The following is a 68887-nucleotide window of genomic DNA, read 5'->3' as shown; positions in this document are numbered from 1 at the left end:
GTCACACTGTGAGGCAAATGGGATATGGGATCTTAGTTCCCCAACCAGGGATGAAACCCATGCCCTCTACAGTGGCAGTGTGGAGTCTTAACCATTGGATTGCCAGGGTTTTTTCTTAATAAAATAACCCTAATATTATTTTTCTTAATAAAATAACTCTAATAGCATTTTCACATCAGACAGAAGAAGAATTTCTGACAATAACTCTTAGCATCCTATCTACCCAGTGTATAGATTTTCCCAATTGTCTCATTAACATCTCTTTTCATTAACATCTTTTTTATAGGCTCTAAACAAGGTCCACAAGTTGTATTTGCTTGAAATGTTCCCTTAAGTCTCTTTTAATCTAAATAATTCCTCCTCCTTTTGTTTTCTACCATTTCTTTGTTGCAGAAGCCAGTTTGCCCTCTAGAGCATCTAATAGTCCAGAGTGGCTAATTATATCCTTGTAGTAACATTGAACATGTTCCTCTACCTTCTATGTTTCCTTGAAAACCAGTAGTCATATCTAGAGCAGGGTCAGAAAATTTTTTTCGTTCAAGGGCCAGATGGTAAATATTTTAGGCTTTTGTGGGCCATGTGGTCTCTGTCAAAACCAGTAAGCTTTGTAGGAAAGTAGGCATAAACAGCATGTAAAAGAATAAGCATGGCTGAGAGCCAGTCAAACTTTTTTCACAGAAAGAGGTGGGTGGCCCCCTCATCTAAAGGCCTTAATATATTCAGACCCAATTGTTGGCAAGAATACTTGATACGTGGTGGTGTGCAGTTCCTATTGCATTGTATCAGGAAGCATACAATGTCTTGGTATCCATTTATTGTGATGTTAAGATTGACCAATAGTAATGGTACTGTGGTTATGTGATAAGATGTTCTTGCTCTTAGGATACACAAGCTGAAGTATTACCAATGAAGAATCATATGATCAATAATAATGGTATTATGGTTATGCGATAGGATGTCCTTGCTCTGAGGATACACAAGCTGATACACAAGCACTTATTCTCCAGTGGTTCTGCAAAAATAATAATGTATCTATGTATGTGTGTGCCTGCATACACACTAGAGACAGCAAAGGCATTTTTGACAAAATGTTAGTCATCATGAATCTAGGAGGAGGGTATTAGGTATTCGTTGTACAAGTTTGGCAAAATTTTTATAGATTTAAAATTTTTTGAGATTAAAAAGTTGGAAAAATAGCTGATCAGTTAGCTCAGGTATTGTAAGCCTGATCCATATAAAATTTTTTATCAGCCTTTCTCCTAACTATGTTGTTTAGATTCATTATTTCATAGGGAGAGATTGGAAAATGTTGATATATATATATATACAAATTCTGCCTTTCCTGTTGCATTTATGATCTGAAATTCTTCCACAGAGTTGTTTTCCCTTATCAACTATTTGGTTAGTCTTGAAATTCAGTTCACACAGGAAAGGCAAAAATAGCACTTGATCCATTCCCTTTATTTACAGTATTCAGAGTAATGAGTTGGGGTCCCAGCAACTTGTAGGGGCTATCAATGAGTTTTGTTCTGCTTAGTCTTTAAATAACTTGTGAATTTAGAAATACTTGGTGAACTCCAACTTGTTATTATCAGTTATTGCCCTTGTTGATGTTTAACTTGTACCATCTTTGCACACTGGCAGCCCCATCATCGGTTTCTCCAAATACTATGTGGCAGTCTCATCTGTTTTAATGTTTCATCTTGTTAAAACAGTAAAATGTTTTGCTGGAATTACTCACTTGAGAATAATGCTTTAAGGCTCTTTCATATGTCAGGGAGAAGGGACAGGGAAGGCTCATGTTGTCTTTTGTTGAATTAGAAAAAAAAAGGGCCTATACATTTAAGTTTTCCAGGGTCATATTGTGATAAACCAAACACATTACTTGAACTGAGAGGTACCTGGTGATGATATTGAGGCCTATTTAGGAACCTGAGATGTAAAGTGTTACCTAGAGAGTCTCAAGCTGGGTTGTCACCTTGTCAAATCTGAATTAAGAGTCATATTTGTGCTAAGTTACTAGTGTCTGAGCTCATAACTTCAGGGACTTTGCATTATTAAGAATTGGCATTCTTTATTATTGTTTTCACTCCTAAAATTTTCTTAAATGGTGGTGCATCTTAAAATCCATTTACTGATGGGGAGGAGAGATCGACAACAATCACGGTTTCAAAATAAAAACTATTCAAGCTGATTCAGTACATCTTCAGATAGTAAAGAAAATTAGGCAGTAAACTTATCAAAATTTACCCTGGGCATATAAAATAATACTTGATAACTATTGCTTATAAATAGTTGTTTTTTATTTATAAAAATAAATAGTTGTGAAATAGTTGTTTTTCTTTGTAGGTGGGGGAAAGGAAGCAGGCAGTTTGAAGCCAAGTAACCATCAACACTTACTGTCATGTACCGTGCCCTCAAATTTTGATCTCGTGTGGGCTCTCACTGGTATATATATTCCCCTGGACATGCTTAGTAGCAGTTTTGTAACATGAGCATTTCATTTTACTTTAGGATCGCCCAGCGATGCAGCTTTACCAGCCAGGAGCTCGAAGCCGAAATCGACTCTGTCCCCCTGATGACAGCACCAAGTCCGGAGATTCAGCCATAGAAAAAAAGCAGGAAAGTGGTATTAGCCATAGAAAAGAAGGAAGCGAGGAGTGATAGGTCCAAATGGCCTTAGGTGTCCTGACTGTCTAGGCAGCCAAAGAGCACGAATTAAGCAATCCAGAAGTGCCTTCAGGGCAAAGGAATAGAGAGAGAGAGAAAGGGGGTCGCTGTGCTGGTGGGGTACACTGCAGAGGAGTATGTTTTGCGTTAAAGCAGGAACCCGATTGCAGGTTCAGATTGGAAGTACAATTTTCATTTTTTATGCAGTTCCTACAAATTTAAAGTGTCAGACAAAGCTGAGGGGGAGAGGACATGCATTGCAGTTTGCAGGCAAGAAGTATCACGAGAGGACTTATTTAGGTATGACACGAGAAGAAGATAGAAGAACTGGCTTTAAAATCAAAAGGTTTTGTTAATCCTGGATTGAATTTTCTTAAATTTCAATGGAGCAGAGTCACTGTGAAGTCTCGTTCAGATCTAGTTTAGTCATTGTTGGTGATAACTGTTGACTTTGTGTAGTGTAGAAGCAAGAAGCATGTAATTGTAATACAAGTACAGTGAAGGATATAACACATTTTCACTTATGCAGAAATTTAAATAGTCATGTCATGTCGATATCTTATGTCCTAAAGTTTTAGGATTAGTTTGGGAACAGCTACCCACTCCAGTATTCTGGCCTGGAGAATTCCATGGACTATGTAGTCCATGGAGTTGCAAAGAGTCGGAAACAACTCAGCAACTTTCACTTTCAGTTTAGTTCTTTGTTTGCTTACATGAGATTAGTGTAAAAAAATTTTTTTAAACATCTTTTGCCTTTAGTAATTTTTATATTTGTAAAGTTTAACCCTTAGTTGGTTCTTGACAATCCAGTCTTTGTTTGACTTTAGGTCTCATGAGCTGAGTGCCTACCCTCTCCAGGAAGGAAACTGCACCAATATTTGTTCCTGTTAAATAGCAACTTAGCTTGTTTTGCATTGATGTCAATAAATATCAACATCACTCAAGTATGAAGCTAAGTGTGTTTATTAACTTTACAAAATAGCTATTACTTTTGAGAAATTAAACTTTTGATACTTATCTTTTGGGAATTTTGAAAGTGGATGAATGATATTTGTTTCTGCCTTCACTAGCACCATGCTTTTATTTTACCCCCAAAGAAGACCAAATCATGGTTCACCACTCTTGTTCCATGAGAACCAGAATTCGTCTGGACGACATCCTTGAGCTGCTGCTTCATTTCCATCTTGCCAGCTTCTCCTACGATGGCGTCTGTTTGCCTTTACTTAATAAGTCACTGCTTTATGTTTACTCAGCTTTTAGAAACCAGAATCCCAAAAGGCAGGTAAAGAGGAAGAGACATTGAAGGTGATTGAAAGAGAATGCTCCTCAGCTGACAAAGGAAGGGGAATTTTCAAGTAGAAAAATGTCTGGCAGTGTCCCATGCCACAGGGAGAAGAGATTAAGGAAGACAAGAAACATGCAGTGTTCACTGGATTTGGCAGTATTAAAGCATGTGTGAACTGGTGAGAAAGAAACCATGTTATAGTGAGGGGTGAGTGGCAGGTGGGAAGTGGAGATGGGGGCAGATGGACATACGGGTCTTGGAGCTCAGAGGAGAGATTTGCACTGTAGATACCAGTTTGGGATTCATCTATTTTTAGGTGATCGTTGAAGCCATGGGCCTGGATTTAATCACTTGGAAAGAGTAGGGAAAAAACAGAAATAGACCTAGAGCCCAGCCTTAAAGAACTCTTAAGGATGCTAAACAGGTAAGGGAATGTATCTATAAAGACAGAAAAGGAGTAGCCAGAAAGTAGGTGAAAAACCAGAAGACTAGTATTACCTAACCCAAGAGAAAAGAATGAAGAAGGAAAGGGGAGTGGCCATCAGAGTTAAATGCTGCTGGAAGGTCAGTGTGATGCCTGCAAAAAGGCCATGGAATTCAATGACTTAACAAATCACTGATGACCTGGAATGATAAGGAATGAAAGCCAGACTGCCCTGAGAATGGAAACAGCATAGACAGCTCTTCAGAGAAATCAAAAAAAATGGTGATAGATAAAGGGTATTAGGGAAGGATTTTTTTTTAATATGACAAATACTAAAGCATTTTTAGAAGCCCAAAGGAAAGATCTGAGAAGAGATGAATACCCAGGGGAAGAGAGAACCAATAGTGTAGGTTTCCTGAGAAGGCAGGTGAAAAGGGAGCCTCTTGACAGCCGAGGTTGTTGACAGTAGAGGAGTTGGCCTTCGGAGGAGCATCGCCCCAAAACTATCAGTCATGAGTTGGCATCACTTGCCTTTGTACCCAGCCTGGGGCCTGTTTCCAGCCCTCATGGCTGTTTTTGTGTCACTATCTCCCTCTTCTGCTGGCCTTGCCAGTCCAACTCGTTAAACCATACTTACCTATCCCCTGTTAAATTTCCATCCATTGATGTACTCCCTTTAACAAACATTTACTAGTCTCTGACTGTGTGCTAAGCCCTGGGATTCAAAGACTCAAACAAGCCCTTGTCCTTGAGGAACCATCGGCCAGTGGTGTCAAGAGACAACCAGAAATAACCAGAGCACAGTGCACCATGTGAGAAGGGCTGTGGTGACAGCCTGGAGTGGGGATCTGCCCCTAGGCTGCCAAGTGTTGCTGAAGAAAATCCCTAAACCAGGCCAACTGCTGAGACTACAGGAGGGCCCTCCCTCCTGCGAAGCAACTGATTGCATTTTTGCCGCCTTCAGATACAGATTTGATTTCTTTGGAAATAAAGACAGGATGGAGACAGTTCAGACACTGGATATCTGAATATTCATCTAGCACCTCCTGTATGTTGGCACTAAGGCCATAGTTGTGAATAAGGTCCCTGCCCTCCTGATGCTGACAGCCTTGCAGAGTTTGCTGCTCTGGTGGAGAGAAGTGATGCTAAGGGAAAATAGGCAGGAAAAGTTCAAGGAGTGAGGGTAGTGAGAATAGGTACCTACAGGGCAGTGAAAAGGGGGTGGCCTATACATTGATGAGGCTTTCATGCCTTCAAAATCAGGAACTATATCCCCTTGCCCAGCAGGCATATACAAAGTAGTCCTGAGGCAGTCATTTAACTGATTATAAATTAAGATCTAACTTGACCTTATCTTTAGTTTCATAGGAGATTAATTAGAGTTTTGTGGCCTTTTCTGGGTATATAGAAGCTCAGTGTACATGTTTTTATGGAACAGTCCAGAATTTACTATCTCTGGGACTGTCCTCTACACCATAACAAATGTATTATGACCATTTATATCCTTACGAAGGAAGCAAGGAGCAGATAAGCTGACATTTGGTAGATTCTTGGAAAGTATATACTGACAATATATGGGATCGGCCATCCTTCAAAATCTCACAGAGTTCATTTATTCATCTACCAAATACTGATTTCAGCTCCTACAATGGAGACATGGGTAAATACATAACAGTTCATTGCTACTGTGGTGCCTGATGTATTATCCACATTTCCAGACTCAGACTCTCCACATCTCCAGCCCTGACTAATCCATCCCCTGGACATCATCCAAAGACCCCCAAGTATCTCTGGCCGCAAACTGAACTCAGGTTCCTCCCATCCGGTTTTACAGAGGATGTGAACCTACTCACTCAGCACTGAGGATCAGGTCTGACTCCATCCTCACTCCCCATGGCCACTCAATCATTCTGCCCATTCATCTCCCTCCTCTCCAGCCCTTCTTAGCCCAGGTTCAAGCTGCCATCATTCATGCAGCCATTTAGTCATTCACCATTTTCTGAGCACACACCATATGCCATTCATGTTCTGGATTCTGGAATTACATCAGTGAACAAAACAGACAAACTTCCTGCCTTCATGGAGCTTACATTAAAGTAGAGAGAGAAAATAAGCAAACTACTTACGGTTAGAAAGTGACAGGCACTTAGGGGAAAAAATAAATCGGGGGAAAAGGAGTATGATGGTCGTGGATGGGGGCTGAAAGACTTCCATGAGAAGATGACTTTTGAATAAAGAGAAGGAAATGAGATAAAGAAAAACCAGAAAAAAAGATTCTGACAGAGCAGTCAGTAAGATAGGAAGAAAACCAAGCCAAATGTGCTGTCCTGGAAGTCAAGTAAATAAAGCATTCTAAGGAGAGGTCAGCTAAGACAAATGTTGACAGGTCAGATCAGATCAGAGAAATGAGTATTTCACAACACAGGGGTCACTGATAATCTTAGGACAATTTCAGCTTGAGTGCTAGGTGAAAACCTAATTGGAGTGGGTTCCTGAGAGGATGGGTACCCACTAGGATGGCTATAATTTTTTTTAATAGAAAATAACAAGCATTTGGGAGGTTGTAGAAAAATTTGAACTATTATGCAGTGTTACAGGGAATGTAAAATGGTACAGCCATTGTGGAAAATACCCAACTAGTTACTCAAAAGGTTAAACAGTTACCATATGACCCAGCAATTCAACTCCTAGATATATATCCAAAATAACTGAAAACACGTAGTCAAACATACTGGCTTCCCCGGTGGCTCAGTGGTAAAGAATCCTCTGGCCAATGCAGGAGATGCGGTTTGATCCCTGGGTTGGCAGCATGGCACCCCACTCCAGTATTCCTGCCTGGGAAATCCCATGGAAGGAAATCCCATGGAGGAACCTGGAAGACTACAGTCCATGGGGTAGTAAAAACAGTTGGACACAACTTAGCAACCAAACAACTCAAACATAATTGCACACCAGTGTTTATAGCACTATTCATAATAGCCCCAAACACAGAAGCAAGCCTACTGTCCATCAACTGATAAATGGATAAACAAAATGATATGTCCACACAGTGGAATATTATTTAGCCATAGAAGGAACGAAGTACTGACACATACCACAATATGAAAGAACCCTGAAAAATTACATTATGTAAAAGAAGCCAGACACAAATGGTCACATAATGTATGATTCCATTTATATGAAATGTCTAGAATATGCAAATCCATAAAAACACAACGTGGTTGCCCAGGCCTGGGAGGAGAAGGGGACTGGAGAGTGACTGTTAATGGGCACAGGTTTCTTCTTGGGGTAATCAAAATGTTCTGGGCTTAGATACTGGTGATGGTTGTGCACATACTAAAACCCACTGAATTATACACTTTAAAATGGTGATGTTTATGGTATATGAACTATAGCTCAAAAAAAAAGGATGAGGAGAGTAATTGAAAAGTACATATAGAGTGATAGTAAGTCAGAAAGAAAAACACCAATTCAGTATACTAACGCATATATATGGAATTTAGAAAGATGGTAACGATAACCCTGTATGCAAGACAGCAAAAGAGACACAGATGTATAGAACAGTCTTCTGGACTCTGTGGGAGAGGGAGAGGGTGGGATGATTTGGGAGAATGGCGTTGAAACGTATAATATCATATATGAAACGAATCGCCAGTCCAGGTCCGATGCATGATACTAAAGGCTTGGGGCTGGTGCACTGGGACGACCCAGAGGGATGGTACAGGGAGGGAGGAGGGAGGAGGGAGGAGGGTTCAGGATGGGGAACACATGTATACCTGTGGCGGATTCATGTTGATGTATGGCAAAACTAATACAATATTGTAAAGTAATTAACCTCCAATTAAAATAAATAAATTTATATTTAAATAAATAATACATAAATAAAATAAAGAGCAGGGTTTTGTTTTGAGTGGATTTTTAAGATGGGAGAAACGACCACGTATTTATCTGTGCATCGAAGGGAACAATCCAGGGAAAAGCAGGGACAGAAAGGGAGAAACAGCCAGAGACAGGTTTCTGAATAGGTAACAGGGGTTAGGATCCATTGTAGGAACAGGACAAAGGTAGAGAGGATTGGAGTACAGTGTTGGTAGCTGGCATATGGTAGGTGAGTTGTGGAGTTCTCCTGTAATTGCTGAAGTTTTCTCAATGATTAGGAAGCAAGGCTGTCCCTGAGAGTGAGGAGGGAGGAAGCAGGGCTGAGACAGCCATCCAGGCCAACAGTGGGCAAACTGTGGACCAAGCCTGGTCACTGCCTATTTGTATACAGCCTGCAAGCTAAGAATGGCTTTTGTATTTATGTTGTTATTTTTCAGTCACTCAGTCGTGTCCAGTTCTTTGTGACCCCGTGGACTGCAGCACGCCAGACATCCCTGTCATTCACCATCCCCCAGAGCTTGCTCAGAAGCATGTCCATTGAGTCGGTGATGCCATCCAACTACCCTTCTCCTGCCTTCAATCTTTCCAAGCATCAGGGTCTTTCCCAATGAAGTCGGCTCTTCGCATCAGGTGGCCAAAGTATTGGAACTTCAGCTTCAGCCTCAGTCCTTCCAATGAATATTCAGGACTGATTTCCTTTAGGATTGACTGGTTTGTATTTATAACTAATGGGAAAAAAATAAAGAGAATAATATTTTGTGATATAAAATAATTCTATGAAATTAAAATTTTAGTCTCTGTAACTAAAATTTTATTGGAACCTGATCGCACCCATTAGTTTATGTACAGTAGCTACAGCAGCAGAGTTGACTAGCTGTAATAAACATCATATGTCCCCTGCAAAGCCTAAAATATTTGCTGTCGGAAACAGTGTGCCAGCCCCCTGATCAAGGCCCTTTCTGGGACCAGGGGTCACCTGGGAAGCTGTCAGAAATGCAGACTCAGAACCTCTCATTTTGGACTTCCCTGGTGGTACAGCGTATAAGAATCCGCCCACCAATGCAGGGGACACCGGTTCAATTCCTGATCTGGGAAGATTCCATATGCAATGGAGCAACTAAGCCTGTGTGCCACAACTACCAAAGCCTGCATGCCTAGAGCCTGTGCTCCGCAACAAGAGAAGACACTGTGATGAAAAGCCTGCACACTGCAACTAGAGAGTAGCCCCCGCTCACTGCAACTAGACAAAGCCCAAGTGCAGAAACAGGACTCAGCTTAACCAAAAGAAAAAAAAGAGAGAACCTGTCGTCCATGTCCAACAAATTTCCCAGGTGACTCGTGTGCACGCTGAATCTTCAAGAGCACTGCTCTAAGAGGACCAGAGGGTGGCTCCACTGGGGGAGTTCAGAGCTGCAGGGCAGCACTGAGAGACCACTGGAAGCCAGTGGCTGTGAACCTCAAGGGAGGCCCGTCGGTCTTCAGCCTCATTCAGCTGCCAGAGGCACAGGCTGTCAAGGAGGTGGAGAGCTGGATTTACCAGGGTTACGGTTTCTCCGAGCAAGTACAAAAAAGGGCAGGGTGTGGACCACTGAGTGGCTGATACAATTTAAGTGAAATAAGGAGGGAAGAGGAGACATGGCGGGGCAGTGGAGGGAATAGGGAAAGGGTGTAGGTTCAATGGCTGGTCCTAGTGAGGTGGGAGCATTGTCAGTACTGGGGTCCTACAGGAAGTTAGCTGCAAGGAGAGCAGAGAGTGGGATCGTCGTAAGGTTGAAGGCAGGGCAAAGGAACAAGAGGCTACAAGTGGATGCTGAATTCACCCGAAATCATGACAGGAACAGTGCTGGAGAGAGCAGCAGTGAGCCAGGAGTTAAGTCTGCAAGGAATGGTGGAAGAGGCTGGGGGACACAGCAATGAAAGAGTGCATGGTTGTGCTGGGACTTGCAGCAGCGGCCCCTGTGGGTCTCGGTGTTTCCACTCTTTTTGAAGCTCTACTCTGAGGAACCCTCTTGGCTAGGCAGAAGTGCTTTAGGGGTTCCTCAAACAAGAAGTGTCCAGGCCAAACACTGAAGCTGTCCACTGCCCTGAGGGGCCTGTTCTGTTTTGTCTGTCTGAGGTATTTAGTCATTCATTAAGCTTCCCTTGTAGCTCAGTTGGTAAAGAATCTGCCTGCAATGCAAGAGACCTGGGTTCAATTCCAAGATCAGGAAGATCCCCTGGAGAAGGAAATGGCAACCCACTCCAGTATTCTTGCCTGGAGAATCCCATGCACAGAGGAGCCTGGTGGGCTACAGTCCATGGGGTCGCAAGAATCAGACACAACTTAGCGACTAAACCACCAAAGCAAGGTCATTCATTCATCAAATATTTACTGAGCACCTACATGTGTGAGGCACTATTCTAGGCTCGGGGAAGACAGCAGTGAACAAAATACATAATCTATGACCTCATGAAATTTACTTTCTAGGGAGGGAGTTAGGCAATAAAGAAAGAAAAAAAGGACTTCTCTGGTGGTCCAGTGGCTAAGACTCCATGCTCCCAATGCAGGGCACTCGGTTTCAATCCCTGATCCAGGAACTAGATCCCACATGCCGCAATTAAGATCTCGAATGCTGCAACAGAAAGAATCAACGTGCTTAGTCAACTAAGACCCAGTGCATCCAAATAAATAAATAAAAATAATAAATATTAAAAATATTCATTTGGCTGCATTGGGTCTTAGTTGTGGCACGTGGGCATGCGGGGCTTATCTGCTCTGCACCATATGGAATCCTAGTTCCCCAATCAGGGATTGAACCCACATCCCCTGCATGGGAAGGTGGATTCTTAACCACTTAACCACCAGGGAAGTCCCAAATAATAAATATTAAAAAAAAAAAAAAGACTCCTCGAGTCCAATGCAGGGGACCAAGTTACATTTCATCTATAGTTTTATCTTTGGATCCAAGTAAAAGTATCTTTATGTTGAAATATAACACCCATACAGAAAAGCACACAAACCCAAAGTGTTCAGCTAGATAAAATTTCACAAAGGGAACACACCCATAGAACTAGCACCCAGATCACGAAATAGAATGTGACCAGCATCTCCTCCCCCAACAAGGACAACCACTATGCTGACTTCTAAAGGCACAGATTAGTCTTGCCCAGTTTTGTTTTTTTGACATAAATGGAATCATGCAGTAAGCATGTTTCTGTGTCTGGCTTCCTTTGTTCCACATTAGTGGATGTTTGTGAGATCCACCCATGCCATTGTGGGTAGCTGTAGTTTGTTTATTCTCATTGCTGTATAGGAGCGGTTCACAAACATTTTAGTCTTTAGGACCCCTTTACAGTTAAAAATTATTAAGTGGGAAGACCTTTGTTATGGTTGTGGGCTCTCCACCTCTGCCAGATCAGGAAGCTGGGGACACGCCCTCAGATGCCGAGACTGGTCCCTAACTGTAGCCCCTCCGCTACTCATGATAGATTCCTGTGGCCTTTTAAATGATTGAATAACGATAAAAATCGATCCAAAGTGACTTCTCTACTGAAGCAGAAGATTCTTATTACCTTCCATTAACTCAATTTAGTCTTCGGGAACGGGCAGAATGAGTGAAGTACAGAAAAGTGAAGAGAAGAAAACCTCACTTTGGAACTTTCTCCATGACTATTCTTAAACCCTGCCTTTCTACTTGTTTTAATTTTGCTGTAGATTTATAAATAGTGAGGACCAAAGAAATAGAAAAAACATTTGGGAGCTTTATACCAAGAAATTTGCCTAGAAAGCTGCTATTCTTGGAGGGAAAAGCGTATCAAGTTCCTATCGTTTTTATTTTTAACAAGGTTTCTTATGTCCTTAGATTTTTAAGGATAGGACATATAAACTCATACCTGCAGACTATTTTTACAGCTGTGTAAGAATAATGAGATTTGTAAATTAAGGGCTTTGTAATGTAGATGTTTTGCTACTAGAGTTGACTACTCAGAAAATCTTTTATAGCTCTTCAATGTTTTATTTTTGGTCTATCACTTCAATGACATTATTTGACCAAACAGAAGTCATTCTGCCTTTTTAAGCTATGACCTTGTTGTGAACAGTATCTGCATTTACTGTGCAAATGTCCATGTATTATCTATTTAAGCAACATCATAGTGCCATCACTCAAGGAAGTTGAATGAGGTGAACATTGATATAGCTCTTTCCCCTTCCCCCCCTTTTTTAAATGTAACAAAAACTTTTTATGTTCCCCTTCCCTTTCCCCTTTCCCCTTCCTCTTTGGGAAACATGTCAGGAACTAGATAGTTTAAGACGAGCAATTGAGAGGACTGAGAGATTGATCCACAAAGAGCCTGGCTTCTTTGTGCTTCATCGTAAGGCATTCTGCTGGCCAGCCTAATTAAGTACCCTTTTAACAAGAGAACCTCATGAAAATCCAGCTGGCAACTCAAGAAGTTCAGGAAGCAGGACCACAGAGGTTATACTCTGGGATCCTGGTCATGAGCTTGGATGCCTCACCTTGTTGAAAAGAGACACTGGACCTAAATGGTGCAGCATGACTTTGTTCCTGCTTGGCTAAATTTCTCAACACCACAGTCAGCTAAGTCACCTACAGTGACTTTTGAAAAACACGGAGAGCACCTACCCCAAGGAAATGGCAGATTTGGAGTAAGCCATTGGAGACATAATTCCTCTGATGGCTTTTTCAACAATGGATCTCTTTGAACGACAGGAGGTTCTTGGCACCAGCCCTCCCTGTTCCGCCAGGATTCTGCGGACTCTGGTGTCTCTAAGGGAGCATATGCTGGAATCATAGGGAACCTATCTGGTTGGCATGGCTCTTCATGAGGTCGTGATGGCATGAGCCAGCATAGTAGGGGTGGCACAGGAAACCACTGCCATTGGAATGGCAGCTTCCACTCCCAGAAAGGCTGTGCCTTTCAGGAAAAGCCACCTGCAGATATTAGGGAAGAGAAGAAAGAAGGTGGAAAAGTTGCAGTTTGAAGAGGAAGACTTTCCTTCTTTGAATCCAGAAGCTGGCAAACAGAATCAGCCATGCAGACCTATTGGGACCCCTTCTGGAGTGTGGGAAAACCCACCTAGTGCCAAACAGCCCTCCAAAATGCTAGGCATCAAAAAACTTTCCAGAGAGGATCCTGCTGCTGCCTTCTCTGCTGCATTCACCTCAGCAGGATCTCACCATGCAAATGGAAACAAATCGTCAACCATGGTTCCAAGTGTCTATAAGAACCTGGTTCCTAAGCCTGTACCACCTCCATCCAAGGCCAGTGCATGGAAAGCTAACAGAATGGAACACAAATCAGGATCCCTTTCCTCTAGCTGAGAGTCTGTTTTTACCAGTCCAATCTCTGTTATCAAACCAGAAGTACTGGCTGGTGGTGTAGTTTTAGCCTCTCCCAAAGAGAGCCCCACCAGCACCACTCCTCTGATTGAGATCAGCGCCTCTCGTCTGACCAAGTTGACCCACAGAACTGCTGACAGGAAGAGAGAGTTCCTGAAGACTCTGAAGGATGACCGGAACGGGGACTTCTTAGAGAGCAGAGAGGGTGAGAAGTTGGAAGATTTGGAGAACAACAGCACACCTGAACCAAAGGAAAATGAGAGGAAGGCTGTCCTCAGAATGGTCTCGCTCTCCCTGTACAAGAGGAAGGGAAGGCCCCCTCTCACTCTTTGGAAGCAGAGCACAGGTTACTGAAAGCAATGGGATGGCAGGAGCATCCTGAAAATGATGAGAATTGCCTTCCCTTCACAGAGGATGAGCTCAGAGAGTTCCACCTGAAGACAGAGCAGCTGAGAAGAAATGGCTTTGGAAAGAATGGCTTCTTGCAGAGTCGAAGTTCCAGCCTATTCTCTCCTAAGACAAGCATTTGCAGAGCAGAGTTTGAGGACTCGGCCAAGGAGACAAGTAGCAGTGAGACATCTGATGACAATGCCTGAAAGTAGGCATATAAATGCTCACGGTTAAATCTGACCCAGTAAACTCAGCTTGTGTGTTTAGGGATTACACAGAAGAAATCGTTCTTTTCCTTTTCCTATGTTATTGTTGAGTACTTCACGCACAAGGGAAATAATCATATCCCAAAGAGAGAGTGAGCAATTGGCTTGTTCAGCTTTTCTTGTCGTTCTTCCCTGTTATCTGCTTAATAGAGAGAACTTTGTGTGGTGGGAAGAACTTTAAAAACAGACATACACATACACAAAGCATATATGGGGCAATGCACAGGTGGGAGCTGGCAGTCCTGAGTGAGGAGGAGACACTGGTTTGCAGCAACAGCTTCTACTACCAACCCTTGGGGCACTCACCCCATTGCTCAAGCAATCACTGTCAATCAAAGTGACTACTGAAGTTATAATTGTATTAAATTAATGCTAATAATTTGGATATTTTATTTCTGGCTGCTCGGGTCACATTAGCCCTTAACCAAGCATATGTGGTTTTCTTCCCTTTCTGAGTACAGCTGTAAAATATTTAGATATAGGAAATATTGTGTTATTCTTGCAGCCTTGATATCAGGGTGGATTGTAAAATATAAACTTTTGTGAGACTTCAAAGATTAAGATTATTTTGATAACATTATTTACAGATTTAAAAGATGTGGTTATCACAAGTCTGTTGAGGGGGAAAACTACTGCATAAAATAACTAACTCAGAATAAATATTTTGCATCAGTTTGGATTGTCTTGTGTAAAAAGTATTTACTTTAAAATTAGATGAGTGGATTTAGAGCTCTGAGGAAAATCTGAATTCAGACACACCCGTTTCTCCTTTTAGCAGATACATTTTTGATGCAGAAAAACATGTGCAATAAACTACCAGTAATAAAACCAGAAAAAAAATTAAGGACTCCAAAGGGCCTTTAGGGCCTCCCTGGTGACTCAGATGGTAAAGAATCCGCCTGCCAACTCAGGAGACCCAGGTTTGATCCCTGGGTTGGGAAGATCCCTTGGAGAAGGAAATGGCAACCCACTCCAGTATTCTTGCCTGGAGAATTCCATGGACAGAGGAGGCTGGTGGGCTAGAGTCCACGTGGTCGCAAAGAATCAGACATGACTGAGCGACTAACACTTTCACAAAGGGCCTTTGTGTGGATTATTTCTATCAACTGAACTGAACTGAACCGAACCGAGTCTCTGAAACCCCACGGTACACCTGTGAGAGGACAAGAGTAAAAGAAGCAGATGACTTCTTTGTTTTATTATAAAAATACTTTGATCCTGCAGGCCCTTTGAAAGGGGTCTTGAGGATCTCCCAGAGTTCCCCGGATCACACTTTGAAAACTGCTGCTGTACAATAGCCCTTGGTAAATATACCACACTTTACATGTTCAGTTGAAGATAAACAGTTTCCTGTTTGGGGTTGTTAGAAATAATTTTGCTATAAACAATTTAGTACATGCCTTTTTTCAAATTAATATATATATATATATATATATATATTTACTTTTTAAAGCCACACCTGATGACACGTGGAACCTTAGTTCCCTGACCAGGGATGGAACCTGTGCCCCCTGCATTGGGAGCACAGAGTCTTAACCACTGGACCACCAGGAAAGTCCCAGTACATACTTCTTGATGCATATCTGTTCACCTTTCTGTTGGAGAAACATCTAGGAGAGGAAATGCAGGGCCATATAGAATGTAAGAGGAACCATGGAAAATATTTACATGATTAAAAAACAAAATTAAATTTACAAAAACAAATTCTCTCTTCATCCATCTTTTTTCCCTCCTAACTTGGGAAACGACTGTTGTCCTTTTCAAGGTAAATTTCTTTCCTGATGCTCTTCAGCCTGCCCACTGTGTCCGCTGAGACCCCCACACTATTAAACTTGGGTTTCTCTGCATCTTTAATGTCTCTCATTCCTGCCTTCCTCTCCACGATCTACCAGAAACCATCAACTCCTTTTTATTTTTTGGCCGCACTGTGCAGCATGGGGAATCCCAGTTCCCCGACCCGGGATCGAACCCATGCGCCCTGCATTGGAAGCACAGAGTCTTTACCACTGGACTTCCAAGGAAGAAGTCCAAGAGAGTATTTAAAGCCATGATATTGGGTGAGGTCACCAAAGGAGAGAGTGTATATAGGAAAGAGAAGAAGTCCAAATCTGAACCTCAGGGCTCTACAATGTTTAAAAAAAGAGAGAGAGAGAGAGATAAGGAAGTGAGATAAGGAAGAATCAGCAAAAGAAACTCAGAAAGGGTGACATGCAAGGTAGAAGGAAAACCAGGCAGAACAAGTGCCCTATGAAACTGTAAGAATTAAAAGAATGATTTATATAAGCTCTTAGCAGTGTCAGTCACACTCTAAACCTGAGGAAATGGTAGCTATGGTGATGATGATGACAATGAAAATTCATCTATTAAAGGCTTATCTGTTGCTCCTTCTGGCCACCAAAAATAAAATACTGGCTCTTAAATAAATAATAAAAATCCAAGGTAAGAAGCCTGAGGTCTCACTTGAATCAAATCTAAGGTTGGATGAGGGTCTGAACCTAAACACTAAGTGGGATTAAAGTAACTAAACTTCTGCCGTTAAAAATCCTTACCTAAATCTATTACTGTAAAAATGCTTGAAGTGATTGAAAAGATAGAGAGGTCTTTTTTTTTTAATGTGGAGAAGAAAAAGAAGCGACTGCCAAGAAAGAACTGTTGTTTAGTCGCTAACACGACTCCGTGCAACCCCAGGGACTGCAGTCTGCCAGGCTCCTCTGTCCATGGGATTTTCCAGGCAAGAATACTGGAGTGGTTTGTCATTTCCTTCTCCAAGGGCTCTTCCCCACGCAGGGATCCAACCCTCATCTCCTGTACTGGCAGGCGTGTTCTTTGCCACTTAACCACCAGGGTAACCCCGCAGCGAAGCAGGTGTGGGTGCAAATCCCACTGGCCCTCCCTCGTTGGGCGTTCCCCGCCTCCGCCCCCGCCCCCGCCCCCGCCCCTTCGGGTGCTCCTTCCCTAGCCGAGGACCGAAGTCCTTTGCGCTGGAACATGACGTCTCCCCCGCCCTCTTTGGCGATAGCCCCGCCCCCTTGCCCCTCCCGCCTTCGGAAGGGTTTCTGCCTTGGCATTTATCATGGATCGTCTGCCTCACCTATGACACAAGGTGCCCCTGGCACACTAACAGGCTCCAGAGGAACCCAGTTACGGAACTGAAGCAAACCAAATTCCATTTCACACGAACAAGCGCTGTTTCCCACGGTCTAACGGGAGCGTGGGCAGAGAGGGACCGCCAGGGGGCGTTGGTTGGCGCACAGTGTGACCTCCCCAAGCCCCGCCCCCAGCGGCGCCTTCTAAACACGTCCTTCCGCTCACTTCCTTCTCTTTTCTCTTCTCCGCCATCCTATGTGCGGTTGAGTTCTCTCCCCACCATGGTAAGTCCATCCGTTACCATCGGTTCTGAGGTGGCTTTCTGAGACCTGAGATCTCTGCTAGCTCCCCGGCGCCGCGGGCTGCGTCGAGGTGCGGGATCCTTTTTAAGGCCTTTTCCAGAGGAGATGGGAGTTTGGCCTCGGCTCCAGCCCGAGGGCCTGGCGGGAAGCGAGCGAGCTAGCACCTAGGGAAGGGCGGGCTGTGCCGGCCCCGCAAGGTCCGAGAGGGCGCTCTCTGTTGCAGGCCGCCACTCAGGCGGGCGGGGATTCCCGTTTTTCCCAAAGCGAACTGTGTTTCTGGGGCAAGAAGTCGAGTGGACATCCCAGAAACTGGCCCGACTTCGGGATGATGTCAGTGACACGCGGGATGTTTCGGTCATCGAAAAGGGAATGTGGACTGCTGGTTTTCGAAGACTTATTAACTTGGGGGCCAGAATCCTTCCACTTGATGAGATTATAGGATTTTTTAGCCCTTTGTTCGGGAACTTGAACGTTACCCCGTTTAAACTTGAGGGACAAGGGGTGATGTAGTGTGAATCTTTGTGTCATTCAGGCGTTCTTCGTAAAATGCTAGCTGCGTGCGGATTTTTCCTGTGGGAAAAACTGGGTTTTTCCTGTGATAGTACCCTGAAAAATTTTAACTGTGTATATGCTTTTAGATGTGGAGAGAGGATCGGTATCTGGTGTTATACGGTTTTATTAACAGAAATTTACAGTTGCTGCTATGAGCTGGGAGAGAGGAGTGTAGTCTTTTCCTTTGTAATAATGCCTGTTATGCAAGGGTGTGTTGGGCCACATCGGTCAGACTTTAAACTAGCACTCAGGCCATTTCTCTGGACTCTACTGCACACCGGGGAGGGAGGTGTTTGGGTTTGGATTAGATGACCCATGGAGAAGGAAATGGCAACCCACTCCAGTATCCTTGCCTGGAAAATCTCATGGACAGAGGAGCCTGGTGGGCTGCAGTCCATGAGGTCGCAAAGAGTCGGACACGACTGAGCGACTAACTAGATGACCCAAGTTCTTTATGAAAGCCAAAAAACAGCGGGAACTTGGGAAAGTGACATTTTAAGTAGAGTTAGATTTAATACCAAGATGGTCGGTGAGCTGGAACAGGTCTGCCAAATGTCAAGGACTTTGTGTAAGGTGTTTTTTTCCTCTTTTTTGAATGCACCGCATGGCTTGCAGGAATCTTAGTTCCCGACTGGGGATCGAAGCTGGCCCCCTGCAGTGTAAACAGATTCCCTAACCACTGGCCTGCCAGGGGATTCCCAGTACCCTGGTGTACAAAACAGTGCACTGAAGCTGGTTGACTTGCAAGTTGTTCGTGGAAACCATGTGCTCTAGTCCCAGTCTTCAGTGATTGTGGTCCTCTCAGTCCTAGGGTGACAGCCGGGAAGACTGGATCACACCCTAGCCTTGTATCTGCCTCTGGGGGAAGTGAGGAACAAAGCAAGGGGCAGTGATGGGTTTAGCATTGAGAAGGTTTTGGGCATATGTTAAGCATTTGAGTATTTGTTGGATTTAGAGAGTTCCCAACTTTTGAATAAGTTCTGGTATTGCTGTTAAATTGATTGCATTTCCTTCCCAGTCTTCTCACAAGACTTTCAGGATCAAGCGATTCCTGGCCAAGAAACAAAAGCAGAATCGTCCCATTCCTCAATGGATTCGAATGAAAACTGGCAATAAAATCAGGTAAGGACACACTCCCCCACCCATGTGTTTTGTTAAATTTAGGATTACTTTGGGTGCACAGTTGAAAGTTATATGCAGTTTAATTAATTAATCTTGTGCCACCATTCTGAAATTCTTTTTATTTCCTGGTTGCTTTCCCTCTGAGCCAGAACATCAGGTGGCTCTCTCATTACACATCCCAGTGGGAAGACCAGAAACTTGTTTATTTTTTCTGAAGATTGAAAGACTTGCTTTCCCCCGCAGAATTGAGCTGATGGTTTTAGGAGAAAGACATTACTAGAATTTCTCCAAAGGACCTCTGAGGTCATTTAGGTTAACTCTAGACAAAGCTGGATCTAAGACTCTCCTGAATGCCTTTCAACCAAAGTATTTTCAGAGCATTTTTAAGCTGACTCTGTAGGTTGGGCCTAGCAAGTGAGTCCTTGCCAAGATAAACACTGAAGCTCAGGAGTGCAAGATTGTGAAGCTACTGTAGAAGTCTGATTTGGTTGTATGGCAAATAGAAGTGGGGTTAGTTTGCTGGTGTGAAGACCAAGATTGAGATGTGAATTGTCAGGGCTAAAATGAAGGCCCATTTCCTTAGTTCATTTAGCCAGTTAGACATGTGGAAATCGCAACCCACTGTAGCTTTATAGGCCAATTAATTGCAACCTTTGGTTTATTGTATCCCATCCGTGATGGTAGGACCTGCCTTTGTAGTTGTGAGAAATGAAAGAAATGTATGTAAAGCTCAGTGCATAGCTCATTAGAGGGTACCTGCAATTATCAGATGCTGGTCTTTTGCTTTGTGGTCTAACTTTTAAAATGCAGTGAAAGCAGGTTGCAATTACAGTGCTTTCTTTTGTGGAAGTACTGACATTATCCTGCTGAAAGAAAATCTGTGTTGATCATTTTTTGATTTTGCCATTTATGGGGGTAAAATCATGACAGATTGATACAAACAGTTGATGGCCTTTGAAGTGACTGAGGATATTAATGTATTAACATTATGCAAGAGCTTTTATGTACATGTAAGCCATTATGTAGAATGACTGGTTTGATCTAGTTTAGTAGTTGGGGTTATATATCTCCGTCTGGGTCTGCTCCAGGTCTGTTGAATCAAAAGTAAGTGAGCTTCTCTACTACTTACTCCCAGTAAAGAACGAGTGTGTTTTCCTTAGCCTGGAGTCATTTTGAGAGGTAAAAAATTGATTTGACTAGTTCTTAACACATCTAGCAAATCATTTTTTACTCTCCAAAAAGAACTCCAAACTTGCTAAAGAAGGGAAAATGGAACCCTTTGCTTTCAAAGATTTTTTTTATGGTACTTTTAAGGCAAAGTTCATGGTGAGTAAGAGCAACTAATTTGAGGTCAGACTGCCTTTGTAACTTGGTATTTCCTTCTGTGTAGGTACAACTCCAAGAGAAGACATTGGAGAAGAACCAAGCTGGGTCTATAAGAAGCAAGCTGGGTCTATAAGAAGTGGTCTTAACATGTGTGGTACACATGTTAAGACCACTTTTTTAAGCAGCCAAATCACAGAACATCACTACTGTAATGCTTGGCTCCTGATGTTTCTTATTTCCTAACTATCAGTCTGAGACTCAGTAATAAATATGAAACATTGGAACTGTTGTATTATATGGTTTGTGATGACATACTGAATAAATACTCCTGTCAGGACACGGGGCTGTCCAATGATAGAAATGTTCTCTAGCTACCGAGTACTTAGAAGTACAGCTAGTAAATTAGGAACTGGCTTTTAAAAATTTTGTTGTCTTATTGTTCCCTATAACTAGCAGCTCTTACACCTACTGTAATAGGAAGTACACATATGTGTCATCCTTGTACCTGAAGGCAGCACTTTTTAAAAATAAACTGTGGGGGGAGGGATGCTTGCCATAAGACATGTAGGATCTTAGTTACCCTACCAGGGGTTGAACCCACTTGGCTGCCAGGAAAGTCCCATAAAAAGCATATTTATATGCTGTTCTATGATGTGAACCAGGGTTTGGCAAAGTGGTCTCCCGCCTGTTTTTGTATAGTCTGTGTACTAAAGTTATGCATTTTTAAATGGTTGAAAAAATCAAGTATTTTTGACATTTAATAAATTCAAGTTTACCTACCAGGCATTATTCCTAAGTACTTGGGATTAACCAATGGATGGATAGACAAATGTATGTTAGGCTAGTAATAGGCCAATACACAGGCCATAGCTAATGTCTGGGAAAGATGCATGCTCAATTACTCAGTCGTGTCTGACTTTGGACTGCAGGTGCCTCTGTCTATGGGATTTTGCAGGCAAGATTAATAGACAGGGTTGCCATTTCCCACTCCGGGGGATCTTCCCCACCAAAGGATCAAATCTCCTGCATTGGCAGGCAGATTCTTTTAATCACTGGAGGGAGCTAAAATGCCCTAGTGACCTGTGGAGTTAGGTTGGAACTGCAGCAGGGCAAGGGGGATCCTGTTCGGGGTTATCTGCCTACCCAGTTTGTACACGTCCTGTGCTGGAGCAAGCCAAGAAAGCAAGTGACAGGAGCTGTCAGTGCAGCAAGTGGGGGTAGTGGCCATACACAGCCAAGGGGTCCCTGACTTGTCAACCACACTAGGAGGCACATGACCACAAGGATCACTGTGCTCACCAGAAGTTGTAGGGTGGCTGCCAAATAACCAGCCTAGGAACGTGGGCGCTACCAACAGATCTTGGAAGCACATTTTCTAGTTTACCAATCCCAGATTTTAAATATTTCCTCTTAGTGCATCAATCTTTGCTTTATATTCAAAGACAGCTGCCACTGTGTGAACAGCAAGCAGAGGGACTTGATAACAATTGACCATCATGTGATGGAAATTACTGACCATTTGGGCTTCTCTGGTGGCTCAGAGGTTAAAGCATCTCCCTGCAATGCAGGAGACCTGGGTTGAGAAGATCCCTGGAGAAGGAAATGGCAACCCATTCCAGTATTCTTGCCTGGAGAATCCCATGAAGGGAGGAGTCTGGTAGGCTACAGTCCACGGGGTTGCAACTGAGCTACTTCACTTTCACTTTGGAGTCCTAGGGATACCTCAGCCTTACCATTCAGAGTAGGTGGGAATTCTTGAGCCCAGGGAATTTACGAAAAAGCTAAGGTCACATGGCAGAGGGAGCTTTCTCTACAGACCTTAAAAAGGAGGGTTAAAATTGAAAGAGAAAATGGTAGACATTTTGGGTGGGTTGGTTGGCCTCGTAAAAGGGGTTTGTTTCTTTTGAGCCTGGGGTTGGACAGGTCCTGGATCCAGTGGCTCCACACCCCACCTTGTTTAGTCGATGAGTCATTCTGGATTCTGCGACCCCATGGACTGCAGTGCCAGGCTCCCAGTATTTGTTTGCTCCATGGACTAGATCCCTTACTTCCTCAAGGGAGGAATAGGAGCTTTGAGACCACATTTATCTTTAAGAGGTACAGTGTAAGATCAGCTTTTGAAAGACAGTCAACCCCATGGTGACCTAAGAAGCAGGCAGCAGCGGTCTGGCCAAGAGTTGGCAGTCTGGAGGAACAGGACTACAGAGTCTGCATTCCAGTTCTGTTGGGGCATCAGCTGTGAGCCTCAGTGTCATCTGCAACATGGGGCCGACGGGACCTCCCTCAAAGGGCTTTGAGGATGAAGTAAACAATGCCCAGAAGCAGTTGATTCAATGACTAGGGAAAGAGAATACAGGGGAGTGAGCAGAACTAAAAGTTTTGGTATGGGCTGTACTCGTGGTCAGTCACTCAGCCTAACTCTTGGGACCCCATGAACTGTAGCCCACGAGGCTTCTCTCCATGGGATTTCCCAGGCAAAAATACTGCAGTGGCAGAGATCAAACCTGTGTCTCCTGCTTTAGCTTCCCTGGTGGCTCAGAGGTTAAAGCGTCTGCCTCCAATGCGAGAGACCCGGGTCTGATCCCTGGGTTGGGAAGATCCCCTGAGAAGGAAATGGTAACCCACTCCAGTATTCTTGCCTGGAGAATCCCATGGATGGAGAAGCCTGATAGGCTACAGTCCACGGGGTTGCAAAGAGTCAGGCACGACTGAGCGACTTCACCTTCTTTACCGCTGAGTCACCTGGGAAGCCTGGATAAAGCAAAAATAGACACAGGGACTGAAGATGGTGGAAAGGGGCAGGTTGGCATGGGGGGATCAGGTGGAGCTGGTGTGGAACTGATGCTCAATATCAGCCTTTAGATAGCCGTTTCCTATTTCCAGGGTTTGCATTTGAAGTAGAGTAATCCCTTGAGGACTTGGAAAGAAAGGAATAGGGTGACTTAAGAGCTAAAATCCTGGGCCTTACACTTGCCTCTAGTTGAATCCCAGCTCTGTTCCTGAACCAGAGATCCACTGGAGAAGGGATAGGCTACCCACTCCAGTACTCGGGCTTCCTTTGTGGCTCAGCTGATAAAGAATCTGCCTGCAATTCAGGAGACTTGGGTTGGGAAAATCCCCTGTAGAGGGGAAGGGCTACCCACACCAGTACTCTGGCCTGGAGAATTCCATGGACTGTAAAGTCCATGGGGTCGCAAAGAGTCGGATATGACTGAGCAACTTGCGCTTTAAGGATTGAATGATAATGTCTGTAAAGGATCAGTTCTACCAGATAATCCTCCCATTTTACAGATGAAAAAAAGTGAAACAGTTCTCAAACAATTTCTTTTTTTTAAAAAGCAAATTCCCTGGCAGTCCAGTGGTTAGGACAACGTTTTCATTGTGGTGACCAGGGTTAAAGAAAAAAAAGTTACACAATCCTCATTCCCGCTAACAGCCACTAACAGTTTGAGTAACTTATCATGGCAGGTGACTGCTCTCAAACAGGAATGTCAATGAGAACCAGGTTGAACAGGGAATTGATTTTTCTTGGAAAGAGCAGGGTGAAATATTAACCATTTACACTTCCCTGAGGGTATTTTAGCCCAGAGAAGCAAACATGAAGCCCATGCTTATGTAAAATGTTGAGTATTTGAGGAGCCAGAGGCAAGTATGACCTGCTGGGTATTGCAATCGAGAGCATGCCGTGAGTCTATGCCTGTGCATGTCACATATGCCCACCTAGGAATGCAGGAAGGGAAGGTGGCAAACCCTCAGAAAATGAATTGATCCTTCATTGGGAGCAACTTTCCCCACCAGGGGACGTTTGGCACTGTCTGGAGACATATTTGGTTGCAAAAAATGGGGGGAGGGGAGGTGCCAGTGGCAGCTAGAGGATGTTTAGCCAAGGATTCTGCAGAGTCGGACACGACTGAGGTGACTTAGCACACACACATGTTGCTAAACATCCTTACATCCATAGGACAGTCCTCTACAACAGAGACGTGTGTGTGTGTATGCGTATGTGTTCATGTGCACTCAGTCGTGTCTGACTCTGGACCCCATGGACTGTAGCTTGCCAGGCTCCTTAGTCCGTGGAATTTTCCAGGCAAGAGTACTGGACTGGAGTGGATTGCCATTTCCTTCTCCAGGGGATCTTCCCCACCCAGGGGTCGAACTGCGTCTCCTACATTGGCAGGCGCACTCTTTACCACTTGACCAGCTGGGAAGCCCACAACAAAGAATTATCTGGCTGAAGATGTCAATAATGCTGAAGTTGCAAAATCATGGTTTAATAGCACTGCAACTAGCCAGAGTCAGCTTCTTGAGACAGATGTGCTGGGCTCACCACTCCCCCCTCTAACCCTTCACATTACTCTTGGGAAAAATCTCACTCTTAACATGGCCCCAAAGGAGTAGGGGTGGCTCCCACCTTCTCTTCACTCAAAGTTGGATCCAGCCGCACCGGGCTCCAGTCTCTCAAAGCACAGCTCCACCCAACCTCAGCCTTCCCACTGTTACTCCTTTGACTTGGAACGTTCTCCCCCTTCACCTGGTGAACTCCCATTCATCCTTCAGGTCTCAAGCTACTTTGCACCTTCAAGCGGTGACCTTCCCTCACTGCCCCTCTGCCCTCAATCTAGTCAGGGCCTGCTGCTTAGCACCTCTTAAATCACCCCTGGAGTTTCCGTCCTGATTGTAACTGTAAAGGTCTATATGTGGTTAGTTAATTGATGTCTGTCTCCCTCACTTGACTGAGCTCTACAAGGATAGGTCAGTCTTGCTCATTGCTGATTGCTTTTATGTACCAGCATCTGGCATAACAGCTGCCCAATAGATACATTTGTTGAGTGAGGAAAGCAGGCACTCAATAAATTTGTTGAATAAATGAGGAAAGGGATACATACAGGAGCAAGAGCAGTACAAAATGTGTGCCTTGACGTGTGTTTACAAGGAGTGAAGGACGAATGACTTGCCTGGGGAGTCGGGAAGGCCTCACCCAGGTTCACAAAGAGGCCAGTGGTGTGTGTGCACGTGCATGCATGGTAGCCAGGCAACTGGGGTTTAAGGTGCTAGGGGAAAAATTGGAGACTCAGGCACATCATGGAAGCTCAGGCATAACTAGTAGGGAAAGGTGAGAACTTCCCAGCACTCACCCTCTGTTGGTGTACCTTGTCACCACACTGCGGGCCCGACGCCTGCCCTTGAATTCTGGTCACTGACGAGGCCACCTGCAGCTGCCTAGAAGCAGCAGGACAGGACTCGTGTCTCACCCTGATCCTAAATGGAACTGTGTTCTCTGGACCAATTTGAATAATTTAGAGTCCAGCAGAGTTGATACTACAGATGTTTTAGAAATGTTCCATAAAGACAAAGATGCCTATCTTTGAGTGAGAGAAATGATAGAAAAAACGCACCAAAAAAGCCAACACCAACGGCACAAGACAGGCCAGAGGCATTTTCTAGAAGAAGCAAAGAAAAAGAGAAAGTTTCAAAGTTAACAACTCTCTCCTCTTAACAAAACACCAAAACTCCCACTACTATCAATGCTGGAATTACAGGCCATTTAAAAAATTCTCTTGAAATACAACATATACACAGAAAAGTGCCCTTTCCCTAAGTGTGCACCTCGGTGAGTTTTCACAGCGTGAATCTAGCTGTGTTACCACCACCCACATTGTTTCAGTTTGCTCTTTTCTGTGGGTATTTTCAGAGGCTTCAGGAATACTGAGACATGTCAAGGACACCAGGGATAATCCTGAAACATCAGATAAATCTCTGAGCTGTGGGATTTGAAAAAGACATACCTTTTTGACCTGAGACCAAATTCTTTGGTTTGGGTTGCAAGGAGTTCAAGCTAGAGTCTAATGTTTCCTCTCTCCAGACACTCAGGGACGAGTCCCAGGTTCTTATCTGGAGCTGCTTGTTCTGTGGGAGCCTTTGTAGCTGCCTTACACACACCCTGGCACCTCTTTCTGAGAGTTCTCTGAGTCACTTATTTGGGTGGGTTCCAAACAGCAAAGGGTAGAGGTAACTTTTTCTGTTGTTATCTATTCGTTATTGTGGTTGTAATAAAAATTTTTTGTGTAATTTTTGGTCACGCTGTACAGCATGCAAAATCTTAGTTCCCGGTCCAGAGATCAAACCTGAACCCCTGGCAGTGGAAGCATGGAGTCTTAACCACTGGACTGCCAAGGAAGTCGCTGGAATAAAAAATGTTTAAAAAAATAGGGGAAACTGAATGCAAGGTATATAGGAACTTTCTGTAATATTTTTGCAACTTTTCTATAAACCTAAAACTATTTGAAAATAGACCATTGATTTTAAAATAAAATGACCAACCATACACCTAAACCTAGGGGTGAAATTGATTAAGCATGAATTTTAAAGCGCTCAAGGAGACATGCTGATCGGCGAGTGAGTCCCTGGTATGTTTATAAATCACCAAGGCTGTCGAGCTCCACCAATGATGTCTACATCATGAACAACTACCTTAAGGCAGTGACTACTCAAGTTGGTTCCCCATTTGTTGGCAGAGGAAACGCACTGTTTGCTGTTTTTTTCACAACCCCTCTGGGTTGTGCTTTGGTTAATTGCATGGAGACTGCAGAGTGACGGGGAAAGCTCACAGAGCATTGCAGCTGGGCAGGTCTGGGTTTATATCATGTACCTTTCATTCACTACTTTGGGGAGTTCCTTAAGCTCCCTGAGAATGTATAAAATAGAAGTGAATAATACTGTGCCACAGACTTGCTGTGAAAATTACATGAGATGGCATGTCTAAAGTGTCTAGTCTATTGCCGGGGCTTAGTAAATGGTAGCAATCATGTTTCAGAGTTTCTGATGTAAGTTAGTATTAGTCGCTCAGTCACGTCCTACTCTTTGCGATCTCATGGACTGTAGCCCGCCAGGTTCCTCTGTCCATGGGATTCTTCAGGCAAGATACTGGAGTGGGTAGCCATTCCTTTCTCCAGGGGATCTTCCTGACCTAGGGATCGAACCTGGGTCTCCCTCATTGCAAGCAGAAGCCCCTCCTGGTATAAACCTATAACCAATATTTTTTCTTCTTTTTTTCTTTTTCGTTCCTTCCTCCCTTCCATCCATCCTTCCTTGTTTCTGTGCTCCCTCCCTGCCCCTCTCCTTCCTCTTTTATTTTTTGACCAGATTGGGGAGGGGATGGACAATATCTGTTTCAGCAGGAAATAACAGAAAGCTGACACTGGTGTAGACATTCAGGTGCAAACTGAAAACTGAAAGTGAATGGATAAAAAATAAGCTGCTATAAGACTTGTTAAATTAGGGAGAAAGTTGAAGTCTGGAGCCCAGTGCTAAGAAAACAGTAAACAGTCCCAAGAAGGTGAGGATGTTCATCTCCAAATAGGAACAGGGAAGAATAACCTTCATTCATTTAACAAATATTTATAGAATATTTACATGTGCCAAAGAGTGTGCCAGCTGTTGGGGTTACAGTGGTGAATAAGTGACACGTGGACGCTCCTGAGGGATCTCATAGTCTAGTCCAGTGGCCACACATACACCCTCGCAAGTTTATTGATTTAATACTTGTGTGTGACTCATGCTTGTGTTTTTTTAAATAATAAATGCATTTTAAAAATGAATGTCATGACCCACTAATAGGTTACATCTGCAGTTTGAAAAACGCTGATGTGAACCGGGAAGTAGACACATAGACAATGTTATAAGTGCAATGATAGAGAAGTATTCCTCGGGGTCAAGGGAAGTATTCTGAACTCACATATTTTTAAAAACTTTGGTTAAGGCCGATGCCAAAACAGTATATGTCCCTAGTGTGAGATACATTTTTGCATCTTGAAATCACCAAAGTGACACTCATATGTTTGTAATATGCATATACATATATTTAGCATGTAATTTGTGGATCCCAGAATGACAACATTTTATACAAACAAAAGCTTTGTGTTTTAAAAGACACCTTTTCACTCACATTTTGAAAAACACTAGAGATAGTATGTTTTTCCATTATCAATTGTCGGGTAACAGACTATCCCCAAACAGTGACCTAAAAGCAACATTTTGTTTCTGTAATCATTTTTACTTTCTGGGTTGGGAACTGGAAGGTGTGCTCCCAAGCTGGCTTTTACACTCACATGTTGGCTGCCTGGGTGTTGCTTGGCCTTTCTCTCCACATGGCATCTCAGCCACCAGGCCTCTCTGTGTGGCTTGGGCTTCTCAGTATGGTGATCTCAAGGTAGTCGATTGCTTAGGTTGCAGCTGGCTTGACTGAGTGTTCCAAGAGACAGGAACAGGAAGCTGTTGCCAGTCTCCAAGGACCCAGAAACTGACAGGAGGACCAGCTTCATGGCTTCTGACCCACACAGTCACACGGGACCCTGTGCTTAGTTTGATGCTCTGCTTTTGTGATCTTGAAATTCTTAATACATTTTTTGGTGGGATCTTTCATGTTCATTGTGGGCTATGACCAGTATATCTTTCTGGCTGTATTTTGCTGGTCTAAGCACGGAGCCTACCTGGATTCAAGGAAGGGGGATAGAGACCCCACCTCTCATTGGGAAGAGTATCACAGAACTCTTATTTGTCTTTAATCAGTCACAGCACGGTAGGAGAGAGAGCATGGGAATACTAGAATCAAGAAATCTGAGGGCTTTCCCTGGTGGTCCAGTGGTTAAGAATCTGCCTGGCAATGCAAGGGACACTGGTTTGATTCCTGGTCTGGGAAGGTCCCACATGCCTTGGAGCAACTAAACCCATAAATCACAACTGAACCAGCACTCTAGAGCCCAAGAGCTGCAGTTACTGAGCCCATGCACTGCAACTGCCGAAGCCTAAAACCCTAAAGCTCCACAACTAGAGAAAGCCCATGTGTGGCAATGAAGACCCACCACAGCTTAAAAAAAATTAATAAATAAATCTTAAGGAAAAAAAAAAGAAATCTGAGGCCTAGTCCCAGTTTTACAGCTACAATGAGCCTGTTACTGACAAACCAAGTCACCTTGGGGACTTCAGTTTTCTGCCACTCAAAATGAGGAAATTGGTTCTAGAATTCATGAACCTCTAAGGCCACATTTGTGACTCTCTAAATGTATATCTGATTCATTAGAAAAAGTGTTTCCAAAAAAAAAAAAAACAAACAAAAAAAAAAGTGTTTCCACAGTGCTCACCAAAAGGAGCATGGGAACAGAAGAGAAATGAGCTCCAAAGGGAAAAAAAAAAAGCCTGCAAATCTAAATTCAAGCCTCCAGTCCCCACTTGTTCATTCTGCAAATACCTAATGCAGAAGCAGACACAGGGTTCTGGGTGCTGGGCTGCAGCGGTGAGCCATATCAACAGGTCCCCATCTTCACAGGCTAACAGTCTGCAGGGGGTGGGCGAGTGTGCCGACCGCCAGGGACCCTGATGCTAAGTGTTGTGGTGAGTAGGGCACTGGGTCCTTGGGAACCTATCCTGAACATGGGAGGGAAGGAGGGGCTGAGGAAGAGCAAGCTGAGCCCCCAAGGCCAAAGAGGAATTAGATCTGGTGGGTGGAGTGTGGTGTGTTCATATCCTACACAGAGGAGACAGACGGTGAAAAGGCCCAGTCAAGAGACACAGATGTATAGAACAGTCTTTTGGACTCTGTGGGAGAGGGAGAGGGTGGGATGATTTGGGAAAATGGCATTGAAACATGTATAATATCATATGTGAAATGAATCGCCAGTCTAGGTTCGATGCATGATACAGGATGCTTGGGGCTGGTGCACTGGGATGACCCAGAGGGATGGTATGGGGAGGGAAGTGGGAGGGAGGTTCAGGATGGGGAACACGTGTACACCCGTGGCAGATTCATGTTGATGTGTGGCGAAAACAATACAATATTGTAAAGTAAAAAAAATAAAAATAATAAAAATAAAATTTTAAAAAAGGAGAACTATTTTAGGGACTTGAAAGTCACTCTGTGTGGCAGAAGTATGGAAAGGGGACATCCTTGAGGGTGGTGGGAGAGGGTGCCAAGAGGAAGTAGTGATGAATGAGGAAGCTGGAGAATAAGCAGAGGCCAGATCACTAGGAGACCGACGCCTTGAGAGAGAGATTGGATTGCATCTTGAGGCCCAGGAAAACATTGAAGGGCTTGAAACTTGACAGACGCCTATCTGGTTTGTGTTTAAGAAGCCACTGAGGTTAGTGTGTGGAGTGCTGAGATCAGACTGGATGGGGATGGGGCAGGATTGGCTAGAAGTAGAGACTAGTGAGAGGCTGTGGTTTGTCATCTGGGTGAAAAAGGATGGTGACCAGCATTAGGGCAGAGGCAGTGGAGACAGAATTACATGGGCAGAGGAGAGATGTCCTAGAATCAACAAGACTTGTGACTGAGTATAAGTGGAAGAGGAAGAGGGAGGTGGCAAGGATGATGCCCAAATTTCTGGCTTAAGAAGGTGGATGGTAGTGTCATTTGCTGAGAGGGAAAGAACATGAGAATGCTGTTCTGGTGGGAAAGTAGAGTGAGTAATCAAGCTGGTTCAGTTTGGGGTCTGTATCTAGCTTGGGATGGCTGTAAGCCTTTCAGGTGAAGGTATTCCATAGACAGCTGGAGAGTGAAGATGCGAGTCAAGAGAGAAATGGAGAAAGCTGCTGGGGTTTTTTTGACCCGAATGACAGCTTGTTTGAATAATGATATGAAGGGCCCAGAAGGGAAGAAGTAGGAAGGCTGAGGGGACTGTATGCAGTCACTGAACCAAAGCTCCCAAGGGCTGAGAAGTGATGACTCAGGATTCGGGATTTGTCTCACAGACAAAGAGACCCCAGGAGTTAAGAGGTCAGACTCCCGAGTCTGGGTTGGAACACTTCATTCTATTACCTTCTGACTGTGAGACTTTTGGACAAGTCACTTGCTTTCCTTGATCCTCAGTTTTCCTTGGCTACAAAATGGGGAAATTATGAGAACCTACCTCAGAATTTTGAGCATGATGATTAAAGGAGATAATGCATGCAATATGTTTCAGTTCAGTTAAGTTCAGTTGCTCAGTCGTGTCCGACTCTTTGCAACCCCATGAATCGCAGCACACCAGGCCTCCCTGTCCATCACCAACTCCCAGAGTTCACTCAGACTCATGTCCATCAAGTCCGTGATGCCATCCAGCCATCTCATACTCTGTTGTCCCCTTCTCCTCCTGCCCCCAATCCCTCCCAACATCAGAGTCTTTTCCAATGAGTCAACTCTTTGCATGAGGTGGCCAAAGTACTGCAGTTTCAGCTTTAGCATCAGTCCTTCCAATGAACACCCAGGACTGATCTCCTTTAGAATGGACTGGTTGGATCTCCTTGCAGTCCAAGGGACTCTCAAGAGTCTTCTCCAACACCACAGTTCAAAAGCATCAATTCTTCGGTGCTCAGCTTTCTTCACAGTCCAACTCTCACATCCATACATGACCACTGGAAAAACCATAGCCTTGACTAGATGGACCTTAGTCTGCAAAGTAATGTCTCTGTTTTTGAATATACTATCTAGGTTGGTCATAACTTTTCTACCAAGGAGTAAGCGTCTTTTAATTTCATGGCTGCAATCACCATCTGCAGTGATTTTGGAGCCCAAAAAAATAAAGTCTGACACTGTTTCCACTGTTTCCCCATCTATTTCCTGTGAATTGATGGCAATATGTTTGCTGTCAACTAAAAAAATGCCTCCCTCCAAAAAAAAAAAAAACCCTCCCACAATCTAAAATATGTGAATTGTGTTTATTTGGGGACCTTACTGAGAACTATAGCCCAGGAGACAGCCTCTCAGAGAGCTCTGAGGAAATGTTTCAGAGAAATAAAGGAGGAGCCAGGATATATCAGAGAAGGCGATGGCACCCCACTCCAGTATTTTTACCTGGAAAATCCCATGGATGGGGGAGCCTGGTAGGCTGCCGTCTATGGGGCCACACAGAGTCGGACACCACTGAAGTGACTTAGCAGCAGCAGCAGCAGGATATATAGGAAAAAAAATGGGGGGAAATGTAGTCAAACATGAAAAGATTACTGCTAATCACACAAAAACATTTCAAGTTAATGATTTTAGCGCTTTTCTCTGTATGGGAAAATGCGGGTGTGGGCTATAAAAGTCACTTCTTAGATATACATCTTAACTACCTAGGGCCAGTATCCAGTTTCTCTCTCTCCAGAATTCTCCTTGGGAGAATTTGCCTTGCTGTCAAGGCGTTTGCAGTGGCCTCTGGTTTGATGGCAGGCGACATTTTATTTACTAAAACGTCAGGCAACATTTTTTTCGTCCACATTACTGTAGTGCCTGGCACACAGTTAACACTGCATCAGTGGTAACTGTCATTACTATATCAAAGCACAGGAAGGGAAAAATGAGTGCACATGCAGGTCAGTTCATAGATTTGATTGCAGGAAGTTGAACAAATTCTTTTTAGGTGTTTTTTATCTTTTTGATGAAATAGAAAATGAGGTTATCTACTGGGGGGCTACTTGCTAACATCTCTGGGGGGTAGAAAAGCCACTCTTTTGGCATTGACTAGGATACAGGACAGTCACTATCAACAGAGGGTCAACAGACTACCAGCCACTGAAATCATCAAGACCAGCTTTTATTTTTAAAAAACTTTTTATTTTGTATTGGGGTATAGCCAATGAACAATATTGTGATAGTTTCAGATGAACAGCAAAGGGACTCAGCCATACATATACATGTATCCATTTACCTCAAACTCCCCTCCCAGCCAAGCTGCCACATGACATTGAGCAAGTCCCTGGGCTGTACAGTAGGTCCTTGTTGGGCTGAGGGGAAGTGATAGCTAAGGAGTTTGGGGTGGACATGTACACACTGTTACCAATTAAGACTTGCTTTTAAATTAAAGTAAAAATGAAAACAGCGGAATGGCTCCTCATTTTGTAGCCTAGTACTAAAACTTGTAGAGTACAGGGAATTCCATGACGGTCCAGTGGTTAGAGGGCTTCCCAGGTGGCGCTAGTGTTAAAGAAGCTACCTGCCAATGTGGGAGACTTAAGAGATGTGGGTTCCCCGGGTCGGGAAGATCCCCTGGAAGGGGAAATGGCTACCCACTCCAGTATTCTTGCCTGGAGAATCCCATGGACAGAGGAGCCTGGCGGGCTATGGTCCATAGGCTCACCAAGAGTCAGACACGACTGAAGCGACAGCACGCACACACGCTAGTGGTTAGGACGTGGCACTTTCACTGCTGTGAGCTTGAGTTCAATCCCTGGTTAGGGAACTAAGATCCTGCAAGTAGTACAGTGTGACCAAAAACTAAAATAAATTTAACTCAGTTATTATTAAAAAAAATCTTGTAGAGTACATATTCAGAAGTATTTATCTGATTTTTTCCTGATCTAATATTTTTTAATAAGCTTTATTTTTACAATAGTTTTAGATTTACAGAAAAGTTGAGAGGATAATATAAAGGTCATAGTTTATTCAGATTTTTTTAGTTTTTACCTAATTGCCCTTTTCTGCTCCAAGATCCTATCCAGGACACCACTTGCATATGGTAGTTATGTCTGAGCATGGACCCTTGTTCCAAGTTCACAGGACAAAAATCTCTGGAACTGACCAAGCCCCATAGCAACTGTTGCCACGATCCTCCAGATCTAAATTGGACAATTCCCTGAGATTTTTGTCCTATGACCTTGGTATAGGGCTCCACACCTGTGACTTTGGTATAGGGCTCCACACTTAGGCTCCTCTTGGCTGTGACAGTGTCTCAGACTCTCCTTGTTTTTGATGACTGTTGTTGAACCCAAGTGTGTGGGCCCAGTGCACAGGGAGGCCTAACAAGCTGAAACGTCTGAGTTTAAAGCAGAACTCCTTGCTTGGCAATAAACCTTTCTCTGCTCCAAACACTGATGCTTTGCTTGGTTTGGCCTATGTGTCAGGCTCATGAACTTGGGTTCAACAGCATGACCTTGACAGGTTGTTGTTTTGTTTAATATTTTAAGTATGTGACTATTTTTGGTTGCACACAGGGTCTTTGTTGCTGTGCGAGGACTTCTCTTGTTGCTGAGCATGGGCTATAGAGCTGCGAACAGGCACAGTTGCTCCACGGCATTTGGAATCTTCCCAGACCAGGGATTGAACCCATGTCCCCTGCATTGACAGGTGTATTCTTAACCACTGGACCACCAGGGAAATCCCCAACCTTGACAGTTTTGAGGCATACTGGTCAAATATTTTGTAGGATGCCCTTCTATTGGATTTTGTTTGATGCTTTTCTCATTATGAGACTGGTTATAAGTTTTGGGGAAGGAAGATCACAGAGGTAAAGGGCTGTTCTTATCAGGTCATTTCAAGGGTATGTACTCTTACCATGATTTATCACTGTTGATATTAACCTTGATCAACTGGCTGAAGCAGTGTTGATCAGGTTTCTCCACTGTACAGTTACTCTATTTTCCCCCTTTCCAACTGTACTCTTTGAAAGGAAGTCAGCACATGCAGGTCTCTTAAGAAGTGGGGAGTTATGTTCCCCTTCTTTAACTCTTCAAGGGTTGAGTATCTCCATAAATTATCTGAAATTTTTCTGCATGGGAGATTTGTTTCTTATTCCGTATTTGTTTATCCTATCATTTCTTTATATCAAGATGGACTTGTGGATGCTTATTTTATACTTATGATATAATCTAACACTCCCCCAGCCCAGAATCAGCCATTTCTTCAAGCAAACAAGAAACCTTGATTCCTTTTATTGAAGAATGGTATTTAGAAACCACTATCCAGGCATTAGACATGTTCTATCTGAATAAACTAGTTTGATCACAAATTTATTATCCCGGAGTAACATAGTTGCTTTTGGTATGAGTCAAGGTTCACCCAGAGAAGCAGGACCAGTAGGAGATATATGTTAAGGGGTTTATTGCAAGAAATTGGCTTCTGCAATTATGAGGACCAAAGAGGCAAACTGGGAATTCCCAGGGCAGGCCTTCAAGAAAGCAGACAGGACTTCATGGGCACCAGCCATCCATTGGCTGAAGTTGCTGTCTAACAGAAGAATTTCTCTTGAGGCTTTGCAACTGATTAAATCAGGCCCATTCTGGTTATCAACAATAATCTTTACTTCAAGTGAGCTAACTATGGACTTTAATCACATCTTGAAAATACCTTGACTGAAACACCTAGATTAGTGTTTGAGTGACTGGTAGCCTTGCCAAGGTGACATATCAAAAGACCATCAATCCAGGAGGACCTTATCTGTTGAGTGTGTTTCATAAAGTACATTTTCTGGATGACTGAGAAGTACACCCTGATGAACCCCAGCTTTTAGACTGTTACTTATTTAGGAAGCATCACAAACTTCTCTGCCTTCTTCAGTGGAGATACTAAACAATTTAGTCTGGTTGTAATGACCCAGGGCCCCTATGTGAACACCGTTTATCACACTGAACTGAGCTTACAGGGATGCTTCAGGGACTATGAGGCCTGGAAGGAGCCTTATCTCCACATCCGGGGATTCATTGCTCTAGCTCTTTTAGTTCCTCTGTCAGCTTTCTATTTATATACTTTTTCCTCTTTCCCTTTCTGAAGGCTGCCCCTCCTCACTTCTCTTGCATTAATTCAATAACTCTGTGTGTGTTCTCACTGCTCTCAAATCTAAGAGGATATTTGTCTCTGGTTCTTTCTGTTTTTTTTTTTTTTTTTTTTTAATTATTTTTTAAGTAACAGCTTTATTAAGGTACAATTCACAGACTATACAATTCACCCATTTAAAGTGTAGAGTTCAGTGGTTTTTAGTATATTTACAGATATGTGTAACCATTACCACAGTCAATTTTAGAACATTTTTGTCACCTTAAAAAGAAATTTCCAATACTTATGGTCAATTAATCTATGACAAAGGAAGCAAGAAAATACAATGGGGAAAATACAGTCTCTTCAATAAGAGATGCTGGGAATACCAGATAGCTACATGCAAACAAATTAAATTAGAGCATTCTCTAACATCATATACAAAAAATAAACCCAGAATTTAAAAAAATTCAAAATGGATTAAAGACATAAATGTAAGACTGGATACTTTAAAACTCCTAGAGGAAAAAATACACAGAACATTCTTTGACATAAATCACAGCAATATTTTCGGATCTGCCTCCTAGAGTAATGGAAATAAATTAAAACCAAAAATAAACAAATGAGATCCAATTAAACTTAAAAGCTTTTGCATAGCAAAGGAACCCATAAACAAAAAGAAAAGACAACCTATAGACTGGGAGAAAATATTTGCAAATGATGCTACTGAAAAGAGATTAACTTCCCCAAAAATGCTAACAACTCATATAGTTTAATATAAAAAAAAAAAAAAAACAACGTCAGACTTCCCTGCTGGTCCAGTGGTTAAGACTTCATGGTCCCAATGCAGGACGTCTTGGTTCAGTTCTTGGTCAGGGAACTAGATCCCACATGCAACTAAAGATTCCACATGCTGCTACAAAGATTGAAGATCCCAAATGCCACAACTAAGACCTGGCACAGCCAAATAAATGAATAAAAATATTTAAAAACTCAACCCAACCAAAAAATGGGCAGAAGACCTAAATAGACATTTCTCCAAAGAAGACATACAGATGACCAACAAGCACATGAAAAGATGCTCAATATCACTCAATTTTTCATTGTAGTTTGTAAACCAAAACTACATTGAGGTATCACCTCACACCAGTCAGAATGGCCATCATTAAAAAGTCTACAAACACTAAATGCTGGAGAGGGTGTGGAGAAAAGGGAATCTTCCTGCACTTCCTGCATTCCCTGGTAGGGATGCAAACTGGTGCAGCCACTGTGGAAAACTGTATGGAGGTTCATTAAAAAAGTAAAACTAGAGCTACCATATGATCCTGCAATCCCACTCCTGGGCATACATCCAGAGAAAACTCTAATTCGAATAGATACATGCACCCCAATGTTCATTGCAGCATTATTTGCAATAATAAAGCAATCTAAATGTCCATCAACGGAGGAATGGATAAAGAAGTAGTACAGATATATATTGGAAAGTTAGCTATAAAAAAGAACTAAATAATGCCATTTGCAGCAGCATGACCTAGAGATTATCATATTAAGTATATCAGACAGAGAAAGACAAATATATTGCTTATATGTGAAATCTAAAAACAGGTACAAATGAATTTATTTACAAAACAGAAATAGTCACAGACATAGAAAACAAACCAAAAAGGATTAGGGAAAAAAGGAGGATTAGATGGAGAGAAATTAGAAGCTTGGGATAAACATATTCATACTACTATATATAAAATAGATAAACAACAAGGACCTACTGTACAGCACAGGGAACTCTATGCAATCGTGTAATAACCTATAATGGGAAAGAATCCGAATGCAGGATCTCAGTTCCCCAACCAGGGATTGAATCCTTGCCTCCCATAGTGGAGGTGCAGAGTCTTAACCACTGGGCCCAGGGAAGTCCCAATAAAAAAAAAAAATGATTAAAAAAATGTCCTACCCTTTAGCTATCACCCCCCTCCCGTCCCTCATCCTCCTCAATGCTAGGCAATCATTAGTCTTCTTTCTGTCCCTATGGATTTGCCTATTCTGGACGTTTCATATTAATGGAACTATATAATATGTGGAATTTTGTGACTAGCTTATTTCACTTAGCACATATTTTCAAGGATCATTCATGTTATAGCAAGAATCAATTGTGGTTTAGTCGCCAAGTCATGTCAGACTCTTTTTTGACCCTATGGACTATAGCCTGCCAGGCTCCTTCTCTCCATGGAATTTTCCAGGCAAGAATCCTGGAGTGGGTTGCCATTTCCTTCTCCAGGGACTCTTCCCAACTCAGGGATCAAAACCGTGTCTCCCGCATTGGCAGGTGGATTCTTTACCACTGAGCCACCAGGGAAGCTGGCATGAATCAGTACTTCATCACTTTTCATGACTGGATAAGATTCCATTGTATGGCTACATCACATTTTGTTTGTCCTTTCCTCTGTTGATAGAAAACAGCATTGTTTCCATTTTTGGTTATTATGAATAATACTGCTATGAACATTCACATATGTTTATATTTTCATGTCTCTTGGGTAGATACCTAGGAGTGGAGTTGCTCAGTCATATGGTAAATAGGTTCTGGTACCAACTCGATGGACATGAGTTTGAGTAATCTCCAGGAGTTGGTGATGGACAGGGAAGTCTGGCATGCTGCAACCCATGGGGTCGCAAAGAGTCAGACACAGCTGAGCGACTTGAACTGACTGAACTGAACAACGAACAATTTTCCAACACCAGCTGAGTGTTCTACAATGCAACTCATTTCTGACACTACACGTAGACAGCATCAGATTCCATAGGTCCATGGTTCAATCCCACAAGACTGTCCCTGGCCCCACCCCTTCAGATGCTTGTCACAACCCCAGACTCTCACCTGTGCTTCTGACTGACAGGCTACAGATGGGAGCTTCCAACTACCACACCCCTTGGGTTTCACAGACCAGTTGCAAGTGCAGGTTGTTACCTGTACTTCTGATCGACTGGCTATAAATCAGAGATCCCCTGCTTGGGATTGATTCATTTGCTAGAGAGGCTCACAGAACTCTGAGAAACATCCTGTGTACTAGATCACTGGTTTATTATAAAATGATGTAACCCAGAAACAGCCAGATGGAAGAGATGCAAATGTATGAAGAACAGGTTAAGCGCTTCCATGCCCAATCTGAAGGCGCCATGTTCCCCAAATCGCCATGTGTTTAACCAACCTGGAAACTCTCCAAACCCTGTCCTTCATTGGGCTTCCCTGGTGGCTCAGCAGTAAAGAATCTACTTGCAATGCAGGAGACCCAGGTTCAATCCCTGGGCAGGTAAGATCCAGGGGAAGATCCCCTGGAGGAGAGCATGGCACTCCGGTATCCTTGCCTGGAGAATTCCCATGGACTGAGGAGCCTGGTGGGCTACAGTTCATAGTGTCACAAAGAGTCAGACATGACTGAAATGACGTAGCACACACGCACTAACAGAAGCTTCATTAGATAAGCACAACTGATTAAATCACTGGCCAATAACTGATTCAACCTCCAGCCCCTCTCTCTTCCTGGAGGTTGGTGGGAGGGGTAGTACTGAAAATTCCAACCGATCCTCGCACCTTTGGTTCCCCTGGCAACCAGCCCCTAACCTTAGGTTACCTAAGGGCTTTCCCCAAAGTCACCTTTTAACATACAAAAGCCACCTTTATCACTCTTATTGTAGGAAATTCCAAGGGTTTTAGGAGCAGCTCTGCACCAGGAATGGAGTTGAAGACTAAATACATGTTTCTTATCATAAATTATCGGAGAAGGCAATGGCAACCCACTTCAGTACTCTTGCCTGGAAAATCCCATGGATGGAGGGGCCTGGTGGGCTGCAGTCCTTGGGGTCGCTAGGAGTCGGACACGACTGAGCGACTTCACTTTCACTTTTCACTTTCATGCATTGGAGAAGGAAATGGCAACCCATTGCATGAGTGCATGCTAAGTCACTTCAGTCATGTTCGACTGCTTGCAACCCCATAGACTGTAGCCCACCAGACTTCTCTGTCAATGGGATTCTCCTGGCAATACTGGAGTGGGCTGCCATTTCCTTCTCTAGGGGATCTTCCTGACTCAGGGATTGAACCCAAGTCTCACATCTACCTACATTGGCAGGCGGGTTCTTTACCACTTGCACCACCTGGAAAGCCCCATAAATCACAGTATTGCATATAGTAATCCCATGTTTAACTTTTGAGGAAGTGGCATACTATTTTCCAAAGTGACTGTACCATTTTACATTCCTACCAGCCATGACATTGAGCACATTTTCCTGTGCTTGTTGGCAATTTGCATATCTCTGAGACGTGTCTATTCAAGTGTTTGCCATTTTTTTATATCAGGCTGTTTATATTTTTGTTGTTGAATTGTAGGAGTTCTCTATATATTCTGGATACTAGGCTTCCCTGGTGGCTCAGGGGTAAAGAATCTACCTGCAATGCAGGAGCTACAGGAGGCACAGGTTCGATCCCTTGGTCAGGAAGATTCCCATGGAGAAGAGCATGGCAACCCACTCCAGTATTCTTGCCTGGAGAATCCCATGGACAGAGGAGCCTGGTGAGCTACAGTCCATGGGATCGCAAAGAGTCTGACACAACTAATGCGACTTAGCACGCACAGACTCTTATGAGATATATGGTTGCAAATATTTTCTCCTACTTTGTGGGTTGTTTTTTTACTTTTTATTAGTTTCCTTTCAGGCCCCAAAGTTTTTAATTTTGATGAAGTTCGATTTATCTGTTTCTTCATTTGTGCCTTGTGCTTTTGAGGTCAAATCTATGATTCCATTGCCAATGGATACCTATTTATTGAGCACCTTCCATCTACCAGGAACTAGGGACAGTGTAGTAATAAGACAGACTTGGTTCCTGCCCTTGTGGGATTTAAGTCTAGTGGGGCAGAAGAGGGTCTTCCCAGGTGGCTCAGTAGTAAAGTATCTGCCTGCCAATACAGGTGACACAGGTTCAATCCCTGGGTTGGGAAGATCCCCTGGTGAAGGGAATGGCAACCCACTCCAATATTCTTGCCTGGAAAATTTCACGGACAGAGGTACCTGGCAGGCTGCAGCCCTCAGGGTCACAAAGAGTTGGACACAACCGAACGACTGAGCATGCACATACACGTGGAGCAGGGGAGATATCAGTCTAATAACTGTGTGGGTAACGTGTCAAGTGTGATAAGGATTAGCAAAGGTGCAGTTCTAACATAGCCTGAGGGTCAGAGAAGACTTCCCCAAGGAGGTGACATTTAAACTGACATTTGAAGGGTGAGTAAGAGTAGACCAGGTAAAAGGGGGCAAGGATAGCATATAGGAATCCCAGAGTTCAGGAGAACACAGCTCTTTTGAGGAACAGTGAGGACTGTGTGGCTGGAGCAGAGTGGGGGTGGGTTGAGTGGGGAAAGAATGAAATGTCTTAGGGAGAGAATGTAAAGTGAAGAGAACTTCCCAGGACTTTAGCTTGGTAAGTGCCAGCAACTGAAGCCATAGGAAGTCATGGAAGACTAGAGAAGAGAGTTTCAAGGAGGAGGAAGTAGTCTACACTGGCCAGTGGTGTCAAGAAATGATGAGGTTCCCAGGTGACTCAGTGGTAAAGAATCCACCTGCCAATGCAGGATATTCGAGTTTGATTCCTGGGTCTGGAAGATCCCCTGGAGAAGGAAATGGCAACCCACTCCAGCATTCTTGCCTGGGAAATCCTATGGACAGAGAAGCCTGGTGGGCTACAGTCCATGGGGTCTCAAGAAGTTGGACGCAACTGAGCAACTGAGCACAAACACACACATGCATGCTTGCCAAGAAGTGAACAAAGGTGAGGACTTCTCTTTGGCAGCTGGGCCCTGATGGCTCAGTTGGTGAAGAATCTGCCCGCAGTGCAGGAGGAGACCCTGGTTTGGGAAGATCCCCTGGAGAAGGGAAAGGCTACCCACTCCAGTATTCTAGCCTGGAGAAGTCCATACAGTCCATGGGATCGCAAAGAGTAGGACACGACTGAGAGACTTTCACTTCACTTCAGGTCATTCTGGGAGACCTTTGTGGCGGAGGCAGAAGCCAGAATGCAGAGGAGTGATTAAGAGGTGAGGAAATGGAGGGACTTCCCTGCTGGTCCAGTGGTTAAGAATCTGCCTTGCAATGCATGGGATTCCTGGTCGGGGAACTAAGATCCCACATGCCGCGGAGCAACTAAGCCCATGCACAGTAACTACTGAGCCCATGTGCTCTGGAGCCTGCAGCTGTAAGGCAGCAAAAAAAGAGAGAGAGAAAGAGAGAGGTAAGGAAATGGAGATGTGAAGGGAATTACCTTTCTTTGAAAAAGTTTGGCTGGGAAGTGTTTGTCACCCAAAAAGCCTGGCTCCTAGTAGGTGGTCAACAAGTGTTTATTGCACTAAGCTAAGCTGAGGGCGCTCTCCAAGATACAGAAGAGGGACAACGGATGGAATTAGGCTGTGGGAGGAGGCAGGCTTGAGAGCATGCATTACCTCTTGAAAGGAGACAGGCATGCTCCTTCCCTTCATTAAAATGAACGGAAAGAGCGAAGACGGAGGCTGGGTGTGGAATGCAGGGTATGTTGGCTGGGGTGGGGGGGCATTTCTGTAGATAACAGGGTCAGGAGATGAGCAACTTGTATGCTTTTATTCTCTTCAGAGGATTTCAGGTTTAGCTCTAAGTCCAGTTTATGACTTTCTCTGGAAATAATAGCTAATCTGTTTAATAGCTGGTGGGCAATTACTTAGTTGCTGCTTTGACTTTTATGGGCTGAGAACAAGGTAAGTCGGCTTGTTTTGATTGTGTCTAAAGTAAAAATGGGTAGGCGGTGAACAACATCAGCAGAGGAACCAATACCTCCTTTGTGGAGCAGCTGCTCATCTAGTACAAAAGGAAAATAATCTGCAATCATGGACACATTTTGGTGGTGTGACAATGCAGGTAACCACTAGAACCTACTGTGTACCTTTCAATTTTTCCAAATGAGAATTTGTTAGTAAATTCTTTTTTTTTTTCCTTTTTAAAAAATATTGATTGATTGATATGGCTACATCTGGTCTTAGTGGCACCATGTGGGATCTTAGTTCCCCAACCAAGGACTGAACCTGTGTTCCCTGCATTGGAAGGCATATTCTTAACCACTGGACCACCAAGGAAGTCTCCTAATAAATTCTTTAATACATTTGTTAATGAATACATTTACTGTTATCTCTTATTTCCTATGTGTCCTGCGGATTGCTAGGTGTTGTGCGTTGTGTTTTCTCGAATCATCAGAACATCCCTGCAAGGGAGCTTGTATTGGTCCCATGTAACTGCAGCTCAGAGAGACGAGTGATTTGCTCAAGGTCACTAATCAGTAGCAGGTTTGGAAGCCAGGTTAGGCTGAGTGCTTTCCACCACACCAGCTTTTTTGGTGATTTTGCTCCAGGGGCCACTGTGCGCCCTCCGCTGGTCTAAGATGGATGCACGGGGTGGGGAGGCGAGGTCCAACCCAGATTCACCTCACTAGCTCCTCACTTGTCAGTTTTACATCTGGGGCTCTGAGGTGAGCTTCATTTGAGTAAAGGCTGCGTGTGTGCTAAGTGTCTTCAGTTGTGTCCGACTCTTTGCGACCCCATGGACTGTAGCCCGCCAGGCTCCTCTGTCCATGGGATTCACTAGGTAAGAATACTGGAGTGGGTTGCCATTTCCTTCTCCGGGGGATCTTCCCCACCCCAGGATTGAACCTACGCCCCCTGCATCTCTTGCATTGGCAGGCGGGTTCTTTACCAGTAGTGCCACCTGGGAAGCCCCGAGCTAAGGCGATGGAGAAGAAAAAAACAAAGTCTGAAGGCCACTGCCTTCCACAGGGGTCTCTGAACTTCCCAGCAGAAGCCTGGCTTTCCTTGAAGCATTTCTCCTGAAAGACACTGCTTGAATGATGTGTTTTCCCCCACTTGTCTCTCCTGACACATCTATCCTCCACAGGACTGTAAGAGTGATTTTTCTAAAATCCCATCCTGTTTCTCCCCTGCTTATAAACCTATGGCTCGCAGCTACCTCGAGGTTAAAATTCTCTGTTCCTCTTTTAGCATGACCTTGAAGACCCTTCATGATCTGGACCCCCATCTACTTATTCTCCAGAGTTGCTGTTAATTACTCCCCAGCTCCCACCTTCCTGCCAAACTGGCTGACTCACATCTCTTGGTACTCGCTCTGTGCATTGATACATACTCCAGTGGCCCTGCCAGGAGGCTGCTCCCCTGTCTCCACTGACATACTCCTGCTCACCCCTCCAGCCTCAGATCAGGTATGATCTTCCTCCCCAAAGCCTTTCCTGCACCTTTTGGCCTGAGTTAGGCCCCATCCTCCAACCCTGTTGCTTACCTGGTTACAGCCCTGCTTCAGTGTCCTTTTCTTGTCCATCTGTCCCACTAGAATGCAGATTTGCATCATCTGCTTAACTCTGCTTTGCTCCCCTGGAAAGAAGTTTCTCAGGGAACTTGTTCTTTCTCTTGGGGTGAGCATACCAGAAATGCCAATGGCTTGATGTGAGGCATGCGGAGTTTTCAGCATGGGAGTTTGTCCCCTGCAGCCAAACCTCAATTTTACATGGAGGAGGTAGGCTAAGCAACATCACATGATGAAAAAAATTTGTGGGAAGAATAGCTGACGACAGGAAAAAACTCTAGAAAGCTGCTTTCAAATCTTCCAGCTGACTTGGTTTTCATTCTGGACAGAACAGGGCAGATGCTTGTCTTAGGTCCCTGAATCTGCTTATAGTTAAGATTCTGAGGTTCAGACTTTTCCTATAAGAACGGACTACTGTTAGAAGTGTCCTTTGGATGTGGGGCAAAGTCACGTGCCAATCTTCTTTCTAAGCCCTGTGGCAGGAAGGGAAGGCCTTCACCCTGCCAGCCTTCACCAAGCCCAACCCACCTTGGGAGAGGCTGTGAAGCACAAACCACCATCCTGCATCAGTTAGCCAATTTGCATCTAGAAAGTGGGCATGGGGTGGAGGAGGGTTATACCAGGTGCCCATGCCAAATGCCACAAGCAGGAGATGCTTGCCCTTCCACTGCAGACATCAAAGAAGTTCTTTTACATTTTTTCTTTTTCTTTGGCTGTGGCGCACAGCTTGTAAAATCTTAATACCCCGACCAAGGATCAAAACCAGGAACCTGCAGTGAAAGCACTGAGTTCTAATCACTGGACCACCAGGGAAGTCCCAAAGAAGTTCATGTAGAAGATGAAAAATTAACGCATATATATGGAATCTAGAAAGATGATACTAATGAGCCTACTTGCAGGGCAGTAGTGGAGACACAGACATGGAGAACAGACTTGTGGACATGGAGAGGGAAGCAGAGGGTGGGAAGAACTGAGAGAGTAGCATGGAAACATAGACACTACCATGTGTGAAATAGATAGCCAGTGGGGATTTGCTGTGTGACTCAGGAAGCTCAAACTGGTGCTCTGTGACAACCTAGAGGGGTGAGATGGAGAGGAAGGTTCAAGAGGGAGGGGACAGATGTATACCTATGGCTGATTCATGTTGATGTATGGCAGAGACCGTCACAATATTATCCTCCAATTAAAAATAAATCTATTCTTTTAAAAAAGAAATGCTACATTCAGAACTATACATAAAAGGTCTTAATGACCCAGATAACCACGATGGTGTGATCACTCACCTAGAGTTAGACGTCCTGGAGTGTGAAGTCAAGTGGGTCTTAGGAAGCATTATTTTGAACAAAGCTAATGGAGGTGACAGAATTCCATCAGAGCTATTTAAAATCCTAAAAGATGGTGCTGTGAAAGTGCTGCAACTCAATATGCCAGCTAAATTGGAAAACTCAGCAATGGCCACAGGACTAGAAAAAGTCAGTTTTCATTCCAATCCCAAAGAAAGGCAATGTGAAAAAATGTTCAAACTACAGTACAATTGTGCTCATTTCACATGCTAGCAAGGTGATGCCCAAAATGCTCCAACCTAGGCTTCCACAGCATGTGAACTGAGAACTTCCAGATGCACAAGCTGGGTTTAGAAAAGGCAGAGGAAGCAGAGATCAAACTGCCAACACCTGTTGGATCATAGAAAAAGCAAGGGAATTCCAAAAAAATTTCTGCTTCATTGATTATGCTAAAGCCTTTGACTGTGTGGATCACAACAAACTGTGGAAAATTCTTATAGAGATTGGAATACCAGACCACCTTACCTGTCTCCTGAAAAGTCTGTATGCAAGACAAGAAGCAACAGTTAGAACCCAACATGGAACAACAGACTGGTTCCAAATTGGGAAAGGAGTACGTCAAGCTTGTATATTGTTACCCTGCTTATTTAACTTACACGCAGAGTACATCATGTGAAATACCGGGCTGGATGAATTCCAAGCTGGAATCAAGATTGCTGACAGAAATATCAGCAACCTCAGATATGCAGATGATCCCACTCTAATGGCAGAGAGTGAAGAGGAACTATAGAGCCTCTGGATGAGGGTGAAAAAGGAGAGTGAAAAAGCTGGCTTAAAACTCACATTCAAAAACCCAAGATGATGGCATCTGGTCCCATCACTTCATGGCAAATAGATGGGGAAAAAGTGGAAAGTGACAGAATTTATTTTCTTGTGCTCCAAAATCACTGCGTATGGTGACTACAGCCACAAAATTAAGACACTTGCTCCTTTGCCGACAAAAGTTCATATAGTCAAAGCTATGGTTTTTCCAGTAGTCATGTACGAATGTTGGACCATAAAGAAGGCTGAGCACTGAAGAATTGATGCTTTCAAGTAGTGGTGCTGGAGAAAACTTGAGAATCCCTTAGATAGCAAAGAGATCAAACCAGTCAATCCTAAAGGAAATCAACCTTGAATATTCATTGGAAGGACTGATGTTGAAGCTGAAGCTCCAATACTTTGGCCACCTGATGGAAGAGTCAACTCATTGGAAAGGACCCTGATGCTGGGAAAGATTAAGAAGGCAGGAGGAGAAGGAAGTGACAGGGATGAGATGATTGGATGGTATCACCAAGTCAACAGACAGGCGTTTGAGCAATCTCTGGGAGATAGTGAAGGGCGGAGAAGCCTAGTGTTCTGCAATCCATGGGGTTGCAAAGAGTTGGACACAACTTAGTGATTGCACAACAGCAACATTGTGTAAATATGTTTAAGGTATAGTTACTAGAGACATGGGGCAGACTAAGAATAGATAGGAAGGATTTGGATCATTTCATGGATAAGAGTCTAATGGGTTATTAAGGGCAGGTGGGAACGTTTTGAGCAGAGATGAGGCAAACAGGCCAGCCAAGCAGAGATGGAAACCTGGAATGGATGCGCTCAGGGTGGTATCTCTGGGCTGTGTTGGGTGGTGATTTAGTTCCTCCCGGCCTTCAAGGACTGGGATGGGAGGGCTAAGGACATAGCAGTCCATTGCAAGGGCCACCCAAGCTTCCAGGGATACAGTGCTATTTCAAAAATCTGCTGTTCTCAGAGACAGCATGGATTTCCAGCCACCCACTACTTCATCCATTCAGCTCCAATCAAGCAACCCTCCTGTATTCTACTCAATTCACAGTATTTCTAAATGGGAGCAATTTTCCAAACTACAACTTACATATTAAATAAAATTAAAAGAAATCCGCAATGCTGATGATTAAAGCCCTCTCTTGGAGACAAGTGCCAAGGGGTGTGTCTCACTGGAGGGCAGAAGTCAAGGTAAATTCATGACTCACCAGGAAATATTAGAAAAAAATATCTGGAAGCTTTTTCCTTTTACTTCCCCTCTACTTCCTTCATGGAGAAGGAAATGGCAACCCACTCCAGTATTCTGGCCTGGAGGATTCCATGGACTGAAAGCATGGAAGGCTATAGTCCACAGGGTTGCAAAGAGTTGGACATGACTGAGCAACACACACACACACACAAACACACACACCTCCCTGCAGATAGCTCCTCTGGACTGAGACTCACAGGAGGCCAGACCTAGATGCCAAAGAGTCTGGGAGACAGGTAAACAGTGTGTTTCTACTCAGAGCCAAGGTGAAAGTAGCTCCTTTGGTGTACAGCTTGGCCACTTTCTCTTGAGAGTGAGGTCCAGAGTCTGTTCTGGACCTCCAGAGTCTGTTCTGGACCTCCTCCCTGCAAACACAGGGAGCTTCTCCCTTGGTGGTTAATGAAAAAAAAAAGTCACTCAAATGACAGCTTTATCATGTAAAAGGAAAACATTCCATTTTAATATGCTAAAGAAGTCATTGGGGATACTTTAGAAAGGGTCCCCTACCCGTAAGCCCTGCTTGTCTCCGGAGCAGGTTGACAAGGGCTGGTTCATCCCCCAAAATAACTTATTAATAGCTAAGTCAGGCCTGCAGTTAGACTTCCTCTGGTTCACTGGTTTACAGTCTTATCTCATTCTTCTAGCAAATGTTTCCTAATAAACCCAGAGCTTCTGCCTGCCAAGAAAAGGCTACTGGAAGCATAACTTTCCTTGTCCCAAGCTTCTGCACCGAACTCCTAAATCCTGCAGTTTGGGGACTCGGCACAAGGACCGCTTGGTGCCTGGTTCCAGTGTCTCTTGGCCGGTGTAGTAGGAGACCCACACCGAGGGGGTCTGCTCCTGGCAGGCCCAGCGCCCTTGGCTGCGGCTCGAGCTGAGTCCCAGGCGCCTCCCCATGGTGTGGGGGGGGGGGCAGGTCGCGGGACCACCCGGGACAGAGGCCTCGTCGCTGCGTCGGGGTCCCTCCACGCTCTCCAGTCTCCGTCGCCTTCAACGGTCCTGGAAGAAGGGGAACATATGGCGGAGAAAGCCTTGAATTTGCGCCACCCGGCTGCCCACGGAGTCTTTCCCCTTGGTTGGCGCCGCCGCCGCTCTGGCCGTCTTCTCCACGACCTGCGTGCCCACTGCGCTCGGGGCGCGTCTCAGCGTCCACGCGGCGGCGCCGCTGCTGCTGCTGTTGTTGTTGGCGTTGTTACGGTCCCAGTCTCGGCCGCCTGCCCTCTCCCAGTCCTCGGCCCCCAACAGCTCCCGCAGGCTCCAGGGCGCGTCGGGCCTCAGGTAGTGACAGGCCCGGTGGCCGCTGTGGTCGCGGCGCATGGGGTCAGCTCCCAAGGCGCCCACCAGCACCTTGATGACCATTTCATGGCCCTGCAGGGCCGCCAGGTGTAGGGGCGTGAGGCCGCCGCTACCCGGGGCGCTCACGTCGAACCGCAGCCCCTGGCGCCGGGCGAAGTCGTGCACTAGGATGAGTTCCTCGTGGCGCCCGTGCTTGGCCAGCCAGTGCAGCACCGAGTAGCCCGTGATAGGGTCGCCCCGCAGCAGTAGCCCCGGCTCGGCCTCCAGCAGCTCCTGCAGCGCCTCAAAGCGGCCTTCGGCGGCCGCCAGTATCCACGCGTGCTCCCGGGGCTCCAGGCACAGCCCGCTACCGCCCGGTCCGTTCGGCCCGCCCGGGGACTGCTCCTCCAGGCGCTCCTCGGACAACCACCCGGCGGGAGCCGCTCCCTGCAGCCCCAGCAGCTCCAGCCGCGTTCCCCGCCGGCGCGCCGAGCCTGTTCCCGAGGGCATCAACGCGCCAAGGAAAGGGGGCTCCCTGGAGGCGGCGGCGTTGTCCCGGTACCTGCTCAGGCTGCCGGCGTCCACTCTCGAGGGGCGGGGCTGCGGGGCGCTCCGCGGGCTCAGCTTGGTCGGTGCGAAGGAGGCCTTGGGGGCCGGCTTGGCGGCCCCTCGGGGCTCGGCCATGGTCCGGCCGCCACGGCGGTCCCAATGTCTAGCGTCGGCTGCCCTTCCCGGGCCCCACCGAGAGGAACTGGCGCTGGCTTTGGGGAAGGAAGCAGCTTGAGCAATTGAGCTCGGAGGGAGGGAACGAAGGAAGGGAGGAGAGGGAGGGAGAGCGCAAGCGAGCCGAGGGAGGGCCCGGGCGTTGCGGGGGTGGGGGCAACGCGGAGGGGTGGGAGCTCCGGCCCGGCCCCCAGGACGAGCCCCTCTCCAGCACCCGGGGTGCAACCGCCGCCTCGGTCCCCCCAGGTTTCGGGCGTCCCCGCCCCAAACAGCCAGGTGAGCTGGCGGCCCCGCCTCCCGCCCGGCGAGGGCAACCGTGGGGCGGGCGCGGGGGCGGGCGCGGGGGCGGGCTGCGAGCGGGGTTCGAGAGCCGACTGGAGCCGCCCGGCTGCTCCAAACGCCGGGTTCTCTGAATCCCCACAGCTACCGGGGTGAAGAGGATCCAGGGAACCCCCTCGCCGGCGAACTGAGCTCGGCTTCCAGCCAAGGCCTCCGGGAGCGTGATCCTTAAGGCTCCGGGGCGCTAGCTCCCCGCCCCTTCCTTCGTCCTTCCTTCTTATCTCCTCAGAAGTCTCCGTGCACTTTGTCCTTGAGCCGCCTTTGTCCCACGCCTCGCATTCGGGGAGGTGGCCTGGCTGCCCCGTGTGACTAGGGTTCCCTTGCACTCCCCTTCTGTGCCTTGACCCCTTCCCGCAGTTGCCCCGGATTCCTGCAGAGAAACTCGGGAAAGGGTCCAGGCGGGAGCCCTTTCAGGGAACTGAGGACTATTCCCTTGCTTAGGGCTTCCCTGATGGCTCAGTGGTACAGAATCCGCCTGCCTATGCAGGAGACATAAGAGACGTGGGTTGGATCCCTGGGTCAGGAAGATCCCCTGGAAGAGGGCATGAAAACCCTCTCCAGTATTCTTGCCTGGGAAGTCCCATGGACAGGGGAGCCTGGTGGGCTACAGTCCATGGAGTCACAAGAGTTGGACAGGACTTAGCGACTAAACAACAGTATTGTCCTGCTTCCCCTCCGGGGGCTCCCTACCCAGCTCTCTGCCCTCATCTCCTCTTTAACCTTTCCTGACTAGACGTGAAGAAGTAGGTGAATCAGTCATTGGCCAGGAACGCCTTACCCTCTTCAGAGATGTATCCTGCTCTCTTCTAGAAGGACCTGCTGATTTCTGGGAATGCATTGTTTTAGGGTTTTTAAAAGAGGAGGCTGTTTTACCTTTTCACTCCTAACATTAGCCTCCTCTTTGTTCTTTTCTTCTCTCAATAAATGGTAGTTCTTGCGTCTCCCACACCTTCCCCCATGTTAGGGAGTTCAGTCAGTGAGCAGTGGGGAGCCATAGAAGGTTCTTGAGCCATAGACAGACACAGCTATGATTAAGGTAGGTTTAAGGAAGATGATTAGGGGTTTCCCTCATAGCTCAGTTGATAAAGAATCTGCCTGCAATGCAGGAGACCCGGGTTCGATTCCTGGGTTGGGAAGATCCCCTGGAGAAGGAAATGACAACCCACTCCAGTGTTCTTGTCTGGAGAATTCCATGGACAGAAGAGCCTGGCAGGGTACAGTCCATGGGGTCGCAAGAGTTGGACATGACTGAATGACTAAACCACCCCCACCAAGGAAGATGATTATGGGAGATGCAGAAAACCAGGAGACAGTTCCAATAGTCTAGGCCAAAGAGAGGCTAAGCCAAGCCCCTCTACTGGGTCTCACGGTGATGGAAGGTACCAGAGGCTTTTCCACCTTAACCCTCAAATATTTGAGACCAGTCCTAAATATCTGGAGCTTCCCTTCATGACAGCCTATGCATTTGTAGTCCATTTTTTGAACATTTTTTTCATGTGCCACTCTGCCAAATGCTTATATGTGTTATTCTATTAACCTTCCCAAGGATCTCAAGAGCTAAGTATTGTTACTATCCTCCCTTTGCACAGAGATTAGGCCACTTGCCCAAGGTCACCCAGGAGGAAGTAGAAGAGCAGGTATGGGTGACACCATAGCCTTTGTTCTGGCACAGAGGACCTGGCATTCAAACCAAGCTTATCAACTGCAAATCACTCCCACAAGTCCCAAATTCCAGCCAAATGGGTGCATTTGTCCTAACCCGAGCATATCTTGAATTCACCCTCCTCTACCCAAATGTCCTTCTTTTTGGTGAAGTTCTTCCCCCTGCCCTTCAAGGTTGGTCTCAGTTGCCATCTTCTCCACTGAGCCTCCTCTGATTACCCCTGCCCAGAACGATCCTTTTCAGTCCCCCAGCCAACTATTTGGATTACTCCTTCGGCAGCCAGAAGAGACTGCCCTGTGTTGTATTTCTCTTCCTTAACTCTGACATGCCAATCAAACTAAATTCTTTGATGACTCTGTTGTGCTGCCCTTGTGTACCTAGTAGGTGAGTGAGAAATACTTTAACCACCTTTTGGTTTGGCAGCCTGGGGAAATGTAATTGTGTATATATGTGTATATATGTGGCTGGGGTGGGGGTGGGACCATAGTATGCACCCGTGTTGGGGGAGGTGTCTGTCCGCAGAACCTGGAGGGGGGGGTGGGGGGGCGGAGATATCCCACTCCCACATCTCTGCCCCAGACTGAATCTGCAGGACACCTAAAGCAACTCATAGACTTGGTCAGTTCATGAAAGAGAAGCAAAAGGTGAACAAGTGGTTGCTTCACTAAGCTAACCAAAGCCACCTCGTGACCTTTGCTGATTCCTCAGAGACCAGGCCCAGAGTGGGCCCCAAGCTTTCAGGCTTTCATTTTCAAAATGAACCCTGACTGACAAGCAGCTACTTCCGTTGCTCTAGAAACTTCCCTCCACAACCTCAAATCTGTAAACAGCAAACCACACACACTTCCAGAATATGCAAACAGCTGCAACAATGTTTTTTTTAAATCAAAATGCCAGCATGGAGAATGCAGGATGGAAGTATGCTTGGACTATTAATTTTCCTCACCACTAAGCAGGTAGTTCCCTTCCCTATCAGCAGTAACATTATCTCTGGTTCCAGTTCAACGACTGCAAAGGCACAGACCCAGGATGCACGTGCCCTTGCTTAACTGTTGCCAGAGACCAAAGCCAGGGTGCCGCCCTAGCAGCTCTTTACTTAGTAAGTGCTTTGTATAGGTCACCAATTGCACACACGATTCAGCAGAACCACAGCGCCCATCTCTGCTTCAGTAGACAGGGTCTGTGGACAAAGAATGTGCTTGTCATTCCAGTAAAGAAATGCCATCAAGCCATTGGCCACTGCAGCCGATGACCCCCTGCATCCCTTCACCCTGTGTGCTCTGACTGAAACTCAGGACGGAGAAAAAGAGGATACTGGCCCTAGAGAGTTTAGATGCTTATATAAGGAATACTTTCAATAAGCCCAGGCTCTTACATCTTGCCATACACAGGAAAGGGCTAAAATCACTAGTTTGAGATATCTATTTTTGGGGGGATTAACAGTAATCTTTGATATTCAAACACATGCTTTTACTTTTTCTTCAAGAACTCCATATATCCTGGCTCCTCCTTTACCTCTTTGAAACAGTTCCTCAGCGATCTCTGAGAGGCCATCTCCTGGGCTATAGTCCTCAGTAAGTCCCTCGAATAAGACAGAACTTGCAACTTCTAGGTTGTGTGTTTTTCTTCAATCAACAGGTCTCTGGAGTGGAGTGAAGAGAGCAGAAAGCAGAAGAGATAGTACAGACTCTCCTAAGCCAAAAATACCCATCCCCTGAGGCAGCTACTCCCCCTCCAAGGGAATGGGGCAAAACCCTTAAAGCCTTTGGAAATGGCCTCTTGAAAAGTTGGATGTAGGGTGAAGGTTTGGATTTCGAATGGTGGTAGTGGTTGTTTTAGTCGCTAAGTTGTGTCTGACTCTTTGAGACCCCATGGACTACCCCACCAGGCTCCTCTGTCCATGGGATTTCCCAGGCAAGAAGACTGAAGTGAGTTGCCATTCCCCCGTCCCCCCCGCCCCCCACCCCGCCAGGGAATCTTCCTGACCCAGGAATCGAACCCATGTCTCTTGTGTCTCCTGCATTGGTAGGTGGTTTCTTTACCACTGAGCCATCGGGGAAGCCCTTAAATGGTGGTACTTGGTGTCTTTTCCAAATGGCAGCCTCTCCAGTGTTTCTGGGGGGTTGTTTATTTGTCCTGGAATATTCAAACTATAAGAACTGTTAATGTTTCCCTAGTCAGGGTTTTCATTTTCCAGATAAGGTTTAGCTGTCAGAGAGGATGGAAGGAGGCAGAGAAACTTTAAGCTGAAGTGTTGAAAATCAAACTTGATGAGGAGTACAGCTCAGAAATCTTATTGGAGGCTGGTGGGAAATCATAATTGATTTATAAAAATTTAATTTGCACGCAGGAGAAGGTGTACAAATTCACCCCAGGAGAAGTCAAGAGCGTGTGTATCTGGCTCACAGTGGAGTTTGCCAATGGAGCTCATGGATTCAGAAAAATTCATGGGGGGACTTCCCTGGTGGTCCAGTGGCTAAGACTCTACACCCTCAATGCAGGGGACCTGGATTTGATCCGTGGTCTGGGAACTAGATCCTGTATGCCACAACTAAGACATAGTACAGCCAAATAAATAAATACAGATATTAAGAAATCCATGGATATAGAGCAGATATGAGCAGATTGTGTGAAATATGAGAAGTAAAGTTCCTTAGGGCAGGAGCAGGGAACATTCTTAAGGTTCCAGATATAAATGATAAGTCTCCTTTCCTCCAAAGACCTGTGCTGATATCACCACATGATTCTCAGTAAGAGAGAAAGCTTTCTCACTGAGCAAAAGAGCTTGACTGTGAGTGTGTAAATGTGTGTTCATGTGTGTGTGCACACGTGCACACACTGCCAGACATCATTGCCTCTGGTTGTCATTTGCCTCTTTCCAAGTGTCAGGGCCTCCCTTGAAGGGATCCCTGTGAAAGGTTTAACATTCTGAATATCTTTTCCTTAGGTTTTAGAACAAATCATATTTAGTAAACACTTAAAACATCATTTTTTTTTAGTGTTTTGGATTTGCTTTTTTCCCCTTTTATAAAAAAGTATGATCTTACTTTGGGAGCTGGGTAAGCTTGGAATAATAGAAGGTGGTAAGACCAAGCTGAAATCTAGGTATGATGAGAACGGGGTTTTTCAAAGTAACTGAAGAGAAAGATGTGGGCAGGGAGCAGAAAGAAATCTTTAGGCCTGAGTGTAAGCAGGAAGCCTACCTAAGACTCGAGCTGCAATGGCTTAACTGATGTCCAAGTGTCAAGCGTGGGCCATGAAGTGTGAGGAGAAAAAAAATTTCCATTACATCTTTTATTGACGCTGAAGAAAAATATCACCTCATTGAAGAGGCCTGAGGTGTTACCATGTGGAGACACAAGAGGGCGCTCCAACCAACTATTATTAGACATTAAGAAAACCAGATTATATTCTTTGCAGCCAAAGATGGAGAAGCTCTATACAATCAGCAAACACAAGACTGGGAGCTGACTATGGCTCAGATTGTGAACTCCTCATTGCCAAATTCAGACTTAAATTGAAGAAAGTAGGGAAAACTACTAGACCATTTAAGTATGACCTAAATCAAATCCCTAATGATTATACAGTGGAAGTGAGAAATAGATTTAAGGGATTAGATCTGATAGATAGAGTGTCTGATGAACTATGGACTGAGGTTCATGATATTGTACAGGAGACAGGGATCAAGACCATCCCCAAGAAAAAGAAATGCAAAAAAGCAAAATGGCTGTCTGAGGAGGCCTTACAAATAGCTATGAAAAGAAGAGAAGAAAAAGGCAAAGGAGAAAAGGAAAGATATAAGCATCTGAATGCAGAGTTCCAAAGAATAGCAAGGAGAGATAAGAAAGCCTTCCTCAGTGATCAATGCAAAGAAATAGAGGAAAAGAACAGAATGGGAAAGACTAGAGATCTCTTCAAGAAAATTAGAGATACCAAAGGAATATTTCATGCAAAGATGGGCTTGATAAAGGACAGAAATGGTCTGGACCTAACAGAAGCAGAAGAGATTAAGAAGAGGTGGCAAGAATACATAGAAGAATTGTACAAAAAAGATCTCTATGACCAAGATAATCACGATGGTGTGATCACTCACCTAGAGCCAGACATCCTGGACTGTGAAGTCAAGTGGGCCTTAGGAAGCATCACTACGAACAAAGCTAGTGGAAGTGATGGAATTCCAGTGGAGCTATTTCAAATCCTTAAAGATGATGCTGTGAAAGTGCTGCCCTCAATATGCCAGCAAATTTGGAAAACTCAGCAGTGACCACAGGACTGGAAAAGGTCAGTTTTCATTCCAATCCCTAAGAAAGGCAATGCCAAAGAATGCTCAAACTACCGCACAATTGCACGCATCTCACACGCTAGTAAAGTAATCTCAAAATTCTCCAAGCCAGGCTTCAGCAATACATGAACCATGAACTTCCAGATGTTCAAGCTGGTTTTAGAAAAGGAAGAGAAACCAGAGATCAAATTGCCAGCATCCTCTGGATCATTGAAAAAGCAAGAGAGATCCAGAAAAACGTCTATTTTTGCTTTGTTGACTATGCCAAAGCTTTTGACTGCATGGATCACAATAAACTGTGATCATTTTGGGGGGGCTCCAAATCCCTGCAGATGGTGACTGCAGCCATGAATTAAAAGACGCTTACTCCTTGGGAGAAAAGTTATGTCCAACCTAGACAGCATATTAAAAAGCAGAGATGTTACTTTGCCAACAAAGGTCCGTTTAGTCAAGGCTATGGTTTTTCCAGTGGTCATGTATGGATGTGAGAGTTGGACTACAAAGAAAGCTGAGTGCCGAAGAATTGATGCTTTTGAACTGTGGTGTTGGAAAAGACTCTTGAGAGTCCCTTGGACTGCAAGGAGATCCAAATAGACCATCCTAAAGGAGATCAGTCCTGAATACTCATTGGAAGGACTGATGTTCAAGCTGAAACTCCAGTACTTTGGCCACCTGATGTGAAGAAATTACTCATTTGAAAAGACCCTGATGCTGGGAAAGATTGAAGTGAATTGAACTGAAGAAAACCAGAAAGGTCAAACGGATTTCTACCTGGGAACAGAGACATTGCAGGCCCTTTATTGATGTGAATTCAGGTTTCTACCCAGGATCAGGCTGCTCACCCTTGACCCTTAAGTAGATTCAAGGAAGGAGGTACTAGCCATAGGGGCTGTGGTGAGAAGGTCAGGGTGTCATGTTGAAGAGAATGTGAATAATCTGGAGAGAGAAGGAGGATTGATGAATATAACAAATGTTTCCTTACTTTATTCAGAGGTGTGAGTTTCTGTAATATGTAAGACTTGCAATGAAAAAAAAAAAGACTTGCAATGATAATGCTTTATGGTTTTCAAAGTGCTTTCATATTTTTAAATTATCTCTTTGACCCGGCAGCAAGGCTGTGAGTTATGTAGAGAAAACAGTATTTATAGCCAACTCTCTCACACAAGACTGAGAGAAGTTAAGTGAACTGCCCTGTATCATGCAGCTCAAAAGTGATGGAGCCAGACCTGTGCTCATGCCTCTGTGTCACACTGCCTTACTCATTTGGGTGCGGTGGGCAGGGATAGCTCTCTATGACATTGTGCAGAAAGTGAACACCGTCCCTGGTGACTTCCACCTCTCTTTTTGACATCCAGGCGCCCATCGTCCAATGTAGCACTCCCTAATAACACGGACAGCAACCACCTGCTGGTATTGAGCACTTAGGTGCTTGGCAGGCTCCATGCTAAACATTAAACCTGCCTTATCATGCACGAGTATTCACAATAGCCAAAATGTAGAAACAGCCAAAATGCCCGTCCACTGGTGAATGCATAAGCAAAATGTGCTATATCCATGCAGTGAAATATTATTTGGTGACAAAAAGGAATGAAGTAATGATACATGCGACATACAACATAGAGGAACCCTGAAAGCATTGTGCACTTAAGAAGCCAGACACAAGAGACTGCATGCAGGCTGATTCTATTTGTATGCAATGTCCAGAAGAGGCATGTCCACAGACACAGAAAGTAGGTTAGCAGTTGCCTAGGCTGGGTGAGAAGAGTTGGGGAGGGGAAGGGAGCGTGGAGAATGACTGCCAGTGGGTTTCCTCTTGGGGTAATGAAAGTGTTCTGGACTTAGATATTGGTGATGGTGTCCCACCTTGTGCATGTACAAAAACCCACTGGATGGTTCATTTCACTTTATAATGGTGGTGTTTATGGTATGTGATTTATATTTCAATAAAACTGTTACCAAGAGTGCATCATCTCTCTTATTCTTTTTTTTCCTCTTAATCTTTATAACAGCTCTAGGAGTTGGGGAATAATGAGAACTTGAGGCTCAGAGAAATTAATTGGTGACATTCTTTCAGCTAGTAAATGGCAAGGGAATACATCCAACTTTGCCTGAAGGCAAGGCTCTTGCTTTTCTTTCTTTTTTTATTGGGGTGCAGTTGCTTTACAATGTTGTAAGGCTCTTGCTTTTCACCATTTCACACTGCCTCTAATGCATTACTCATGTAGAAGATATGGTAAGAGCCAATATTCACCGAGGACTTATTGTGTGCCCAGCACATTGCATTCATGACCTAGTTGATGCCTACAACAAGGCAGGCACTACTCAAGCAGAGGTCTCTCAACTTTTTTGATTGTACATCTCTCTACTGAAAACATTTTGAGAAGTATTCTCAATATTTGTTTTGTAAAATGATGTACATGTTACTCTATTAATACATTATGTATGTTCTAAAGCATACATCAAAAGGACATTTTAAAAGGCTGAGATAAAGATGAAATATTGTTTAAACTTTTTATAATATCTGCAGTACAAAAAAGTATTTTGGCTCTCACTACGATGTCATGAATACATTTTTTCCCCACAGAGAATGTGACTGCATACACATCATTAAAAAAAAAAAAAAAACCTTGGGTGAATATCAGTTCAGTTCACTTCAGTCGCTCAGTCGTGTCTGACTCTTTGTGACCCCATGAATCGCAGCACGCCAGGCCTCCCTGTCCATCACCAACTCCCAGAGTTCACTCAGACTCACGTCCATCGAGTCAGTGATGCCATCCAGCCATCTCATCCTCGGTCGTCCCCTTCTCCTCCTGCCCCCAATCCCTCCCAGCATCAGAGTCTTTTCCAATGAGTCAACTCTTCGCATGAGGTGGCCAAAGTACTGGAGCTTCAGCTTTAGCATCATTCCTTCCAAAGAAATCCCAGGACTGATCTCCTTTAGGATGGACTGGTTGGATCTCCTTGCAGTCCAAGGGACTCTCAAGAGTCTTCTCCAACACCACAGTTCAAAAGCATCAATTCTTTGGCGCTCAGCCTTCTTCACAGTCCAACTCTCACATCCATACATGACTACTGGAAAAACCATGTAGTAATATAGTAATACAGCTATAATTATAGACTATAATACAGCTATGTGAAGGTGTGGATCTAAGTTTAGTTTGTTTCAGCACTTGGTTGCAGTGACTGTCATAGATGAGAAAGATGTTTGAAAAAGATATATAACTCTCAATGGAAGGCAGATTCCAGAGGCTGCGTTTACCATGTCATCACGATTCTTTCTCAATTCCACCCCCCAATTATGCAACGTTTTTTTGATAAAGTTTGGCTGGTAAGCCATCTCCTTTCCTGATGCCAATTATTTATTTTTGCCAATCAATCAGCACTTGTTGCACTTTTGTGTTTTTAACAAATGGGTTTGAAATCCACCAAAACTCTACAATTGAAAGATTTTAAAACAGGGTAGACATTTTCAGTCCCAGATTTTAAGTGTGTAGATATGAGAGGTTTTCTAGGTATGCAACTTACATCATTTTTGGCAATAAAATTACATAACAATGAAAACACAAATATCTGTTCTCCAAATGTTCTCTCCATGAACTAAGTTTCCTTCCAAAGCAGTTATTTTCCTCACTCACTGTTGAACTCTCAACTTAACCTTGAAGAGTGACATGGGGGTGTATTTATTATAACTGTTTAAAAAAATACCCACTGACTGTTAAAAGACCCTACAGAAAAGGTCAGTAAATTTTAAATGCATTTTTCTGTAAGGGGAAATTTTATCTTTTAGTCTGAAAACTCTTTTATGTGCCCTGCCACAAAATAACCAGCTAACCTCTATGTGATAACGCAGAACTTAAGAAAGTGACAAAGAGGGTGTCACTCCCTACCTTGTTACAAAATAGAGTACTGTGAACATTTCAGAAGTCTAGTTTCTGTACTATATTCTTAAAGTCAATCACAATTCTTTTTTAACAAAAAAATTATCTATTTACCTATTTTTTACTACGAGGGGTCTTCGTTGCTGTGTGTAGGCTTTCTCTGGTTGCGCTGAGCAGGGGCTACTCTCTTGTTGCAGAGTACAGGCTCTAGGGCAGTCAGGCTTCAGTAGTTGTGGGTCACCGTCTTAGTTACCCCAGGGCATGTGGAATCTTTCCAAACCAAGGACTGAACCCATATCCCTTGCATTGGTAGGTGGATCCCAATCACTGCACCACCAGGGAAGTCCTCTGTACCCTACTGATAAATCTTTTAGCACTTTGTACATTTGAAGCTTCAATATCTTTGCTGTGAAATGTTGCCAACTTTTTCAGTAAACTTACTTTGAAATTCACCCCCACCTTTTGAAAAAACTTCCCGTCAAAGCAGCACTTGGAAAAAAATTAGTCATTTTGTTCATACTATATCTTCTTTGTATCTTTCCTTTGGTAGCCCATATCATTAGAGTAAAAAACTGCTTTTCCAGTTTTCCTGCAAGGCATTAAAAAAAAATTAAAGCGTTTCAGTACTCTGTAATGACCTACATGGGAATAGAATCTAAAAAAGAGTGGATATATGTAGATGTATAACTGAGTCACTTTGCTGTACCCCAGAAACTAACAAACATTGTATATTAACTATGTATGTGTTAGTTACTCAGTTGTGACCCCATAGACTGCAACCCAACAGGCCCTCCTGTCCATGGAATTCTCCAGGCAAGAATACTGGAATGGATTGCCATGCCCTCTTCCAGGGGATCTTCTCTACCCAGGGATCGAACCCTGGTCTCCTGCATTGCGGGCAGATTCTTTACCGTCTAAGCCACCAGGAAAGCAGATTTTAAAGTTCTTGCTAATCATGATAGCTTCATATCATTATTAGCTAATATATCAAAGCAAAGTATACACTTAAATGAGTTTTTTATTAACATAGCAGACGTGAATCATATTTTAAATAGCTTTCTTTTTTTCCAGGTTGAACTTTTTTTTTTTCTTTTGAGCATGTCACACGGCTTGTGGGATCTTATTTCCCTGAGCACGAACTGAACCCAACCCTGGCAGTGAAACAGTGGAGTCCTAACCAGTGGACTGCCAGGGAATTCCGTCAGTAGCTTTTTTGATGTTTTCTTTTTCTTTCTTTCTTTTTTTTTTGGCTGATTTCTTATCAGAACCAATTGGTTCATTGTTGTTTTTATAATGCTTTGAAGTGGGGCTGATGAAACGCTTATACTAGGAATGGGAGATGAATCAGTTTTGCCATTTTCCTGTTGCCCACTTGTATTCTTCATAGTCTTCATTCAGGCTGTGGTTTATTTGTAGGAATCTTTTCAAACCACTTTTCCATTTGAGGAGAACTGGTTTAGTTAAAACCAGATGATATAATCTGTAAATTCAGAACCCAACACAGACATTACAGAACTTTTCAATAGGCTAAAAATGAAAGAGGGTGGATGCCACCACCAAACCCTTCTGTGCTGTGAATTTACCATTCCTTCTTTGGGATATACCCATCAGTGTCCATCTTACAAACAGATCACATGAGGGTGCCAGTGTCACTACATGTCTTGGGTACATTATAGTTTAATGTCTTTTATCTTTTTGCTTCAAAATAAATTTAAATTAAAGCTGGAATATTTTCTTCATATACCTCAATGTATCATCTTGTACATCTCACTTTAGAGACAACTGGTTTATTGCATTGATTCCATTTTACAAATGAGACAACTTAGGTCCTGACAGGTGAAGAAATGAACGCAAGGATACACAGCTAGTATGTGATAGAGCTAGTATTCAAACAGACCTGTTTGGCTCCAGTGCCCATGCTCCCTCTATTACAACCAAAAGACTCTGGCTGGTTCAATGACACATGATTTCTGGTGACACCAGAAGGAGGGAAGACTGATGATCTTATTAATAACTCCCAGCTGGGGGCTCGTTTCCCTTCAGGTGGTCTACAGCAGAGAAAGGGGCAGGCTTAGAAGGAGGACACTTGCAAATCTGGAATCTAACCACCAGTCATCAGGCACTTACTATGTGCAAGTCACAGAGCTCAGGGACTTCCTTGGTGCTCCAGTGGTTAAGACTGCACTCCCAAAGAAGGGGGCCTGGGGTTTGATCCCTGGTCAGGAAGCTAGATCCTGCATGCTGCAACTAAGACCCAGAGCAGACAGCAACAACAACAACACACACACACAGAGCCAAGCACTGAATCCTCATGACCCTGGAAGGGAGCTCTGAGTAGTATGTCCAATTCACAGATGACAAAATGGAATAGATGGTCATGCTGGCACTCCAAGCCAAAAATGGAATGACTCCCAAACCTGGGGTCTTAACCAATACACAGTGTTGCCTCTAATCCACCTGCCTCATAGACAGTATTGTTTCAGTAAGCACACAGGAAGAGCAACATGCCAGGCTCTGTGCCAACTGCTTTCCATGTATTGCATCTCATTTAACTCTCACAATAGCTTCATGAGAAAGGTACTGCCAGACACTGTCCCCATTTTACAGATCCAGAAACTGAGGCTCAGAGAGATTAGGTAACTTGTCCAAGATCATCAGGGGTTGCCAGCAAGTGGCAGATCTTCCAGTCTGGCTTCCCTTTCATCATTGCTTTGGGGAGGGACTGGGCAGAATCTTCCAGAGTCAGCCTTTCATGGGGAGGCCACATCCATCTACCAGCATCTCCTCACTGAGTGGATGGAATCCAGAGAGGTCGAGAACAGTGTGGTCTGTGGGCAGATGCCAGCTCAACAAGATAAGAAAGGACATTAAGAGTTTGGAAAGTTTTTTTTTCAGTATTTTTATATTTATTTATTGAAGTATAGTTGGTTTACAATGTTGTCTTTGTTGTTTATTTTATATACAATGCTGTGTATACTTTAATCCCAAACTCCTAATTTATATCCCTCCTTTCTCCTTTGGTAACCATAAGTTTGTTTTCTATGTCTGTGGTCTATTTCTGTTTTGTAAATAAGTTCATTTGTGTTATATTTTACATTCCACATATAAGCGATATCATATGATACTTGTTTTTTTTCTGTCTGACTTACTTCACTTAATATGGTAATCTCTAGGACCATCCATGTTTCTGCAAATAGCATTATTTCATTCTTTTCTATGGCTGAGTACTATCCCATTGTATATATACCATACACATATGTAGTATTTTTAAAATTATTTCATAATAAATACCTTTATTTAGTGATCAGAATCATTCAAACATGGGGCTTGCCAGGATAAAGAATAACAGAAGAGGTGCTTGGTGATGAGATTTTGGGAACCGGGCTAAAAGACTCTCTAAGGACAGATGATGCCTGCTTCATCTTAGAGTCCTCAGTGCTGGCCTTATAACTCCTTAAGTGCTCATTAACTTTCAAACATACACAATGCAAAGAGAACACATTAATACAATAAGCTCCCATGTACCCATTTCTGTGTGTGTTTATTTGCTTAGTTGTGTCAACTCTTTGCAACTCCATGGTCTGTAGCCCTCCAGTTTCTTCTGTCCATGGAGAATCTCCAGGCAAGAATACTGGAGTGGGTTGCCATGCCCTCCTCCAGGGAATCTTCCCAACCCAGGGATAGAACCCAGGTCTCCTTCACTGCAGGAAGATTCTTTACCATCTGAGTCACCAAGGAAGCCCATTACCCAGCTCCAAGAACCATAGCTCACGGCCAATTTAGCTTTCTTATGCTCCCACCTGACTGACCCCTAAACCTCCTTGCAGATTGTTTTGAAGCAAGTCCCAGATATTGTGTAATTCTACCCAGATATTCTAATATGTCACTCTGAAAGATAAGTGCTTTATAAATACAACATCATCACACCTAAAAAATGAACAATAATTCCTTAAATATCATCTAGGGACTTCCCGGCTGGTCCAGTGGCTAAAACTCTGCCCTCCTGGGTTTGATCCCTGGTCAGGGAACTAGATCCTCCATGCTGCAAGAGAGTTTGGAAACATTTATACAAGTTCGATATTGCTGCAACATCCAAGTGCCTAATTATTTTTCAAAAAGTTTTACCAAAGTATCTGTTCACAGCAGATAGTTTGAAAAGCACTGGTATAGACAAATCTAGTCCATGCTCCATGCCCACAAGCTGTCCTTTTGAGAGCAGGGGTGATCAGTTCTGAGACAGCAGAGGGGGTGAATTGCCTGCAAATGATTCCCAAAGGATTATAGGAAAGCCTTGGTTCAATCAAGTTGAACCTGATTCTGAGGGTTTGTCAAAGACAATAAAGGCCTGATCCTGTTCCTCTTGGGAAGCCTCCAAAAAGAATGAGGCAGTTGGCTTTACATGATATTGATGCTGCCTTAGAAGGCAATGGCACACCACTACAGTATTCTTGCCTGGAAAATCCCATGGATGGAGGAGCCTGGTGGGCTGCAGTCCATGGGGTCGCTAAAAGTCGGACACGACTGTGCAACTTCATTTTCACTTTTCACTTTCATGCATTGGAGAAGGAAATGGCAACCTACTCCAGTATTCTTGCCTGGAGAATCCCAGGGACGGGGGAGCCTGGTGGGCTGCCGTCTATGGGGTTGCACAGAGTCGGACAAGACTGAGGCAACTTAGCAACAGCAACAGCAACAAAAGATCCAGCTTCATTTTTATTTCAAGGACACCCTCAGTAGTTCTCCAATGACTGTCCATCAGCAGAGGGCATCACTGTGACATCCTCCAATCCAGAGATGCCACTGCTGTCCTCCGTTTCCAGAGGCATTGCTATCTCCCCAGATACAGGACATGATCCAGTTAACTGTTGGGAGCACAGGCAGTGAGGTGTTGGGAAACGAGATTGTAAAGTGAGCTTTAGAAGCCTAAGATAAAGGTCTGGGCAGATGACCAGACTCGTTTTTCCCTTCCGCTTTCTGTCAGTGCAAATGCTGCCTATCCCAGTGTAAATGCTGCCTATCCTAGCTCTGCATTCGCCAGGCAGCTCATCTTGACTACTCTGATCCTAGTTACTTCCCCCTTCACAGCATCTTTGTATCCTGTCACACCCAACACTTCATCATATAGGGTCCTACATGGTTCTCATGTGACTTATGTCTCAATTTCTTGTGTAGGTTAAAGGTTGCCAAAACAATTGCAGGAGAAAAGGCAAGGATTTAACAACCAGAACTGAGACATGACAAGAGGGGGCTGAGCCTCAAGAGTAAGGGGGCTTCCCAGTTATCATAATTGAAGTCTGAGGTTAGGGATGGCCCGGTAGTAAGGATGACTCCCTGCAGGGTCCCAGAATGCTGAGCTGGAACTGCTGATGTCCTTCTGGGCTAGAGCTGGTAGATGGGCTGAGTCTGTAGCTAGAGGGTTGGTTGATCCTCGGAAAGTGGCTCTAGACTTCAAGGGGGAGGAAGAGAATCTGGGAACCAGGCAGGACCTGAGCCTGCACTGTTCCTTGGCCTCCCATCCAAAGCCCTTCACAATGTGACCCCATCATAATGGTAACAGTTAACATCTGGTGAGCACTTCCTATGTGCTCCAAGTTTCCATGTATTAACTCATTTAGTCCTCAAACTAACCTTATGAGCAGGTTTCATTATTATTCCCATTTTACAGCTGAAGAAAATGAGGCACAGAGAAGTTAAGAGGTTAACTGACTCGCCCAAGTTTGCACAGCCAGCATGGGGCAGAGCTAGGATTCAAACAGGCAATGTGGCTCTAGGGGCAGAAGTTCAACCAAAAGCCTTTGCTCTGAAATCTTTGTCTTGTAATCAGGGCCTTCAAAGCCTTAACTTGAAGGACTGGCTCTAATAGTGGAGCTCTCAGATATGCCAGAACCTGATAGGGGAGAAAATTCGGATCTCAGAGGCTTTCCCTTAGAGGCACACTCAACTCTGCCATCTGAACCCTAAGTTTCACAGTGGCTCCTCTGTGAGGCTGTATCTACCTCTTATATGAGATAAATGAGGGAAGAGATTCCCCTGCTTGGGTTTGTGGCATCCTTCTAAATGACCCAAGGCCTCCAAGCCATGGACTCAGTGTTTCAGTGACCCTTGTATGGGCTGAGTTCACTTGGACATTGATTCCACTCAAATGAGTGGAACCTGGTGAGACCTCAACTTGAAGCAGTTTTAAGAAGGATTTTGTATTGTGCCCCTTTGTCATTCATTTTATTTCTGGAGATCAAGAAATAGGGATTTGCCATTACTGGTGCTGAGACTGTCTTCATCTGTATATTCTGTGGTTTTGGGGAAATAACTCTCTATTATTTTTCTTTTTTTTAAATTGAGGTATAGTTGATGATATTCACTATGTTCCCTGTGCTGTATAATATATTCTTGTAGGTGATTTATTTTGTAAAATTATTTTAAAAATTTATTTGGCTACGTTGGGTCTTAGTTGCAGCACACGGGATCTTTGTTGCATCGTGTGGGATCTTAGTTGTGGTGCACAGACTCTCTGGTGGTGGCGCACTAGCTCAGTAGTTGAAGCATGTGGGCTTAGTTGCTCTGCAGCGTGTGGGAACTTAGTTCCCAGATCAGGGATTGAACTGGTATCCCCTGCATTGCAAGGCAGATTCCTAACCACTGGACAACCACGGAAGTCCCTCATTTTATACACAATAGTTTCTATCTCTTAATCCCTTACTGCTATCTTGCCTCTCCCCTACACTGTTAACCACTACTTTGTTCTCTATATCTGTGAATCTATTTCTTTTTTGTTATATTTGCCACTTTGTTGTATTTTTTAGATTCCACATACAAGATACATCATACAATATTTGTCTTTCTCTCTCTGACCTGTTTCACTAAACACAATTCCCTCTCTGTCTGTTTTCTTCTATGGTTATAGGGCTTCCCTGGTAGCTCAGCTGGTAAAGACTCTGTCTGCAATGCAGGAGACCCTGGTTCGATTCCTGGGTCAGGAAGATCTGTTGGAGAAGGAGTAAGCTACCCACTGCAGTATTCTTAAGCTTCCCTGCTGGCTCAGCTGGTAAAAAAGATCCACCTGCAATATGGGAGACCTGGGTTTCATCCCTGGGTTGGGAAGATCCCCTGGAGAAGAGAAAGGCTACCCACTCCAGTATTCTGGCCTGGAGAATTCCATGGACTGTGTAGTCTGTGGGGTAGCAAAGAGTTGGACACAACTGAACAACTTTCATTAGGGCAGGTGTGGGCGGTCCTTCATGACTGGTCTGCTAAGAGCATGATATTGGTTCAGGTTGGCAGAGAGGCAAGGATGGCCTCAAGCTGGGCACAGGCTTTCAAGAGGAGACATTGTCCCTGAGTCAGCTCTTCCCATGGGTGGCTAGAGACATCCCCAAAGAGCAGGGAAAGGGAGAAGGAGAGAGCACTGCGGTTGGTCGCAGTGCCTTTGCTAATGGATTTGTGCACCATCTTTGGCACGCATACCACAGGTTCCCAATCCCTGGAAGAAAGTCAAACCTGACCCTGCTGTAACAGTTGAGGGATCAAGGTCAACTGCCTGCTGGATGCTCTAGGACCCTGGAGCCACCAGTTCAGTAATACCTATCCTGGGGTGATTCCCATTCTTCTGCAAGTTTAACTGCTCCCTGAAGGCACAAGGAAGAACTGGCCCCAGTCTGGTCACCCTTTTCAGTTGGCCAGCTGGCATCATCAAGAGTTCTGTTCCTAGGGTCCCCTGGCAGCCTGTTTGGCAAGAGCGGGCTGGGAAGAATAGTCACTTGGTTTGTTTTCTGTCTGCCAGACGCTCAGAGCTGCTGGAAATCCAGGCGGATGCAATAACTCGACATGGTTTCATTCATGGAAATCCAGAGGGAGGACACACTCCTTCCAAAGATGGATAGGGCCCTCATGCCTAATCTGGCAAGTCGGGTAGGGCTCCCATTTCTCCACACATTTCAAAGTCTAATTAAATGCCGGGGCTGCCTCATGTACCTCCTTCTGTGCTCACAGAACACTTGTTTTTCAGGGCTCCTGGGGACCGAAGATTTTGTAAAGGAACAAAACAGACCAAAAACACATATGCAAGTTATTCATATTTATGAGTGAGCAATGAGTAAGACAGCAGATTGATGAAGCTTCCCCGCCAAGAGAGGAATTGGATTCCAGGCTGCAGGAATGGCAGGACAACAGCCAGAGCAAAGCGGGTGGGGGCGCAAAAAGCTTGCCCTGCACAGGATTGGCCAGACTCAACCCGGAATATTGTGCTCACTTTGGGAGCCCAGCTACAGGGGTGACTGAGAGTGAAGGTGAGAAACTATCGGAAGAGTTGGGAGTGTTTAGCAGGAGGAGGAGAAGGCTCCCGGGGAACATGACAGCTGCCTTTAGAAAACCGGAGGGCTGGCCTGTGGGAGAGAAGAAGGGGACTTAAGGCAGAGTGGAGGAGTGGAAAGTGTGGGCTATGGATTCAGGAACCCTCAGCTGAATTCTTCACTCTGCGATTTACTAGACCTGCTCTCTTAGGTCACTTAATCTCCTGAAGCCTCGTATTTTTCATCAGTGCAGTGACTTGAAAGATAATTCCTCCCTGTGCTATGAGGATCCACTGAGAGGAGGGTCCATAAAAGAATACATGAAATCCGCAAACACTTAGCCATTGATATTGCTGTGAGTCTGTGGTCCCGGAGCGCATAGCCTGGTCCAGTGGGTGAAACTGACAGAGAGGCAAACTGTGATGCAGTACAGTTACAAAGAGCTACCTAACCACTCTAGGGGTAGTGGATACAAATAACTGCTTTGGGAAGTAATCAGTTTGTCATCACTGGAGATGTTCAAGCGAAGGGTGGACCAGTATTTTCTAGGAGTCCATATGGGGGAGTTCCC

At 44.5% G+C, this 68887-nt stretch overlaps 3 protein-coding genes, 1 non-coding gene and 1 pseudogene across 5 annotated transcripts in view; 4 read left to right on the top strand and 1 right to left on the bottom strand.

The window, feature by feature from the left end:
* Positions 1 to 3617, top strand: part of UPF3B (UPF3B regulator of nonsense mediated mRNA decay) — a 16270-nt gene extending 12653 nt beyond the window's left edge. For both annotated transcript variants that reach the window (XM_040265157.1, XM_040265156.1), the window contains one exon: positions 2515 to 3617. In XM_040265157.1, the coding sequence (XP_040121091.1) occupies positions 2515 to 2664 (150 nt within the window). In that variant the 3' untranslated portion in view covers positions 2665 to 3617. The remainder of the gene's footprint in view (positions 1 to 2514) is intronic.
* Positions 3618 to 12355: 8738 nt separating this feature from the next.
* On the top strand, positions 12356 to 14196 carry LOC120881452 (annotated as a pseudogene).
* Positions 14197 to 14474: 278 nt separating this feature from the next.
* On the top strand, positions 14475 to 20934 carry RPL39 (ribosomal protein L39). The gene is made up of 4 exons (XM_040266617.1): positions 14475 to 14482; positions 17216 to 17627; positions 19216 to 19319; positions 20710 to 20934. The coding sequence occupies exons 1-4, from the start codon at positions 14475 to 14477 to the stop codon at positions 20756 to 20758; spliced, it is 573 nt and encodes a 190-aa protein (XP_040122551.1). The 3' UTR covers positions 20759 to 20934.
* Positions 20132 to 20265, top strand: LOC120882690. The gene has a single exon (XR_005725551.1). It is a non-coding gene; the product is annotated as a small nucleolar RNA SNORA69 (small nucleolar RNA).
* A 27377-nt stretch (positions 20935 to 48311) lies between the features above and the next one.
* On the bottom strand, positions 48312 to 50069 carry SOWAHD (sosondowah ankyrin repeat domain family member D). The gene has a single exon (XM_040265155.1). It carries the CDS (start codon positions 49828 to 49830, stop codon positions 48862 to 48864), a length of 969 nt encoding a protein of 322 aa, XP_040121089.1. The 5' UTR covers positions 49831 to 50069; the 3' UTR covers positions 48312 to 48861.
* Between the last annotated feature and the right edge of the window lie 18818 nt (positions 50070 to 68887).

Source organism: Oryx dammah, unplaced genomic scaffold, assembly GCF_014754425.2.
Source record: "Oryx dammah isolate SB20612 unplaced genomic scaffold, SCBI_Odam_1.1 HiC_scaffold_23, whole genome shotgun sequence".
Classification (NCBI taxonomy): Eukaryota; Metazoa; Chordata; class Mammalia; order Artiodactyla; family Bovidae; genus Oryx; species Oryx dammah.
The sequence above is the reverse complement of the archived record's forward strand: the minus strand, read 5'-3'. Positions and strand labels throughout refer to the sequence as shown.

What these genes read in the sequence shown, in the direction of transcription:
- RPL39 (XM_040266617.1), top strand. An exon ending in TGAGTTCTCTCCCCACCATG is followed by an intron (nt 17,628 to 19,215) that starts GTAAGTCCATCC and finishes TTTCCTTCCCAG; the next exon opens with TCTTCTCACAAGACTTTCAG. An exon ending in AAAACTGGCAATAAAATCAG is followed by an intron (nt 19,320 to 20,709) that starts GTAAGGACACAC and finishes CCTTCTGTGTAG; the next exon opens with GTACAACTCCAAGAGAAGAC.
- SOWAHD (XM_040265155.1), bottom strand. Translation starts at nt 49,830, where the DNA reads ATGGCCGAGCCCCGAGGGGCCGCCAAGCCGGCCCCCAAGGCCTCCTTC.